The 72,089-nt window shown below is 35.3% G+C and overlaps 5 protein-coding genes across 7 annotated transcripts in view; 2 read left to right on the top strand and 3 right to left on the bottom strand.

Annotated features, from left to right (window-relative positions):
- Positions 1 to 3,953: 3,953 nt before the first annotated feature.
- Positions 3,954 to 10,049, top strand: LOC127848543 (uncharacterized). 2 transcript variants are annotated; one of them, XM_052381056.1, is made up of 8 exons: positions 3,954 to 4,110; positions 4,875 to 5,000; positions 6,177 to 6,287; positions 6,774 to 6,893; positions 7,195 to 7,590; positions 8,297 to 8,469; positions 8,944 to 9,072; positions 9,871 to 10,049. In XM_052381056.1, exons 1-8 carry the CDS (start codon positions 4,050 to 4,052, stop codon positions 9,970 to 9,972), a joined length of 1,218 nt encoding a protein of 405 aa, XP_052237016.1. In that variant the 5' UTR covers positions 3,954 to 4,049; the 3' UTR covers positions 9,973 to 10,049. The 2 variants fall into 2 exon arrangements, with proteins under 2 accessions (XP_052237016.1, XP_052237017.1); XM_052381057.1 differs by lacking the exon at positions 4,875 to 5,000.
- A 9,327-nt stretch (positions 10,050 to 19,376) lies between these two features.
- LOC127847388 (zinc finger protein 45-like) lies at positions 19,377 to 49,221 on the bottom strand. Its single transcript, XM_052379258.1, has 8 exons — positions 49,131 to 49,221; positions 38,833 to 39,665; positions 37,652 to 37,734; positions 35,612 to 35,723; positions 34,211 to 34,287; positions 33,774 to 33,962; positions 28,214 to 28,379; positions 19,377 to 23,257 (listed from the first exon to the last, which is right to left on the bottom strand). Exons 1-8 carry the CDS (start codon positions 49,145 to 49,147, stop codon positions 21,549 to 21,551), a joined length of 3,186 nt encoding a protein of 1,061 aa, XP_052235218.1. The 5' UTR covers positions 49,148 to 49,221; the 3' UTR covers positions 19,377 to 21,548.
- Positions 42,182 to 46,829, top strand: LOC127847390 (uncharacterized). 2 transcript variants are annotated; one of them, XR_008033953.1, is made up of 3 exons: positions 42,182 to 43,236; positions 45,518 to 46,471; positions 46,589 to 46,829. XR_008033953.1 is itself a non-coding variant. In XM_052379260.1 (2 exons), exons 1-2 carry the CDS (start codon positions 42,607 to 42,609, stop codon positions 45,377 to 45,379), a joined length of 645 nt encoding a protein of 214 aa, XP_052235220.1. In that variant the 5' UTR covers positions 42,182 to 42,606; the 3' UTR covers positions 45,380 to 45,508. The 2 variants fall into 2 exon arrangements, 1 of the variants encoding a protein (XP_052235220.1); XM_052379260.1 differs by lacking the exons at positions 45,518 to 46,471; positions 46,589 to 46,829 and adding an exon at positions 45,365 to 45,508.
- A 7,371-nt stretch (positions 49,222 to 56,592) lies between the features above and the next one.
- LOC127848586 (tumor necrosis factor-inducible gene 6 protein-like) lies at positions 56,593 to 57,773 on the bottom strand. Its single transcript, XM_052381133.1, has 3 exons — positions 57,662 to 57,773; positions 57,419 to 57,554; positions 56,593 to 57,157 (listed from the first exon to the last, which is right to left on the bottom strand). Exons 1-3 carry the CDS (start codon positions 57,699 to 57,701, stop codon positions 56,989 to 56,991), a joined length of 345 nt encoding a protein of 114 aa, XP_052237093.1. The 5' UTR covers positions 57,702 to 57,773; the 3' UTR covers positions 56,593 to 56,988.
- A 9,825-nt stretch (positions 57,774 to 67,598) lies between these two features.
- LOC127849013 (adhesion G protein-coupled receptor B1-like) overlaps positions 67,599 to 72,089 on the bottom strand; it is a 5,435-nt gene continuing 944 nt past the window's right edge. Inside the window, exons 2-9 of the mRNA XM_052381737.1 lie at positions 71,982 to 72,082; positions 70,929 to 71,031; positions 70,325 to 70,462; positions 69,484 to 69,569; positions 68,943 to 69,069; positions 68,560 to 68,601; positions 68,119 to 68,187; positions 67,599 to 67,610 (exon numbers count right to left, since the gene is read on the bottom strand). Coding sequence (XP_052237697.1) covers positions 67,599 to 67,610; positions 68,119 to 68,187; positions 68,560 to 68,601; positions 68,943 to 69,069; positions 69,484 to 69,569; positions 70,325 to 70,462; positions 70,929 to 71,031; positions 71,982 to 72,082 — 678 coding nt within the window. The remainder of the gene's footprint in view (positions 67,611 to 68,118; positions 68,188 to 68,559; positions 68,602 to 68,942; positions 69,070 to 69,483; positions 69,570 to 70,324; positions 70,463 to 70,928; positions 71,032 to 71,981; positions 72,083 to 72,089) is intronic.

Genomic DNA, 72,089 nt, shown 5'->3' with positions numbered 1-72,089 from the left:
ACAATGTGAATCTTGAGAATATCTAAGCCGAGTGCAAATCTAGGTCACGTGAATTTAAAACCTGGTCACCATATCACGCTTAATGGTTAAAGGTAAACTGTGGCTATAAAACAGCTTAAAATTTCCTGTAGCAGCTGTTTTTTTTTCGGCGTTAGCTGTATACGCCAGCTTTTCACCTCAGCCTGACCTTTGTTAGCGTCTAATAGAATTCAAATAAAACTTCCCGCGGCCAAGTACAGATGAATACACTTCATTGACTGCATTGGCTGATTTGAGAATACGACCAGAACATTGGAAACATGTCCGCGTCTTTGTAACACTGTTTTACTGCGTGTTCAGCAAGAAACAATTTTATATCTAATGAAAAGGCTTAATAGATAAAACAGTTTTACACTCAATCTCGACATCAATACAGTTTGTGCGTCCACCTTTTATTTTCAGAAGATTTTCAGCGCGAGAACGTTTTCACTTAAAGGCTAGTTCTCATATTTAGTACTAACTTCCATATTCCTGTCAACATGTTAACATGTTAAAGTATAGAGAGCAGTGGAAGCGAAGACTCACTTTAATGCATTGCATTTCAACTCGCGAGGTATATCGGGTCAATTTGCGGCCACTGTGTGAATGTCAGAGTTTACATACAGGTCATCGCTGCGTCTCTACCCTATGTGCTGATCGGAGTTCGCGGCCAGGAAAATAATCGTTACATAATAAAGTGAACTAGGTGAACTGGAATTTTCTTTAGACCAGACAGATGTTAAATGAAGATATCCAGCGATATCATATGGTATGTCAATAATAGATCCTTAATGTGTTTTACAACAATTCCATGATAAATATTATTTTTAATTAATTTAACAAGAATTATGCCATCATATTGACTAATGAATTAAGCATAAGCGCAATGATTCTCGATACTGTTAATAATCGAATCAAATAGCAACGCCAGACAAACCACTAAAACAGGTTTATTCGAAGAACGCGCGTATAAATATTTAAAATATGTACGGATACTTCGCGTGTGGCCGGTTGACTCATATGTTTTAATTTCACTTCCATTCCTCTTTTGGTTTTCTGTTTTGTATCTATACGTTTATGACCAGCAATATGTAATAATGTAAAATAAGCCGCGAAAACTCCGCGTATCATCCCGTACTGCGTTTGCTGCAGCTAAGAACTGCACAGAAAAAGACATTCGCTATCTTTGATCTCATTCATTGAAGTCTTTACCTTTCATTAAATGCAACAACAATCAACGCCGTATATCCTTTTTAAAGATATTTCTTGTTTTTACTAATATCACTTTTAAATAGTGTGTTAACGCCACTCTGGGGGGACTTCTCTTCTCCATAGCCCAATCCTCTTTAAGTTCCATACAGACAGGGTCTTACGTTGGAGCATTACGGCTAAATTCCCTGTCGGCAAGTGTTAAACATTGAGCCACATACATAAATTTATACACATTACACTTTTTAATAACTCCAAATACTAAATTGCAACATTAATATAGATTTGAGAGTTATACTCCCTATGCGTTATTATATATTATCTTTTTTCTTTTCTTTTTTTCCCCATATAATTGCATGTTTACATGCAAATTCACTTTATATATGAGAGCTATTAAATCAGGCTCTAGCATTCCTACTAATTAATGTTCGTAGATAAGCATATTTTCCCATCGATCTTGTTGTATGACATTTCATGTAAACCTTAAATTTACACCTAATTCTGGTACTTTACTATGTATGTAAATATATAGTGGCAATGTTAAACTACTTTGTAATCTGGAAAATCCTTAAATATTATTATTTTGTTTTTGTTTTTCAAACATATTACACATCCGTGTATTCCTTTACTTTATTATAGGCATTATACTAAAAGTAATCCTATTTGGATTTTAACATTTAAAACACAGATCACAAAGTTTAAAGACTCCAACAACCCATTGCAGTAAATACTGAACAATGGGTCTAGTAATGATGATACTGCATATAATAGTATGTATTTTACCATCAATAGTTATAAAAATTGGGCTATTCTCCTCATTCTCTCTCTTTTCAACACAAACAACATACATATAATAATAATAATAATAACAATAGTAACAATACTATTAATATAACTTCATCTTAATAGTTTAAATAACATATACCAATCACATTAAATTCAAACAGATTCAAGTAGTAATATTCCTTTTTGTTTCATATGCTTTGTTTACATTTCCAAAGTGCAAAAGAGCAGACGCAATCATTATGATTGGTTATCTCTGTCGCGTCCGTGCGAGAGCAGACGCCATTTCAAGGTCGTTCTTTGTGCGAAATTTTCATCCCAAAACGGATTGACCTACTTGCTTTTATGCGGACGTGACAGAGATAACCAATCAGTGCCATGCTTTAAAATATTGTCAACCAATAAAAACACCGCTTTCTTACAGCTTTAGGCAAGACATTGGTTATTAATTGTGGTGTGGCCCTAGAGAGTGGACCCGGGGCGGCGGTACTCAGTGCGCTCAACGCACTGGGGAAACCGTCACGGGGTTGAAGACGACGGCCGGTGACGAGAGTGGCAATAAAGGCAGAGCTGCTTGCTGCACTCCCTCGGCGGAGCTGTGTCCAGACAAGAATTTATCTTGAGATTGTCTCCCCTGAAACATCACAGGGGCAGGTCGATACCAAATGTAGTCATGAAGACGCGGGAACGACCTGTAAATAACCTACAACACACACACAGTAAAATCGGGCTGTCCATTTTAATGGCCGTTTTCGACCTTTTTATGCAGAGTTTTATGTTAAGCAGTTTTCTCGGGCAATGGTTCATAAACAGAAGTCCCGAGGGTAAACAACCACATTAGTCAGTTAGTGTAGCAGCTGTATCTTTGCCATTTACAGTACTTGGGTATTTTGAAAAACTTTGCATACAACCTTACTCATAAAACATGTAGGATATAAAAACCGTTTATCTACCTCAAAGGGCAATGTCACATGTGGTTAAACTTGGCAATAAAACATCTTAAATACCGTGGTCACAGCCAGACGTTTGCGTATATCGATGGATTTTAAAATAGTTTGGTGCAAATGCAGACGTCCTGTCGCATGTTACACCTGTCTTTCTACCTCAAAGGTCAAAGGGTCAAGGTAACAATTAAAAGAGTCAATTTGATCATGAAATAGCTTATTCGGACTGTAACTGTGCCATTCATCATTCAATTTAAACATACCTTAAAACTTATAATAAATATGAAGATACTTCATTTCGGATTTAAAACCTGTATCCCGACCTCAGAGGTCAGGGTAAATCGTAAAGGCTTTAGGTCTAATTTGGCTATAAACAGCTTGTACCGGCTGTAACGTTGCATACATTATTCAATTTGAAAACACATACGGCAAATAACTACCATTAGGAGACTGAGTGGCAAACGTGCCTCCTGTCTCATGACCTCAAAGGTCAAGGTCACACTTTGAGGTCAAAAGTCAATTGTGGCCATGCACAGCTAGTGTTTGACATAAGATGAGTTTTAAGAAAAGCGTGGAATGCGGGAACATTCATGTATTTTTCATTATGTTCTATCCTATTGTGCTCTCACGAAATCCTCTTTTATGTCCATTCTTCAACAATTCGTTTCCTTTAACTTAGCTGGGCGCACGATCATGATTGCCCTAGTGTCTAGTTTCAGTAACAGTGACCTTGACCTTGACTACTCCCTAATACAATCACATGCTGAATCGCTATGCAAGCTTGTTTTTTTTTAAGTTTCCTTATTTTTGTTTAATGCAAACTTATATTGTTGACGGGAAACCACCTGTTTGACGCCGCCCACCTCAACACACCACTGTCTTATAACCAGCATTTTAATTTTCGTTGAAAATCTGGTAAAATAGTCGTTTAAACAAGCTATAACGAGTGTAACTGAAAGCCTTGTATACATCTCTAGAATATGGTCCCACTTTCCATTATCTTGTTGACCTATTGCAGTATTCCCTTTACTGACGAACGTATCTTGAGTCTTTCTTCATACCATGCAAAGATTGCAAGTTGTTCAGGTTTAAAATATGCCATTGTCTGCCCTAGTGCTTTTTGCTCTGACAGTGAGGGTTGTGGATGGATTTATTTGTAAGTACCGGATATACACAATGAATATAAAAAGTAATTATTTTAGAATGTATATTGTCTTCTTGGCGATATTAGCGCTTAGTTTTTCCGGTGTTTAAATTAATTTTAGGTTTGTGATAGCCATGAACTTAATTTCATTTTTTCCGAACCGAAATTCATTTTGAAATAACAATTAAGTAGAACATATGTACTTATCTATACAACTACTCTCAATCGTCGTACAATTCCTAGAAACTATCAATATAATTCCTTTTTGCTTTCCTCTTCTATTGCTGTATTTAACTAGAGCTTCTTATTCTACGACTTCTTGTACGAAAGGTAACGAAGGATATATACGGCAACGCTAATGCAAATTCTATTTAAATTACCTTATATACTCTAATTCAACCGCTGCTGTTGCTGCTTCTACAACTTACAAAACCACCATTTTTACTGCTTCTTCAGCGCCTTATGATTAAAATAGTTCAATCCCGTTTCTCCAGCAACATGCGATTCCATATCATGCTAAGACTTCCCCATTAGTTCACTAACACTGCCTTCGTTTTAATTTCCTGCGATGTGGATTGACACATGTCAAGTCAAAAATGTCGACATGACATGGATTGCAAAGTATTGTTTTGTTATAATCGTGTCAGCATTACATTTGACCTCACATTCGTCAATCTACATCGCACGAAATTAAAACGAAAACAGTGTTTGTGAACAATACTTCTGAAGAATCACCTATGAGAAATTTGTTCAATCTTTTTATTTTTGTTATTTAGTTTTTGATATCAAATTTACGTGCGACTGTCAAAACGGCGGAACATGTGCTGTTTTTCAACACTGTATCTGCCCTGAAGGCTTTGACGGATGGCTCTGTGAGCACAAGAAAAGTCAGGCTATTGAAGGTGCATGTTTGTCATCGGTCATATTTTTTCCACACATGTTAACCCTTTGCATGCTGGGAAATTTGTCGTCTGCTAAAATGTCGTCTGCTGAATTTGTAAAATAAGCATTTTCTTAATTTTTTTTCAAAGAATACTATCAGAATAGGAAACAGTTTGGATCCAGATGAGACGCCACGTTCTGTTGCGTCTCATCTGGATCCAAACGGTTTGCAAAGGCCTTTAAAATTCGGTTCCCGCACTGAAAGGGTTAAACACACTCCACAGGGGGTAATCACGTGATTGTCATGATGGCGAGACAGTTATTTTTCGCCGTTTTATACCCTTTATTACTTTTGTTTAATTTTAAAGGACGCTCACTTTCCTGTCATATCAGTTAACATGTGATTGCCGTTTGCTTCGTATTAAGATTCGCTCTATATCTCGACTTTACGCCCCGCAATGTTCTTATTGAAGCTTTAATTAGATTATCCCTTTATGCAATTTCGCCGCGAGTAGTCACGATTATTAGCGAATATCAACACGAAATAAACGCTAGTAACTTTCTTGCTGATAAACGTAGTAACTTTCTTGCTGATGGAAAGTGATCGGTATTTAAACAATAAATACTAGTAATAAAGGGTTTAAATCGGCGAAAAATTACCCCCTCTGTATCTCTTGACTGGGTTTGAAGGAGATTTTTTTCTCCGCTTTAAAGGAGAATTTAAAAAAAAAAGATTTACTTGCATGTCAAAAGTTGGATATCATCACGAACCTGTAAACAATTAGACTATATAAATACTTGATCTAAATTTTCACAAATGTGAGATTAAAATCATATAACAGAAAACGTGAAAAGTATTACTATTAATTAACGTAAGGTCAATCTGTGAATCAATATAATTCTGTGTTGCTTTCCTCTTCTATTGTTAATTTTTAATTGTTCGCTGGCAAGCAACTAATTTATTATTGTAATAAATAGAGCTTCTTTTTTACGACTTCTTGTATGAAAGGCAAAGGTAAATTCTAGTTATATTCAAGTTATTTTCTATATTCTAGTTATATTCTGTATTCTAGTTATATTACCTCATATATTCCAATTCAACCGCTGTTGTTGCTGCTTTTATAACTTACACAGCCACCATTATAACTGCTACTTCAACGCCTTATGATTAATATATTGCAATCCCGTTTCTCCAGCAACATGCGATTCCATACCATGCCAAAACTTTGGACAATGTACGCAGACCCATGATTGGCGACACGTTGAATGCCATTGCCGGTTCGGGTTCAAAGGGAACACTTGTCAGAGTGAGTGGTCGAAAATTTCTTAATACACAGAGTCCTGAAATTTGTTGACACATGATACAATTATGTCAGTGAAAATGATAGCCGAATAACCCTGTAGTTTCTTCGAAAACCGGGTTGACAATATGAAAAATAAGACCGCTTTCCGGACTGTCCCTGTTACACGCACCTATTAAAGCCTACGAATATGGAACTCGACGAAACTCAACTGTACAGTAATTTTCAAATTTCATGGCGCTACGTTTTTTGTTTATTTGATGCTGTAGTAGATATAAGGCCGCGAAAACAAATACACATTGTAAGTTAAAAAAAACAAAACAAAGAAATGTCAAATATTTAAACGTGATCGACATAAGAATGTAAGAAAATCGTCAATTTTTCACAATGTTCACGTTATTTTAATTAAATATTTAAACTAGTTCCGTACATGGATGTAAGGTACTCGTCAAACGATTGACAATGTTCATGTTCTTTCCTTTACGACTGCAGCCCACGTCTGCGAGAGTGACCATCCATGTAGGCGTGGCTCGTGTGAAAGGGACGGAACTCCGCCAAAATATTTCCACTGCGCATGCCCAGACTCGTATACTGGAGAGCACTGCGAAACCTGTATGTGATTAAATATTATTTGTGGCAACATCCAGTAATATTTATTACATCAGCACTGCCAAACATGCTTGGGATTGTGTTAACAGCATGTAAAGTTTATGAAATCAGAATTAAATGGCAAAATAGGGTATTCATATATGAATTTACAATATGTTTATTCTTTCAGGCAGTATTTCTTACATAAACATATAACATTATCATGTAAAATAAATGCAAACACATGTTTGAACCAAAATAAAAAGTGTTAATGTTTAAAAAAAAAATACTATTGATCTATAGTTTTCTTTTTTTATTTTATCAGTAATCCCAACGACAACAACAACAGAAACTCCAATACCAACAACAACACTTCCAACATCAACACCGCAAACAACAACAAACCCTCTGCCAACATTAACAATAGCACAAACAACAGCCGTTCCGGAAACCACCACTATTGCCAACTCAACTCTATCATCGACGATATCTTTGACATCACCAACATCAACAGAAGGCGCAGAAATGTCAACAACAACAACGCTGACAACAGCAACAGGCGCTCCAACAACACCCGTTTCAGAATACACAACAACGACCAACTCAACTTTAACGCCACCAACAACGACGCTAGTAACAACACCGCTATTTACAACCACAACAACACTACCGCCCACAACCACATCCGTTATGACGTCATCTGCTTCTCACTTACTCCCACGTAGGCATGTTACGATTATGTTTCGAACACCAACAATCATGCATTCCTCAAAATCTAAAGTGTTATGGTGTTGCTGTTGGTGTTTGATTTGTTCATTGTTAAAAATATGTTTACAGCCGTCAAATGTACCGAACACTACATGTTCTCTTAAATGAAGTTTCATGCTCGAGAAACATTTTCAATGCGACCAAAGCTATAGTTAAGGCTTGCGTAAAATGTAATATATAAAAAATGATTTTCTGAAAGGGTTTTGACCAAAAAAAATAATCTGCCAACGTAAAAGTATGCGTATTTCATTAGTGTATTTTCTTAGGTTAGATAATCGGAACGTTATGAATTGTGAAGTCTTGCGAAAAAACAAAATAGGACAGCGCGTTGAAAAAGTTCATGATGCATTTAACTCGCACAGCTAATCAGTTTAGCTAAGCATTTGCTAAACGAGGTCTTCCTTTTACAACCGCGTGGGAAAAAAGAGCCGCGCTCTGGGAAAATGGGGCATGTTTCTTCCTTGATTAGCCTATGCAGATTGCACAGGCTAATCTAGGACGATACTTTACAGACACGTATCAAGCTCCGTTTTCACAGAGCTAGGCTTGAATGTATTAACCAAGTTCCGTTCAGATTTATGTCTTAATATTTATATTGATAAACTATAAATGTGCTTATTTGTTTGATTATGTTGTTGTTCTTATTCTACTTCCACTAGAAATGCACACGTGCTTCAAGTACGGCATCGTCCACGACATCGCCAGTAGTCTGGTCTCCTCTCATCCGAACGCATCCACGTGTGAAGAAACGGGAACCAGAAAATCAGCGGAAGCTTTTGTACTAAACAGCTGTAAAGTTGGGGAACCATCTACATGGAACATAGGCTTGAACGTCAGTTACATTGTGTTGTTGTTTTTTTTCCAAACTATTGCTTTCAGTACTTCGATGTAATGAACAGCCGTTTTTGCATTCTTTATAAAGGTCAAGGAAGTTATTGAAACAAAAAGCCAACTCTAAAAAAAAACTTTGGTCAATTAATTTGATATAAATGTGTGGTATTTGTCTTGTTTTCTTATTCCGCGGTCTATGAAAACTGTGCTTACTCTGTGTGCTTTAAGTGTCGTCCTAGAATAGCCTGTGCAGTCCGCTAAGGCTAATCACGGTCGACATTTTCCGTTTTATGGTATTTTTTATAGGAAGTCTCTTTTTTGCAAAAATCCAGTTAAAGTGGAAAGTATCGTCCCAGATTGGCCTGTGCGGACTTCACAGGCTAATCTAGGACCATACTTTACGCACATGCATTTAACCAAGTTTTCATAGATCGAGGCTCATTCTTCACCAAACTCTATTTTCCGCGTTACGCAGGTGATGGAAAACTGTCTCCAGATCCCCCACTACACACCCGTGTTTAGTATCCATGGCAACCATTACAACTCCTCCGAGTCCGTGGCCGCAATTTTTCTCGAGTGTCTTTACAACCCGGACGGCATCAAGGTACGTTTGGATATGCAAATTATATTGTATACGCACATAATTCTATCGTCATTGTGCGCCTTCTAAAATGCTAATTTTTTGTTACGATAATACTTGTTTTTAAAACTTAAATTTAATTGCTTGCGTTTAACTCAACCATTATTTTGTTATCGTCCAGTCATATTTAAGGTATAGGATCACAAGAGCTCTTTTGTCCAATCAAAATCGATATAAAAATGATCATATAATCTAACGCGAGATACATCGCAGTCATCACTTCAAAGAGAAATCAACATACTGTAAAAACATTATCATTCATGGTGTATTAATTTTCGTTGACTTCGCGGATTGACCGATCCACGACTTTAACACAAACACATCGCTTTATGACAGTCGAAAATTTCTCTTTTTTACTCAAAAATGGAAACACATGAATTTTGTTATCCACGAAAAATTGTTGTTTTTTTAAACGCGGAATTTAATCCCGACAAATGTAAATGATTAAACAGTACTAGGCGATGGATTCTTGCCATAAATACAATAACTTCTGATTATGAAATATATTCTCTGTTTATGCAGCTGGAGTTTTACATTTGAACATCACTCTGGAAAAACAAGGTTTAATGTATGTCCGCAGTCCGCACAGATTAATCAGGGACGACACTTTACAAATGCATTAAGCCCGGTTTTCCCAGACCGAGGTTTATTTATTTTTTCTCCGGCTGAAAGCTGGCTTTCTTTTCTGCTCTTTTTTTGGAAAAACTTCTCCGAACCATGAAATGCTTGACAATCATCAACGTTTGATCGTGTACATTACAGATTGCCATACAGCACTGCGACACGCCCCCGACAATAGAACACGTGACTGGGAAAATGGATAACACAATAACGGACCCCACGACCTACTACACTATTCAATAAACTAAAGAACATTTCGCATGTGAAATACAATGTGGTGTGTGACATTTACTTTCGAGATTAAAATTTTATCTTGACAACACTGCATCACGCTTTGCACGTCGAAACTTCTGTGATTACTCGTGCAGCCTGCATTACAAGGCGTGTCGTATATAAGTAATTCGCAATATGGCAAACAACACAAATAAAACTTAGGTGTCGCATATCGACACCAGTCAATTGACACACTAACGTGTAAAATGGCCAGGATTCAAGGCTTTATTCACGCCCAAAACACCATCATCAAACATATCCTTGCATTGCGATAATGTTACAAATCTCTCCTTGCACACAACCATCAACGGACAGGTAATCTGAATAGTTCATTCAATAAAACGCCGTTTAGTGTCGTAAAACACAGACAAAGTTCACCTCAAACTTGCAAGCACACGCAGATCGGAAACTACCACGGATTTTCCAAGAAAATCGAAACGTATTCCTTGCACATAACTATCCAAATGAAATGAAAATACAAGCGTTTTTCGTATATGCTCATGCTCAGATAGTGGTCATTTATGTGTATAGTGCAATTACATTCCTAATTATATTTTATCCCATGTTTCAAGTTAACATATTTATAGCACATATTTTTTATTTTCATTTTCAAATGATTCAACAGACAAACCGAATTCTTTTGGAACTACTTTCCATAATTACCTTCTTTTTGCTTGTAGTTTCACTTTCATTTTTCTACCTTCCGAAAGTTCGCAATTGTGTTCGTCTGTTCAAACTGCTTATTTTCATGTTCGGTGTCTGCAGATTGATTACTGTAAACATGCATTACGCCCTGTTTTCGCAGAGGAAGGCTCATATACGTATTATTATTGCTCTATCGTAAATAATTTTTTAATTACGGATTCAAAAAGGCAACGCTTTATCGAAGAAAGACAACTCTGGTAAAAGCAAAAACGCCAGCATGTGCGAGTTGCACCCTTAAAATATTTATCGAAGACATCGGCATGTCGCTCAATATCGCATAAGTACTTAAATTTAAATGGTCAACTTTTTTAACAGTTTAGTACACAAGTTGTGTTAATAATCAAAGGGCTGTAGGCGCAGAAGGTCTAGGGCTAGATTTAGTGTGCTTGGGAAGAAGTATTGTCCGAATTTCTCCCTTTGTCCGAATTTATACGGATTGACCCTAGCTGTTGAGTGCAAAAGCTCAGAGACTGTAAGAAAAAAATATTTGTGTATATACTACAGTGTACATAGACGGTGAAAGACTACACAATACTAGTGGTGAGAACGATAACCTGTTGTTGAACTCTACAGATCTGGTAGAGGATCGTCTACATAGACGGTGAAGATATTACAACAACAACAACATGACCGCAAAAAACTGTTATTGTTGGCGTCAAATAAATCACCGTTCAATAGCCTAAAAAAGCTTTTTATTACATAGTTAACACATCAGAAAAATACGCATACTTCCTATGTAATGTGTATACACACGAAAATCCACTTACCCTGATAAAGAACGGTGTACAGATTGTGTACTTTGTCTCACGCAGAACTTTTCGCTCTCGATTCGCGCGCTCGATCTGCGCAATTAAATACCATATCCGGTTACTTTGTCTATTTCCGATAATTATCGTGAATTTAAATATTTGTTCATTTTTTTTTCTGGAATGTCTTGTTAACGCAAAATAAAATCCAAGTGCTGACAGTACTGGTTTGACGATGCTTTTTGAAGAGGATGGACATAAAAGCTGTAATTGAAGTTTATATACATCACCACAATTGTGTATGTCGGTATGAAAATTGTGCGTAGGAAAAAATTGGGTACAAAAAAAAATTTGGTTACGAAAAAAAAATGGGGGTACGGGGAAGTAGTACCCGTGGGGAACTTGACCCATTCAGCGAAATTGGGAGGCGGGTTACATTCTCGATCAAATATTACAAGAAATATCTTTAAAAAGATATTCTATGTGTATTTTCTGTACCGCTTATCTTAAAAAAACGTTCTGTTACAGTAAAACGTTTGTGGGTTATAACATTACGTTACTTAGCAGATATATTCAAAACTTGACATGCTCTTAATTACACCATGCTCTTAAATTTCACATGTATATCATACCAAACATTTTATTTCGTTGTTCTCTTTCCTAAGTTAATGGTGTTATGTGTACGGACGTGATTCCACATGCCCATGTGCATGAACATATAATTTTTCTCTTTTGATTATTGTTTTTCTCTAATTCAATAAGCTTAGGCATGTTGGTTTGTTAAGTACGGAAATAATTTCATAATGATTCCCGAAAGTAGGTATGAGCACATAGTTTAATACGACTTGAATACGTGAGTTCGCCCATGAACACATGGTAAGGTTAACTAAATCTCCGCGATATGACCTAATATGTGTTTAAAACAGAAAACAATATCCAACAAACGAATGAATTATCAAACAAAGTTTGTGCACTGATGTGGCTCTGGCATTTATGTTTGAAAAGTTTATTAAATATGCAAAAACGAGAGAGCACGCATAAGAGCGAGTTTCATAGATGACGCACGGCTATTATGCTGTTTATATACCATACTCGCTTTAACGTTAACAAATGGCAGGCTCGAAATAATTCGTTATCTTTACACCCATGATCGCGTTTAACGTTAATTATACACGTTTTCATTCGCAATTTATTTACATAATCACGACAAATGTCAAATACAATACAGAAAATGCATAGTTGCTTCATTGATCTATAAACATATAATTGATTGAATATCATTCACTGATTTGAAATTAACGTTTTCAAACTATTAAATCTTTGTCCCAGAATATGCTGTCCAATTTATAGCTGAGCTTCCTTTACCTTTATCAATGATAATCAGCGAGGTATGCCGATAAGAAAAATCGAGCTATCTCAATGGGACTGGCTCGGTCTTTTACATAGATCGCCATTGTGAAGAATTTGTTCATGGTATGATAACTTAGACGAGCTGCTTCGCAGCAACGTAAATAACAATATTTTAAAATATGTTTATAAATACCAAATATAAGGGGCGACTTCGATCGCGAACTTTAGTCTGGAAACGGAAGTTGTTATACGCATGTCTGGTAGGGTAAATGATTGAATGTGCTTTAGTTTGATTAGATTTTTAAAGGTTACAGTATACTAACTATTTTGCGTATACTCTCTCAAAACAAGAATATCATACAGTACCAAATTACATGGGAATACGAAAAACATATTGACGATTTTCGTGCACACTATCGATTTGCAAGACATTTATTCGATATATTGCTTGAAATGACAGTGCTATTTAGTTAAGCTTGGAACATCATGTATATTTCCTTAATAATTTTACTTCAAGTACAACTAATTTTCCTGCGTTTTCTATCAAATAAACATGTTTTACTGAGTGTTGACTTAGTTTTCTTGAAAAAATATTATAATGCAAGAAGACTTTTTTTTTTAAATCAGAGTTTATTTACAGGTCCTACCGGCCTCTTCACGAGGTCTTTGAGGTTCGACCTGTAATGTAAGAAGACTTAATAAATCATTTAATAAATACTTGAGGATCGCTCTGTAAAAAGGGGTTTTAATGCATGTACATAGTGTTAGGCTGTGTAGTCCGCACAGGCTTATCAGGTGCCTTTACTAATTATTCGCTCATAGAAAAATACGATAAAGGCGGAAAGTGTCTCCCTGATTAGTGTGGACTGAACAGGCCATCTGGTAAAACAATTTAGGCAGATGCATTAAACCCTATTTTCACAGAGCAAGGCTCAACTTATGAGTAGAGCCGTCTAAATGCTATATAACTTGTGATTCATGATACAGTAATATGTAATAATTTATTATTTGTCCATTTTAAATGATGCATATTTTATTGTATTGGGTTGAACGAAACTTTTATTTGAATAAATGTGTTCACTCAACATTCTTGCAATTATGTTTTGCCGTATTATAGAATTATGTAATAATAAATAAAATTTTAACTAGATTCTCTTTTCTTCATGTGATTTATTTACATATTTTAAACCAGAACAACAACAAAATCCATACATAATAGACGCAAAACATAATACTCTATATTCACGGAACAAAACTAAAATAAAATTCAAAATCAAGGTTCCTTATAATCAATTTTTTCCATATCAAATTATTTCCAAGTTCCATCAATTATTTCTATATGATAAAGACATATGGACAGCTTAGTTATCTCTGGATGCAAGACATATGAACACATTTCAACGAAAATAAAAACAGCGTTCACACATCTTACCATTTGCCGCCATCTTTAAACCAGAGGAATGGCCGTTTTTGTCTAGTTCATCCAATGAGACCAGATTAGTCGAACCAAAGTGAATTCGATCTCAATTTAGTCAGACCATGGACACTATGGTTTGCGATCGAAGTCGCCCGTAGTCTTCAAAAATTTATCAGAAAAAAATATTTTTACTGTCTCCGTAAACACTTTTAGCCTAGACCGTCAATTGAGGAACTTATTCTCGCATGCATAAGTAAACAACAAAAACTATGTCGTAGCCAATGCTTAGCAATTTAGCTTCAAATGAAAGTTTTATGACACTGCATTATTTCAATCTGAACAGTCACTATTTTTTAACCCTCATACTTCGCAACCATAGCTTAAAATAGGTTCAATAAGTTTCTTAAAAAGCTCAAGTCAATAATACACTGATATATCTGGGTATTTTACTAAATTTGCTTTTAGCTTGAAATTACTTTAAGAGCCTTTCCCGAGAGAGCATCATATGTTAATGAAAAAGAACCCCAGTGGTTAACTTTGTTATCCCCACGCTTTTCGGAGAAAAGGTGGGGCTTATATGGTTATATTTGCCGTACGTCCGTCCTGACCACTATCTCCTCCTACACTATAAGCACTAGAACCTTGAAGCGTACATAAATGTTAGCTATGAGCATATGTGCGACGGTGACGGCAATGGAATTTTGATCTGACCCCTGGGTCAAAAGTTATGGGTTGGGGTTGGGCCGGGTCAGAGATTTTCCTGCGACCGCGATTCGAAAAAGGCTTATAACTACTATGTCCCTTCGGATATTGTTTTCATATGTATTATGCATGTGTATCTAGACAACACCTTTCCATGCGCATACAATTTTGTATCCCTGTGATCTTGAACTTAAGGTCACCATTCAGGCTACGAAATCTGCGACCGCGATTCGAAAAAGGCTCATAACTACTGTGTCCCTTCAGATATTGCTTTCATATTTGGTATGCATGTGAATCTAGATAACACCTTTCCACGTACATACAATTTTTTACCCCTTACCCATGTGACCCTGAGGTCAGCGTTTAGGTTTCGAAATCTGATACCGAGATATTGCTTTCGTATTTGGTATGCGTGTGAATCTGGACAACACCTTTCCATGCGCATGAAATTTTTGAACTTGGGGTCCGCGTTCAGGTTTCAAAATCTGCGACCGCGATTCAAAACAATCTCATAACTACTGCGTCCCTTCAGATATTGCTTTCATATTTGGTATTGTTATGAATTTGTTATGCCGTATAACAAAGACAAGAGGGCCATGATGGCCCTGAATCGCTCACCTGACTCATTAAGATCAGATGAAAACTATGACCTCTATTGTCTACACAATGTTTTTCTATGATTTGACCTAGTGACCTAGTTCCTGACTCTAGATGACCCAAATACAATCCCAATCCAGATTTCATCAAGATAAACATTCTGACCACAGTTCATAAATATTGGATGAAAACTGTGACCTCTATTGTCAACACAAGGTTTTTCTATTTATTTGACCTAGATTGTTACCCCAGATGACCCAAATACAATCCCACCCAGATTTCATCAAGAATTCTGACCAAATTTCATAAAGGATGGATGAAAACTGTGATCTCTAATGTCTACACAAGGTTTTTCTATTATTTGACCTAGTGACCTAGTTTCTGACCCCAGATGACCCAAATAAAATCCCAACCCAGATTTCATCAAGATAAACATTCTGACCAAATTTCATAAAGATTGGATGAAAACTGTGACCTCTATTGTCTACAGAAGGTTGTTCTATTATTTGACCTAGTGACCTTGTTTTTGACCCCAGATGACCCAAATACAATCCCAAACCGGATTTCATCAAGATAAACATTTTGACCAAATTTCATCAAGATTGGATGCAAACTGTGACCTCTACTGTCTACACAAACAAATTGTTGACGGACGGACGCACGGACACACGCAGGCACGCACAACGGACGCCGGACATCACACGATCACATAAGCTCACCGTGTCACTTCATGACAGGTGACCTAAAAATATGTGTCGGAGATAAACATGAACAGTTGTGGTTAAAATCCCATAGAAACAAGGGCTGTTTGTAAAACATGCATGCCCCCTATATGGGCTATAAGTTGTAGTAGCAGCCATTGTGTGAATACGTTTTTTGTCACTGTGAATGGTGGTGGTGGTGGTGGTGGTGGTGGTGGTGTAGTAGTAGTAGTAGTAGTAGTAGTAGTAGTAGTAGAAGTAGTAGTAGTAATAGTAGTTGTAGTAGTAGTAGTAGTAGTAGTAGTAGTAGTAGTAGTAGTAGTAGAAGTAGTAGTAGTAGTAGTAGTAGAAGTAGTAGTAGAAGTAGTAGTAGTAGTAGTAGTAGTAGAAGTAGTAGTGGTAGTAGTAGTAGTAGTAGTAGTAGTAGTAGTAGTAGTGGTAAAAGTAGTAGTAGTAGTGGCAGTAGTAGTAGAAGTAGTAATAGTAGACGTGGTGGTGGTGGTGGTAGTAGTACTAGTAGTAGTAGTACTAGTAGTAGTAGTAGTAGTAGTAGTGGTAGTAGTAGTAGAAGTAGTAGTAGTAGTAGTAGAAGTAGTAGTAGTAGTAGTAGTAGTAGTAGTAGTAGTAGTAGTAGTAGTAGCAGTAGCAGTAGAGGTAGCAGTAGCAGCATTACAAGACCAATACTTAAGAATGATCAAATGGGAAAAGGTAACATAGCACCAGCAGTAAATATGGGGCTCATTTACAGGTCAGATTTGGAATCTCTGCTGTAAAATGAGATTTTGAATGAATTAAAGGGAGGCAAATCTGTAATAAAAAGAACATGCATAAACCGTAGTTGTTTCCCTTGTTTGAACCATGCTAAATCCTTACAAGTTCGGAAAGAATTGGATGAAAAATTTGGACTTTATTGCATAAACACCATTTTCTCAATTCAAGGGGAGGTAATTCTGTACTTCATGGACCAATAATGCTCATTTTTGTAGGGTCCGTGTCCTCATTGATATAAAGACACTGTGCAAATTTGGAAAGGATCGGACAAAAAATGTGGAAGATTTTTGAAAGTTTTCACAAAATAGGCAAAAACGAATAAACATGCAAAGTTCAACGATCTCCTGCGGCCATGTTTTTTGACGAATCAAATTTCTTTGAACAACTTTTTCAGGGGAGCCCTCAAAGGTCATCCCTATGAAATTTTTTGAAAATCTGATGAGCGGTTTCTGACAAGAAGATTTTTTAAGGTTTTTACCATATATGGTCATGGCGGCAATCTTGGTTATGTGATCAAATTTTTTTAACAATTCTTTTGTCCCATGACCTAGGGATGCTCCACATGAAATTGAGTTGAAATTAGCTCAATGGTTTAGTAGAAGAAGATGTTTACAAATTGTTTACAGACGGACGGACGGACGGACGCCGGACGCTGAGTGATCTGAGTGATCACAATAGATCACCTCGAGCTATCGCTCAGGTGAGCTAAAAACAAAGGGTTATAAAAGTTTCTGTACTTTTACTTTCAGTTTCATAATTATTTTCATTATAACAAAACCATATATCCAACAAGATATGTGTTTTTCAGAAACACAATGTCCCCTAATGCGCCGCTTTTTTGACATTTGACCTTGAAGGATGACCTTGACCTTTCACCACTCAAAATGTGCAGCTCCATGAGATACACATGCATGCCAAATATCAAGTTGCTATGTTCAATATTTCAAAAGTTATTGCAAATTTTAACTTAAAGGTTAAAGTTTTGGGACAGAATGACAGAGAAACAGAAAGAAAGAAAGGCCAAAAAATATACACCCGATCTATCGATCCGGGGGAAAAATATCATATTCAATCAATACTTAAATATTCATACCAGCATCTTATTCTATAGTAAGTGTCTTTTAATCTTTTTCTTATTATCTTTACCAGATGGTAACTATTCAAATCGATATTCCAAACTACACTTGTTTACTTTCGAATCTGCTATTTATACCTTTTCAGACATGACGTCAATGACACGTGATGACCGTTAAAGTAAAAATATCTACCAATGAACGTTTTATGAAATGGCGGATTTAATAAATGAATACGATGCAAGCGTGAACGACAATATTATACAAATACAATGACAAAAACGTGATTTAAGCAATAGACATTAATTCAAATCAATAAATATGATACTTATCTTTAATATGTAATATAGATACCTACTTTAATTATGATATTTAATCGGAAACGAGTCTAATTTAAAAACACGCAATACAATAACAATTGGGTGGGGCAACGGCCTAGCAGTATGCATGTGTATCTGGAAACACCTTTTCATGCGCATAAAATGTTCGACCCCTGTGACCTTGCCCTCAGCGTTCAGGTTTCGAAATCTGCGACCGCGATTCGACAAAGGCTCATACCTACTGTGTCCCTTGAGATATTGCTTTCATATTTGGTACACATCTGGACAAGACCTTTCCATGCGCATAAAAAGTTTGACCCCTGTGACTTTGACCTTGAACTTAAGGTCCGCGTTTAGATTTTGAAATCTATTATGTGGTTTTCTCTGCCGTCTGTCCGTCCGTCCTGGCCACTATCTCCTCATACACTATAAGCACTAGAACCTTTAAACTTACACACATGGTAGCTAGGAGCATGTGTGCGACAGTGCACTATTTAGAATTTCGATCTGACCCCTGGGTCAACATTTATGACGGTTGGAATGGGGCCGGATCAGAGGTTTTCAATCATTGTTTTAGGTTAATAAACAATAACTTCTTCATTTCTACACCGATTTACTTCAAATTAATACTGAACATCTATTAAGACAATACGGTCAATCTCAACTATGCATGGCCCCATAACCAACCCGGAGGCGCCCCTGGGTCAAACATGCGGCGTGGGGATACGCGTCGGCCTCTGCCGCGCTATTTCTAGTATAAGTTTAAGATGCCATTATTTTGTTAACTTATAATAGTATTGTTAATAAAGTGTTAACAGCAGAACACACGCTGTTTTCACTGATATAAATAAAAGAAACCATGGTCTTTAAACATTGCAAGAAAAAATTGTATATAGTATACTTTGCAAGTACAGTTGGTTGCATATTTAATACATACGTACATAAACACATGAATTATGTTAGAGTGGTGTGTACACGAGCAAAGTGGGTAGTAAGCTGACAATACGCTTTATTATCATTATCAATTTTGGGTAAATTCACATGCCAATAATGTTTTTGCTGCATATATACATATACTGGCCCTTCTATGTGATGTAAACCAGCTCATTAATATAATCAGTTAATGCACATAACTTGAGTCTACCGTTATATTTATACAATTCGACAGTGTTCACTGTAACCATATATAAGAATACTTGACAGACCACAATCGCATTCAAACTTGGCAAATATAAAATTTAAACAAGTTTACCACAATGTCGGTTTCAATCAAATGGGCAAAATATTTATAAAAAAACAAGATGTGTTTGTGAAACACTATGTCCCCCACTTATATATTTGACCTTTGAACTTGACCTTTCACCACTCAAAATGTGCAGCTCCATGAGATATACATGCATGCCAAATATCAAGTTGCTATCTTCAATATTGCAAAAGGTATGGCCAATATTAAAGTTTGACGCAAACAAACCAACAAACAGACAGAGCAAAAACAATTTGTCCCCCAGTATAAACTGAGGGACAAAAAAGGTTGAGGAAAACAAAAGGATATAATGGTCACATGCCAAACTTCGTGCCTTGCTGTTTAAGAGAAGATTTTGAAAGTTTTCACTTAAATACTGTACAGGAAACACGTTACAACACGTTGGAGGCAATTTTCAATCAGGGGAACCATTTGAACAAACTTGGTTGAAAACAACCATGCCATGTATCATGCTAACTACCAAACCCCTGTGCATAGCGGTTGCAGTGATTTTTGTCAGTTTTAAACTTTAACTGCATATATGGAACACAGGTTACATCCATGTGACAGTTGTGAACAAACTTAGTACAGAAGCTCAATTTTTGTTAGATGCAAAATACCAAAACTCTGGGCCTGATAGTTCCAGGGAAAAAGATTTTTCAAGTGTTCAGTATATACGTTATATATGGAAACAAAAAAGATGCAGGATAAGACAAGTTTCTATTATATGGGCATGGTTTTAACAAACTTGGTAGAGGAACACAATATAATTTTACTTTCAAATGTTAAACCTTCATGGCTTATCGTTTAAGAGAAGATTGTTTAGTTATCTTACTATACAAGTTTAAATGAATCACATGAAGTTCTAACACTCTTATCACAGATTTGTGATATTTTCCTGTTTAAGATATTTCTTCAATTAATTTATGTATCCTCATGTGCTTATACAAGTTACCACTCGTGTTAGATGCTGAAACATACACTCCTCACACTTGTACAGCCTTTCTCGTGAATGTATCCTCATGTGTGTCTTCAAGTGACCACTCTTCTTTCATGCATAACAACAACTCACACTTGTTCCTCTCTTGAATGCATCATCAAGTGTTTTTTCACGTGTCTAGTATGTTTAAATGAAAAGCCATTCACATTCTACTTGAACGGTCTCTCTTAACATATATATCTTCATGTGTTGTCAAGGCACCACTCTGTTTAAATGCTTTGACACACACCTCACATATCATCATGAGTTTCTTAAAGTCAGAACTCTAGTTACAAGCATAGCTACACTCCTCACACTTGTACGGTCTCTCTTCTCCTGAATGTATCCTCATGTGTGTCTTCAAGGTATCACTCCTGTTACATGCATAACCACACTCCTAATACTGGTATGGTTTCTCTCCTGAATGTATCCTCACGTGTGTCTTCAAGGAATCAGTCCTGTTACAAGCATAACCACACTCCTCACAGGTGTACGGTCTTTCTCCCGTATGTATCCTCATGTGTGTCTTCAAGGTACTACTTTGGTTACAAGCATAGACACACTCCTCACACTTGTATGGTCTCTCTTTTGAATGTATTCTCATGTGTTTTTCAAGTCATAACTCTGGTTACATGCATAACCACACTCCTCACACATGTACAGTCTTTATCCTGAATGTATCCTCATGTGTGTCTTCAAGTTACAACTATGTTTAAATGCTTAACCTCATACCTCACATTTGCATAGTTTCTCTACTGTATGTATCCTCATGTGTGTCTTCAAGCCACAACTCTGGTTACAAGCATAGCCACACTCCTCACATTTGTACGGTCTCCCTCCTGAATGTATCTTCATTAGTGTCTTCAAGTTGCAACTATGTTTAAATGCTTTACCACACACCTCACATTTGTACAGTCTCTCTTCTGTATGTATCCTCATGTGTTACTTCAAGACACAACTCTGTTTACAAGCATTGCCAAACTCCTCACATTTGTATGGTTTTTCTCCTGTATGTTTTCTCATGTGTGCCTTCAAAGTTCTACTCTGGTTACAAGCATAGCCACACTCCTCACACTTGAACGGTCTCTCTCCTGAATGTATCCTCATGTGTCTCTTCAAGTAATCACTCCCTTTAAATGCTTTACCACACACCTTACATATGTAGGGTCTCTCTCCTGTATGTATCCTCATGTGTCTCTTCAAGTTACCACTATTGTCACAAGCATAGCCACACTCCTCACATTTGTACGGTTTTTCTCCTGAATGTATCCTCATGTGTCTCTTCAAGTCATAACTCAGTTTAAATGCTTTACCACACACCTCACACGTGTACGGTATATCTCCTAAATGTATCCTCATGTGTCTCTTCAAGTCATTACTCACTTTAAATGGTTTACCACACACCTCACACGTGTACGGTATATCTCCTAAATGTATCCTCATGTGTCTCTTCAAGTCATAACTCACTTTAAATGGTTTACCACACACCTCACATTTGTACGGGCTCTCTCTTATATGTATCCTCATGTGTCTCTTCAAGTTACTACCTTTCAGACAAGCATAGTCACACGCCTCACATTTGTACAGTCTCTCTCCTGAATGTACCCTCATGTGTGTCTTCAAGTCATCACTCATTTTAAATGCTTTACCACACACCTCACACTTGTACAGTCTCTCTCCTGAATGTATCCTCATGTGAGTCTTCAAGTTATCACTCCTGTTAAAAGCATAACCACACTCCTCACACTTGTACGGTCTTTCTCCTGTATGTATCCTCATGTGTAACTTCAAGGTACCACTCTGGTAACAAGCATAGCCACACTGCTCACATTTGTACGGTCTCTCTCCTGAATGTATTCTCTTGTGTATCTTCAAGTAAGAACTCAGGTTACAAGCATAGCCACACTCCTCACACATGTACTGTCTTTCACCTGAATGTATCCTCATGTGTTTCTTCAATGTTCTACTCTCCTTACATGTATAGCCACACTCCTCACATTTGTACGGTCTCTCTCCTTCATGTATCCTCATGTGTGTCTTCAAGGTACAACTTTGTTTAAATGCTTTACCACACACCTCACATATGTAGGATCTCTCTTCTGTATGTATCTTTATGTGTATCTTCAAGGTACTACTATGGTTACAAGCATAGCCACATTCTTCACACTTGAACCGTCTCTCTTCTGAATGTTTTCTCATGTGTTTCTTCAAGTCAGAACTCTGGATACAAGCATAGCCACACTCCTCACACTTGTACGATCTCCCTCCTTCATGTATCCTCATGTGTCTCTTCAAGTTTCCACTCTGGTTACAAGCATAGCCACATTGCTCACACTTGTACGGTCTTTCTCCTGTATGTATCCTCATGTGTAACTTCAAGGTACCACTCTGGTTACAAGCATAGCAACACTCCTCACATTTGTACGGTCTCTCTCCTGAATGTATTCTCTTGTGTATCTTCAAGTTACCACTATTGTCACAAGCATAGCCACACTCCTCACATTTGTACGGTTTTTCTCCTGCATGTATACTCATCAGTTCCTTAAAGTTACCAGTGTCTTTACTTGAATAACTGCTCAGCAGGCTTTTGGGTCCGATGAGGCTAGGTTCTCTGGCTAATTTATCCCTGTACCAGACCAGCAGTTCCTCACCTGAACCAATAGAAATATTAACAAGACTATTGACAAGCAATAAAAGTCCCCTACCGGCTCCACCATTGTCAGAAATTCCATAATTGTCAGATTTTTCTACTGCCATAGCAACCAGAATTTTTGACGTAGGAACAAAATGAAATGGCTTGCATAATGTCAATATTACCATCTATCCATGTTGGCAGTTTCATTAAAACAATAGGGCCTGAAAGGCCCAAAGTCGCTCACCTGAGATAACAAGATATTATTGAAACAAATCTTCTGAACAAGTTTCACAAAGATCGGAAAATAAATGTGGCCTCTAGAGTGTTAACAAGGTTTTACTATAGCCATATAAGGAACAAGAGGGCCTGAAAGGTCCAAAGTCGCTCACCTGAGATTTAAAGGAACTAACCTGTTCTGTGCAGCCAAAGATGTCATTAGAACAAAATGTTCTTACCAACTTTCATGACTTGTGAAAAATCTAGCAGCCACGTTTTTCAACACACCAGAACCATTTTCATACACATCCAAGATATCATTTAAACAAATATACTGACAAAGTTTCATGAAGATTCATTAAGTCCATATCAGGAAAAATACCCCACCCACTGGTGGCCAGGTTATTCAAGCAACTGGAACCAGTTTCGAACTTGTCCAAAATATCATTGGGACAAATCTTCTGACAAAGTTTCATGATGATCGTACAATAAATATGGCTTTAGAGTGTTAACAAGGTTTAACTATAGCTATATATGGAAAAATGCCATGCCCCCTTGGCGGCCATGTTTTTCCACCAACCGGAACCATTTTCGAAGTTATCCAAGATATCATTGGGACAAATCATCTGACTAAGTTTCATGATGATCGGACAATAAATGTGGCCTCTAGAGTGTTCATAAGGTTTTACTAAAGCATGATATATAGCCATATTAGGAAAAATGCCCTGCCCCCTGGTGGCCATGTTTTTTAAGCAACCAAAATCATTTTCGAAGTCATCCAAGATATTATTAAGACAAATTTTCTGACCAAGTTTCATGAAGATCGGAAAATAAATGTGGCCTCTAGAGTGTCAACAAAGCTTTACTATAGCCATTTAAGGAAAAATGCTCCGCCCCCTAGCGGCCATGTTTTTCAACCAACCAGAATTATTTTTGAAATCGTCCAATATATTATTGGGATGAATCTTCTGAACAAATTTCATGAAGTTTGGGCAATAAATGTGGCCTCCAAAGTGTTAACAATGTTTTACTATAGCCATATAAGGAAACATGCCCCGCTCCTTGGCAGCCATGTTTATGAGGCAAATGTAACCATTTTCGAACTCATCAAAGATATTATTGAGACAAATCTTCAGACCAAATTTCATGAAGATTGGACAATAAATGTGGCCTCTAGAGTGTTCACAAGGTTTTACTAAAGCCATATAAAGCCATATAAGGAAAAATGCCCCGCCCCTTGGCAGCCATGTTTTTCAAGCAAACGAAACCATTTTGGAACTCATCCAAGATATCATTGAGACCCATCTTCTGACCTAATTCCATGAAGATTGGACAATAAATGTGGCCTCTAGAGTGTTAACAAGGTTTTACTATAGCCGTATAAGGAAAACTGCCCCGCCCCCTGGCGGCCATGTTTTTTCACCGATCTGGACCATTTTTAAACTCGTCCGATATATCAATGAAACCAATGTTTTGACCAAGTTTCATGATGATTTGGCAAAAATTGTAACTTCTCTAGTGTTCACAAGGTTTCTCTATAGCCATGTAAGGAATACTGCCCGTCCCCTGGCGGCCATGTTTTTCAACGGACCAAAACCATTTTTGAACTCAACCAACATATCATTTAGACAAACATTTTGGCAAAGTAACATGAAGATTGGGCATCAAATGTGACTTCTAAAGTGTTCACAAGGTTTTTCCTTTTTTTGACCTAGTGACCTAGTTTTTGAACCAGCATGACCCAGTTTCAAACTCAGTCGAGGTATCAATGGGAAAAATGTTCTGACCAATTTTTATGAAGATCAGACAATAAATGGGCCTCTAGAGTGTTCACAAGGCAAAATGTTGACGACGCACGACGGACGACGGAGAAAAGGCAATCACAAAAGCTCACCATTAGCACGTTGTGCTCAGGTGAGCTAAAAATGCCCCGCCCCCTGGCAGCCATGTTTTTCAACCAACTGGCATCATTTTTTAACTCCTCCAAGATATTATCGGGATGAATCTTCTGACCAAGTTTCATGAAGATCAGACAGCAAATGTGGCCTCTAGAGTGTTAACAAGATTTTACAAAAGCCATATAAGGAAAAATGCCCCGCCCCTTGGAAGCCTTTTTTTTCAACCAAACATAAGTATTTTCGAACTCATCCAAGATATCATTGAGACCAATCTTCTGACCAAATTTCATGAAGATTGGACAATAAATGTGGCCTCTAGAGTGTTAACAAGGTTTTACTATAGCCATATAAGGAAAAATGCCCCGCCCCTGGTGGCCATGTTTTTATAGCAACCAAAACCATTTTCGAACTCATCCAAGATATCAAAGGGCCAAATCTTCTGACCAAGCTTCATGATGATCGGAAAAAAATGTGACCTCTAGAGTGTTAACAAGGTTTTGCTATAGCCATATAAGGAAAATAGCCCCGCTCCTGTATTGGCTATGTTTTTCAACCAACCGGCTTCATTTTTGAACTAGTCCAAGATATTATTGGGATGAATCTTTTGAACGAGTTTCATGAAGATCGGACGATAAATGTGGCCTCTAGAGTGTTAACAAGATTTGACTAAAGCCTTATATAGCCATTTAAGGAAAAAGGCACAGCCCCTTGACGGCCATGTTTTTTTGAAGCAAACGTAACCATTTTCCAACTCATCCAAGATATCATTAAGACATATCTTCTGACCATATTTCATCAAGATTGGACAATACATGTGGCCTCTAGAGTGTTAACAAAGTTTTACTATAGCCATATAAGGACAAATGCCCCGCCCCCTGGCGGTCATGTTTTTCAACCAACCGGCATCATTTTCGAACTTTTCCAATATATTATTGGGATGAAACTTTTGACCAAGTTTCATGAAGATTGGAAATAAATGTGGTTTCTAGAGTGTTAACAAGATTTTACTATAGCCATATTAGGAAAATACCCCGCCCCTTAGCAGCCATGTTTTCAAGCAAAGGTTACCATTTTTGAACTCTTCCAAGATATCAGTGGAACAAATCTTCTGAGCAAATTTCATGAAGATCGGAAAATAAATGTGGCCTCTAGAGTGTTAACAAGGTTTTACTATAACCATATAAGGAAAAATGCTTGTTTTTCAACCAACCGGCATCATTTTCAAACTCGTCCAAGATATTATTGGGATGAATCTTCTAACCAAATTTTATGAAGATCAGACATTAAATGTGGCATCTAGAGTGTTAACAAGATTTTACTAGTCTATAGCCATATATAGCCATAAGGAAAAATGTCCCGCCCCTTGGCAGCCATGTTTTTCAAGGGAACGCAACCATTTTCGAACTCATCCAAGATATCATTGAAACCAATCTTCTGACCAATTTTCATGAAGATTGGAAATAAATGTGGCCTCTAGAGAGTTAACATGGCAAATGTTGACGCCGCACAACGGACAAAAAGCAATCACAAAAGGTCACCACTCAGGTGAGCTAAAAAGATGAGAAACTTTTAAAGTTATTGCAGGGTCCAGAAAACCACCATTTTCAGCAGTATTTCTAGTCTATTTGTTGCCATAGCAACCAGAATTTTTGACGAAAGAACAGAATGAAATGACGTGCATAATGTCCATATTGCCATCTATCCATGTTTCAAGTTTCATGAAAAAAATATTAAGAACTTTTAAAGTTATCACAGGATCCAGAAAAAAACAACATTTTCAGCAGTATTTCTAGTCTATTTGTTGCTATAGTAACCAGAATTTGACGGAGGAACAAAATGAAATGACCTGCATAATTTCAATATTGCCATTTATCCATGTTTAAAGATTCATGAGAAAATACGAAGAACTTTTGAAGTTATGGCAGGATCCAGAAAAAAACACCATTTTCAGCAGTATTTGTAGTCTATGTATTGCCATAGTAACCAGAATATTTGACGTAGGAACAAAATGATGTGACGTGCATAATGCCCATATTTCCATCTATCCATGTTTGTAGTTTCATGAAAAAAGAAGAACTTTTAAAGTTATCACAGGATCCAGAAAGTTAGGGAACTAATAAGTTATTTATAAAATCATCTGCAAATCTTAAAACTTTTTTTTCAACAAACACTGAATGTCTCAACTAGAACTTTGTAACAAATGTGACTGATACCCCACATTTATATCTTACAAATGAGCAAATATGTAAATTTTATTACATTCAAATTGTAGGTTCTTTTTATTGATCTCAACCTATTCCACTTTTGATTCATAGACTGAAATATAGGACAAGTTTTAATTCAAACTCAAAGTTTTGGTTATTTATGTGGTTTTTTGCTATTTCTATATGTTAAATAATTTAAACGTTGGAGTAGAAAGGCAAGTTGGTAAAACAAACATTATTTGTTCATTACTGCCGAGACACGGTGAATGCAGGTTTATAAATTACTTGGATTTACCTTATATTGAGTATTGTGTATATAATGACGTTAATTAGGTTTTTCTATGACTGAGGCTGCATTATGCAAGGACATGTATCGTGTCTAAGACAGCATTCAGAATTGGGAAGAAGTTTGAATTAAAGCTGTAATGTCAAACTATTGAGTTATTACTCCGAGGTATTCATAAAGCTGTGTTGCGCTGTGGGGAAAATCAGAGAATCCAGAGAAAATAACCACTTTCCGGTATGGAGACATATATACAAACTCCCACCCGTTAGTACAGAAAATCGAACCCGTATTACCAAGGTGAGACTGCTCTAATCAGACAGATACACATTGAAAATTCATACCTTTTGTATTACAACAGGGGTATATACCTGGTAAAACTGGCTTCAATGTGCAGTAAAATATGTCTCCTTTGTACTGCAATCCTACAAGGTTCCGATCAGCCTCTGTCATAGCACAGTTCACATATCTCATCCAGTTAGAGTTGGCTTTATTCTGGGCATCCACAAAGTGACTCCCTTTGCCATCCTTATAGATCTGAATTGCATAGAATCTTGCTATAAACTACCAACAGTAAATATGATTGATACACACAAAAAACATTATACCTAATATACTTGTTATTAAGAGCACCATTGAAAGGCCAGAACACCAAAGAATGCGCTTATAAACAAAACATCGGCAATGATCAAACAATATTTTCTACAGCACAAACATACTTAGTAATTTGTTTGTATTGTTTACTTTCATTCATGTAACATAGTACAGTACTTTAACCCTTTGAATTACACACTTGTGTTATAAAATGAATCAGCTTCGCAACAAGTGTGAAATCTTTGCATGCAAGCATAATTACAGATCAGATAGAAATGTGTAACAGATACTGATGCCAAAGCAACACGTTTGGACACAGTCAAAGCAAATATGAAATCCACAGCAGACACACAGAAAAAGACCACTATTCAGTCAAAGCAATTGCTGTCCATATTTCTCTTTCAACAACCATCTGCACTCTAATAACAATCAACATTTAAGTCTGAGAAAACTTCCAATCACTTAAAAGTTACAAGAGCTTGTCGCAATAGTGCCAAATCCCCACCGAAATGTGTTTGCTTGTATGAAAACATGGCACCTGTATCATCTATTTATATTTCAAGGATCAATTAGTTATATTGTGGTGGAGTTATGCTGTAGAGAATAAAATATATGGAAATGACAAAAGGGAGGTAATTTTTAAACTACGGCCGATAGAGTTATGGTTCATGTTCACTGCATTTCTTCTAATTGCCATCTGTTTATTTTTTTTTAATACCACATTTATATAGCGCCCTTTTCATACTCGAGTTGTGCGTTCAAATGCTCTTTACAGTTTTTCCTTGATCACTGCGTCATAAGTCGTCCGTTAACATTGGCGTATTTCCCTCACAGGTACCCATTTATACATCTGGGTGGAGACGAGCACTTGTGGGATTAATTTCTTGCTCAAGTTAATTCCAGCGGTCAGGGCGGGATTCGAACCCTGTACCTCTCGATCCCTAAGCCAGCGTCCTACCATTAGACCACTGTTACCACGTTTTAGTTCCAAGTAAATCCCTTCAGTAGATATAGAGTTATGCTCCGGACAAAAATTTACTTTGAAATTAAATAAAGGGAGTTACTTCAAAAACTAAGGTTGATAACTTGATAAGAGTTTTGGTTCTTAGTCAATGCACTTCTCCTACTTGCCATCTGTTTATATTAAGAGTTTCATGTAAATCCCTTAATAAGATTTAGAATAATGCTTCGGACAAAAATTAACTATGAAATTTAATAAAGGGAGATAATTCAAAAACTAAGGAAGATAGAGTTATGGTTTTTGGTCACTGCACTTCTCCTTGTTGCCATCTGTTTATATTTAGAGTTTCAAGTCAATCCCTTCAGTAGTGTAAGAGTTATGCTCTGGACAGTTTCGGACGAACCGACAGACGGACGCACAAACGGACGGAGACTGTATTTATATCCCCTCCAAAAAAAAATCGGCTGGTATAATTAAAAAGTAATATTTGGGACTATGTATTATATAGTGGAACCAAACACAGGGCCCTAACTCTGCCAAATCTTGTCATAGAAAAAGTTCCTTTCATAACTATTATCTTTATAAAAAAAAGATAACCCCACTATGAAAATGTGATCAATATAAACCAGTGACCCATTTTATCAAACTTCGTACGACATTCTGACGTTACGATGCAATTTTTGACGTGCCATAAATATGTAACCGTGACATTAATAATTACTCCTTCCAAAGTAGCTGCCAAATATTCTTTGTATTTGAAACATACAGATCATAATCACTTATATTTTAAAATTACAAAATTAATCGTAAGTTAACATTGTCGTACGATCTTTGATAAGACGGACCCCTGGTAGTAAAGGATAAGTTGAAAATAAAACAACGTTGTGACTATATATTCCATAGCAGTCCTACTCAGTTACTCCCAGGACGGCTAGATTTTAGCCATCGGCTTATCAGCAGAACTAATTAGTGTTAACTGTTCTGTGGTCATAAAGCACACTCCCCTGTCAGGCTGACAACAGCCTGCTTGGCGATAATAAATGTACCTAGGTGTTATATCTGGCCAAATCTGAATATGCTGCAACATGTTTTAGAGAGTTATCGACCAGTGTAATTATCAGTGGTGCCAAATATTCATAGCCAATACAACATTTATTTTGATATTTTATATTTATAAAACAGGTAAGCTTGAAATTTGTTAGTAAAATAATTTCATGTTCACCTTTGTTACATCTTAAATTTGACATGTAACAAGCACAGAACATGTAATATGAAATGATTGAAATTAAAACTAATAGAAGTTATTATGATTTTAAAAGATAGTTTTCTTTACTCTATCAGATTGAGAACCAAAATGACTTTTCATATTCCATGACTGAGGTAACTTAGAATAGTTTTTGACGAAAGTGATTCAGAATATATTATCTTTGATGAGTTCAAAGCATTTCTAAAAAACAATAAGTGTGGAGTTGAACCAGCAATTAAAAGTGGCAACATTTTCAGTTGGTTGAAAGGAAAAGATCACAGTGTAAAATGTGCTGAAGGAAAATCTTTAATTAAACTGGAGAGCATATAGTGCAATACTGCATGTCATATCGCGACACACATGAAGTGTGTAGACAGGTTACGAAGGAATTAAAGGGATCTTTTCACGCTTTGGTAAATTGACAAAATTGAAAAAAGTTGTTTCAGATTCGTAAGTTTTCGTTTTAGTTATGATATTTGTGAGGAAACAGTAATACTGAACATTAACCATGCTCTAATATAGCCATTATATGCATCTTTTGACGATTTTAAAACCTAAAAATTATAAAGCGTTGCAACGCGAAACGATTGAATAATTTGGAGAGTTCTGTTTTTGTCGTTAAATTTTGTGAAACTACGAAGATTGCTTATATAAGGTATAAAATAAATCACAACTGTGTACTCGGCGGAATAGCTCAGTAGGCTAAAGCGTTTTTACTTCAGGACTCTGGCAGGACTCTAGGGGTCACTGGTTCGAATGCTCCGGGCAATGTTCTTTTCATTTTTTTAATTTTTTTCTTGATTTTTTACTGGAGCTTTTACGATCCAATGTTTACATTTATCAATATAAAGCATTTAATGAATAAGTTAAAAAAAATGCCAAAATCTGTGAAAAGGCCCCTTTAAGGGGATATTAGTTAAACAGTCAGAGGAAACCCCCATAACATTTACAAAAGAGATATACAAACATATAGTTAATGCTGATTTTCTATCTAAAGTTTTTTTGTCGGAACTTAAAATTGAGGAAAGTGGCATTACAACATTAAATTCATTTTACAAAAATGAGTTTACTGAAGAAAGCTGGAGGAAAATATGTTTCTTTGAAATGCATTTTATGAGAGAAGGAGATACTGGCATATATGCCTACAATAACAAAATGTTGCTTTCAAATTTTGTAGCCTTATGCTGCATAATTACATTTTACTTTAATTCTGATATACATAATGTTTTATTTTGATTGTGTAGGAAATTGTAAGGGTTCGAACACATGATATTGATAAGTTTATACATAATGTTAGTTATCGTTAGTATTAATCATTATTAAAATCTAATTGATCAGGTACCGTATAACGGAGCAATATTTCGACTGACTTTATGTAGCTAGCCTACATAGTGTTGGAATTTATGTCTTGAATCTGAATAGATGACTATTTGTGTAAGTGATTACATATTAAAAAATAAGTGTACACAAATACAAGCAAGCTGTTATTTTACAGAGAAGAATTTCAAACAAGAAAGAAACATGATGTTTGATGAAGTAGTGCACAGATGGATAATATGTTTGAAGTAGATCAATGCAAAATTCATGTTGATAAGACTTTAAGTTGGGACATTTTGGTATTTAATATTTATCAACCACAGGATACTACATCTAATTAATTCATTTAATTATATAATTTAAGTTCAACATTCCACTAGCAAATATCATGCTGGATACTCATGTTGATAGTCCTGTAAATTTGTTTATTAAAAAATTTGTTTTTTAACTTACTGATTAGTAACAAGGTTACCTGTTATGTATATTATGTGAACATTTGTTATGTGAATTACAATGGTGAAGTTGGTATTTGGTATAAATTAATGTTTTTTTCCATGAAATGTCCTTGTAAGAAAAGTTTGGGTTACAATCATGACGGTACTAAATATAAATGTATACAGCAGCTTATCATTCTATTATTATAAATTGACAATAATTCTATAGAGTTTATGTGGCATACTATTAATGCTATTTCAACTTGTTTATATGAACATTAATAGATGTACATTGAAAATATAAGGAATATTCAAATGCTTACTTCTGAATAATTTGATAATTATTTGTAATTAAAATTATCTGCATTATAATTTTATATAATATAATTATAATTATGCTCTGAGATCATTACATACTTTTCGCATATTCATATACTTTACATAACATAGTTTAATTAACATGTTGTAAATTCAATAATAAACTATGTACAAGTTTTGATCTGTTTTTTTTTATTTTAATCCATCATTGAAATACAAGCACGATGCTCTTTATTAAAATGTGCTTTAGTTTTTTAATATTAATTAACTCTTGATACCTATTAAAATGCATGCCCCTGTAATTTTCTACAATCAAATTATTCATTTAGTGTGTGAGCAATGTTTAAAACCCTCTGAATTCTCAGCATTCTACACCAGTATCTTGTAATTAGATATGGCCAATAAATCCCCTCAAGTTATCACTACCAACAGTGATCAGCTCTTCACACCACTTTGATAATGACCCCTAAACAGTTAGATAGATTAGCCGTGATCTTGTTGAATCTATGGGGAAAGGAGTAACCAAGTAGGACTGATAGTGGTAAAACAAATGCGATATTTCTGAAAAAACTTGCTGCAACAAAACTTGTTTTGTTGTTACAATCATCTATTCGTTTAGGTTATTCATATTCGAAAGTTTGAACAAGATTCATCAAATAGATAAAGAGGCATTAACAACAAATGCGTTAGAATTGAACTATGGACACATTATCATAATCCTGCCAAAACTCCTGGAATGCCCAATGCCTTTTTTTAAAATCATCTACACAATAAAGTCATTAAAGAGTATGCGCAAGATCTAGCCATTTAATAGTTAAAGAGTAATCAAATTACAAGCTTTGGGGTGAACAGACAAGCTGAGGAACAGACGGGCAATTACATCGTTTAATGCCTCCCACACTGTGGAGGTATAATAAACATTAAATCCCCTTAATAGAATGCTAGATAGAGAATTCATTTATGGAAATTTCAGAACTTTTTTTTTTTACATGTAGACTTTTTTAAATAAGCCACGCATTTCAAACTACAAATAAGTTTCAATGCATCAAGCTGAGCATCACCTTCCCCTGCCAGCAATACCCTGATTTATGGTCGTCAGTGATATCTCCCCTATACGGTCCAAACATGATCCTGGATTCCAGTTCCTCCTTGGAAAACACACCAAGACCAGCTCCAGCTATTTTGGATGTTTTGATTTCAAGGCAATCTGGCAAGGAATGCTCAGCTTTAAGAGGGTCTTCTTCTGGCACCTGCAGTTTATATTAAAATATATGTAGTGTAAACACTATTTGTATTAGAACAATAAGTTCATATATAAGGCATTTCTTATATTAATCGACATTATAACGGTAAAACACTTTCTAAGTAACAGTCTCATATGCCAATGATACTTTATACCGATACTTTATCATGATAGCATAATAGTAATATTTTTTGTTTGTTTTTCCTTATTTTTCTACAACATGTAGTTAATGTTTTAAAATGAATACAGCTTCACCTCTTTGTCCTGTATGTAGTTATATGGTCCATGGACAGGGCAGTCCCCTTCAAACTCCTTGTTGCATTCTCCACAGTCTAAGAGAGCAAATCAACACATGGCAATAATCAAACTAAGTCAGGTCAGCTGCCAGAACATCAGATTTCCAGAACCCACTTATATTTATAATGAAAAGTATAAAAACTCTAATTTAAAAAATATCTTAAAGACAGCCTTGCATCACAATACTCTTTATTTCTGTTCTCAGAGTCATCCGTTCACATAATAAGCTCACATGGTTTAATCAATTGCTCTTTTACTTTCTGAGTTATTTGCAACACAAAATCTGACCTAAGTTCAAGGTACAATTGTAAAAAAGGGCAATAAGTTGACCTTGTTGCTTAGTTTGTTACTTCATGTGACCCACTTTTAATTTAGGCTTAGATATGAAAAAGAAACAAGTTTAATCCAAAACAGCCAGAAGTGTTATCACAAGTTTTCTCAGATTTGACCTAGGAACTTAATTTTTACCACATCTGAGCAATATTTTAAATAGCTAATCTCAAGTTAAACATTCTGACCCATGTTCTTCAAGATTAACTATTTATATGGCTTGTCATATGGTAACCCAGTGACCTAGTTATTACCTAGAGTTGTTCTTGGCCTTGAAATTGTTATATAAAAATTCTGAGCAAGTTTCCTGCTGTCCTAGTAATCACTCAACTTAACCCTATATAATATCCAATATTGCCAAGTTTAGAATTTTTATCAAGTTTCATCAAGATTGATTAATAAATGTGTCTTCTAGAGTAGTAATACAGATTTTCAATGATTTAACAAATTAGCATAGTTTTTAACCTATTTGACCCTGATTATAACTTGTTTTCAATATTTTCACAGTAAACATACTGACAAAGTTTTCTATATATTGATTTAACTGGTGTCTGTAGAGTGGTAACAAGCCAAATGTTGACAAAAAAATACTGACAAAGTTTTCTATATATTGATTTAACTGGTGTCTGTAGAGTGGCAACAAGCCAAATGTTGACAAAAACATAGTGACAAAGTTTTCTATATATTGATTTAACTGGTGTCTGTAGAGTGGTAACAAGCCAAATGTTGACAAAAACATAGTGACAAAGTTTTCTATATATTGATTTAACTGGTGTCTGTAGAGTGGTAACAAGCCAAATGTTGACAAAAACATAGTATCAAAGTATTCTATATATTGATTTAATTCGTGTCTGTAGAGTGGTAACAAGCCAAATGTTGACCATGCACAACACATGACGCCGAACTTACCACTTAAGCTCAACTTGTAAACTAAGTGCTCAGGGAGCTTAAATATATTATTATAATGTTTGTTGATCTTTCGTGAAACTTTCTAGTGCAAGATAATGGACGTTTTGTTCCAGGACTTACAGAGAAAATGGTCATTATCACAAGGTTCAAGGTTCATACAGCTGGATAGGTTCCTCTCTTGAAGACTGTACTCGGTCTTGTCTTTTTCTGGGGACCTCTTTTTCTTTATTCTCTGCAATGGTGTTGAATATGAATAATATACATTATATTTAACACATTTTATTCCAATAACATTTATCTTTAAATAATAATAACAAAGTATTCCATGCAACAGGCTTACAGCTATAAAATATCTCATTCACAAACACACTCTACCTAAACAACAGACAAAGGGAACGTATTCTGCAAATATTGGTCACAGCAAACAAGTTATTCTTAACCATCGTCTTTACATTACGATTAATCAGGCAGTGAAAGTTAAAGCAAATTCCGTCAAGCAGCTAAAGATTTTAAAACCACAAACGCGTTAGGACAATATTTTCTTATGCAGAAAAACCATAATTCTGTAAAAACTTGTTGCAGCCAATGTTCATTACTTTATGATAATCATACATGAAAGGCATTCAACAGTGAAAGTTTGAGCAAGATCCACCCAGTAGTAAAAGATAGGTTTGAGCCACAATCTTCAGGATAGACACATGTAGGTACGAACCAGTATAGTGCTCATTAAAGTGCTTTCCACAGGAAATTTTTCAGGCGCCCAGGGGCTTATAGGGGTGGCTTTGGGAGAGGTGACCCCTTTCGACGTTGATTTTTTTGTTATTTTACGTGTCAATTGACGTTCTTTGGTGCGTTATAACTCTAAGAAAAAAAGCGTCAAAAGACGTCATTTGGTGCGCTATGACTCTTCAAGAACCCCCCAGCTATAAAGTCATTTATAAAGACATATTTTAATAATTGTTTTAAAACTTTCCCACAAAAATAGTTAAATCCAGACTCGAACGCTTCCCCAATACATCCGTATCAACTCGACTATTACTGCATACTTACTACTTTTTAAGTTTCTATTCATTACCCGATAATCCCATTTTTAAAAGCACTTTCTGGTAAATATTGGCGATAAAAGTGCTCAATAATTTCTTTAACAACAAACATTGCCATTTTTCTCAAGTATAAAATAAATTTCGGCATAAGTTACAATTTACAGATTTTATGAAATATTGCCACTGAACATGCTTAAATCGCTTGACGTGGTGTGTGCTTGATAATACAACGCTCAATACATCCAGGCTTTCTATGCACATGACGCAACGTTGTAAATGCTGCAAAAATTTTGCGCCCTTTTTATTGAGACTAAGGGTCAACACAAAATAAATTATCACTCTTTTCTTTATTTGAAGCAAGAATCTGTTAACGTAGAGTTTTCATTTACATTCGGAAGTGCGTTTCGGATTACAAATTTAATTATGCTCATTTAAGACTTCAAGAAAACATGAACAGTTGCGAAATGAATTCAACGATAATTTGTTTAAACAATGTACCAGTCAAGTAATTGTTTTGAGAGTAATATTAATGAAATGCACAACTTCCACGAGGATTATAGCCATCATCAGTCTTCTTAGCCAAGATTTCTGTGGCAATTACATGTTTGTCACGAGTCGTCTGCATGATTTAACTGCAGGCAGTGCCTGCATACCAGTGCTGTCCCTTATACAAAGCATACACTCTCATTGGCCAATATTGATTTTCCAATACAGCGATGCACCGCCCTTAAGCGGGCTTTAGTTGGGTAAAGCATTAGATGTAGTTGACAGAGGATCGTAAATTGGCTTTCAAAATTTTCATCAAAGTCGATATTGCTTTGATCTTAAGAATGGCTAGTTGCAATAACAGCAAAAATAAACTGATCAGAAAATTTAAGGTGCCCCGCGGACTCTGATTTCGAGATTCAAGCGCCCCGGTGAGGGACCGTTAAATGGCCTGTGGAAAGCACTTATTGAGTATTGAGTCAAAACCTCCCTTTGTCCAACTTGTTTACGCTCTCAAATATTAAGCTACTTTTGTATCTCTAAATTCTTTACGCGTCTTATAAATAAGTCTATACCTCCCTATAATTGATTGCAATAAGAGGAAAACAAAATACTGGTTACTTATACATACTTTCTCCACACGGTCACCGTTTTCCTCCAATTTAATCTTAGCTGGTTCCAGGAAAGGGGGTGCAGTCCTTGTCACAGCATTCTCTGCAAGCATATCATTAAAATTAAACTTCTGTTATTACTACATGTAAGTTACTTTTCCAACACCCTAAATTTTCGTCAAAATATGTATTTTATGTGACTCTTTTTTCTTATACCGGATTTCAAGTGTATTGAGTATCCATAATTTACACACTTAAACAAGACTATTGCCAAGCAATATATGTCCCCTACCAGCTCCACCATTGTCAGAGATTCCACCATTGTCAATTTTTTAAAAATATTTGTTTCCATAGCAACGATCAGTTTTTTTACGTAGGTACAAAATGAAATGACATGCATAATGTCCATATTGCCACCTATGCATGTTTCAAGTTTCATGAAAAAATATGAAGAACTTTTAAAGTTATCGCAGGACCCAGAAACAACCATTTTCAGCAGTATTTCTAGTCTATTTGTTGCCATAGCAAACATAATTTTTGACGTAGGTAGAAAATGAAATGACGTGCAAAATGTCCATATTGCCATCTATCCATTTTTTTAAGTTTTATGAAAAAATATGAAGAAGTTTTAAAGTTATCGCAGGATCCAGAAAAGTGTGACAGACAGACTCACAGTCAGACGCACAGAGCGAAACCGGTAGGGGACAACAACGGCACCATTAACAACTGTATCTAATCTAGAAATGTTCAGCAGGTATAACAATTTAACATTCAACCCTCAACATGCTTTTCCGGGAAAAAAATCACTTTTATGGTATTTCGATTTCAAATTGGCAATGAAATCTCTTCTTGCTTATTAACTACCTATTAGAAAGCAGATGACATGAATTTGGCAAATACTTGATAATACAAGGGCCTTAATATGGGAGAGCTTTATGCAATTTAGCTGATTATCAAACTTGGTGGATATTTAATGCCCACAAACATAACCACCATGTTTCATGATGATCCCATGTAAACAATCGGATTAAGTGAGCTGGCAAGGTAAATTAAGCCATTTTACAAATAATGGGCCATAACTACGAACAGCTTAATGCAATCTGGCTAATTGCAAAAACTGTGATTTAATATTATTTCATAATTAAAAAGTTCATGGTGATCCCATGTGAATTGTTTGAGTTATTGCATGCACATTATTCACCTTCATCTTTTTTCGAGTTCGAATGTCTTGGAACATTTAAGTTGGAGTATTGGTCCATTTGTATTGTCCCTCCACCCACAGCTGATTTAGCACAATATTCGTCAACATTTGAAAGGTCAATCTCTTCCCTTGTAAGATAAACAGAATTAAGGTCGGCCAGTTTAGCTCGATTCTCAGGTGTTTTTGAATATGTATGATCACATAAAGCATTGTGATCATTTGATGTTGTATTTCCATTGTCTGTTTCTGTCTTTATATACTGTTTAGCTATACCACATTCATTATTGAAGTCATATGTTGTTTTATAACCCTGGTCTGTAGTTGGATTTAGAAACTGTTGTGTTGCCAAACATACAGAATGGAGCTCATCTTGTGCATTTGAATTGGAAGTAGTGATTTTGTTCACACATAAAGAATTAAAGCAAGCTTGGCTGGTAACATCTTGAGGCATAACTTCACATTCCATCTGTTCTGATTTCACACATTTAGAGGTGAAGCCCTCTTGTTTGTTGCAATCTGGATGGCTCTCTTCCCATAGAACTTTTTCTGGTTTGGCACAAACGGAATTAAAATCAGAAGCCATATTATACCTTTCATCAGTCTCAATTTTGACACAAACAGAGTTCAAGTCGTCTATTGTTTGGTCTAAATAAAATTTCTCTGAACTTATCCTAGCTGATATAGTGTTTACACTAGTTTTGGTTTTGGAATCAAAGTCCTTTCTAATTGTATGTTTCTTTTTAAGGTCACTTTCCCAGGCATTGCTTTCTGTCTTTCGTTTTCTCATTTTGAACTTTTTGGAGGCCGCCACACTTTTTTGTGTATGTGTGATTCTGAAAATGTTCATTCAAAGGCAATTTCATAAGACAGATATGGTCACAACACTTACAAATGTGTAAAAATATTGCAAACCACTTTACAGTTACAATCATTACATTGAGTGATCTGAAAAACTAATCGTGATACCGGCATATATTTGTACAGATGTTTTTTTAATATTTTTTGTATGCAGGGTTAAGATATGAATTGTTTAGGTAGGCCACCTTGTTTAAAAGCGAGATTATACAATTTGTATATGTGCTAAATTGTAACATATTGATAAAAATATGATACAATAACACAAAATAGGCCAGAAAAATGCTACATTGAATTTGAATTGAATTTGAATTGAATTTGAAGACGAATTTCATAAAATGCAGCAAAGACAAATTTGCACCCGAGCCGATTGTGACAAAGACATTTTCGCTTTACATGCATGATATACAGACTAAAGAATTCCACTGTACAGACATTTTCGATTTCAGAATTAAATATCTGGCTTATTTTGAATTTTTCGACACATTTTCTTCTTAACTTTTATTTCAATTTATATTGAAATATATGTATAAGTTATTTTTACACATTTCATATAAATTCATAAATATTTGATAAAATCGTATAATCTTGCTTTATAGTAGGGCTCAACTATACCGGGTAATGCGTACTGTGCAATAGAATCCAATCCCTAAATGATTCAAATGAAAGAATACAATCTTCTACAAACATTATTATATTCATTTCGCCTGGTTTTGGAAACTTTATTTGACATAGTAAAGTGTGTTCTTTGTTGTTACCATTTGTTTCATTATCAAGTAATAGTGATGATCATGGTATCGACCGATTTGTTTTTGCTCAAACGTGGTAACACTTAGTTAGCGGGTTCAAATAAATATTAGTGGCCATGAACACGGCTTCAAGCTCATTTATAAGTAAACAATATATTTTACCTTAGAATATAATTATTGAAAAAGGTAAAACATAACTTGTCATTGATAAAATATTAAAACAATGACTATAAATAAATAATTAAATAAACATATGCATGCAACAAACAACACTTTATTTTAAATCTTTCTTTTAATTCATGAACACAATGGACATTACTACATGTGAAAGATTATTTTCCGTGTTTTTCATGTGTATTATTAAAGTAAAACTAAATTAAAATAAAACTAATTAAATAAACTTAAATTAAACCCTCATTAAAAGTTTATGGACGTTTTGTTCCACTACCAATATGTGCCACTGATATTTGTGCTGAAAATGGGCAGATGTTTCATCCCACTTATAATATATGGCCGGATAAGTGTAAATAATACTGTTTAGGTGTGAATCAGAACGGGATGTTTATTAATATAGTAAATTGCAACAGTGTTAACAATTATAATTATGTATACAGGGTTCTCAATAAGAGCCGGCCGCCAGCATGCTGTTTGAAATCAGATTTTGGCCGGTTGAAAATCGCTCAGATTCAGAAAATCGGCAAGTCACTTTTCGAAATTTGCGTGTCTTTTCGGTAATTTTGCTCCTTTTTGTTATTAAGCAAAGACGTCACTTGATTATCTCCCTTAACACATTACAACAACAACAACAATGAAATGGTGCAAATTGGAATCGGTCAAAAACCAGTCTAATATTTTGACGGTCTTTTTATCACATGGTAAACTTTTGTTCCTGATTGCTTGCCTTCTTTGTTTTAATGCAAAGTTTTTGTTGTTTTGAAAGTTTGTTTTAATTCAATTCAGTTACGTTTCAAACTATAAGTGTCACGCAAAATGTGCATGGTAGAAGGATGATCATGCCGAATTTAGGCCCCATTCCCAATCCAAAACAGAAGTGTTTTCCTTATCAGAATAAAATGTCCAAATTGGAACCTTGTGCAAAAAAAACCCGTCAAAATCGTAAAAATTGACCCAAAAAATCGAGTGCAATTACGTATCCGAAAGTCGAATTTATCCAAATTATGATACATGTGCACTTTATTTGTGAAAAATCTCATTTCATTTCCTAAATTATGTACTTACCTGACATATGTACTTTAGGATTCTATCTCGGCCCGAAAATAACTCGCTATACGGTAGGCGCCGCATAATAGACGACTACCGGAAATAAACAACTTTCGCGCATGCGTATCGTAGTTTCCTCTCCGCACGACCTCATGCTCGAATCACTTTTCTTCTCGGCGCCTTCGAAGGCGTTTGTTACTCGCTATTTTTCAGCATGGCTGAAGTGTTTGTTAAAAATAATAATAATCGTTCTCCGTTTGTGGATAACGAGGAAGAAGATATGGGACACAGTGACGTGAGTAATAACACAGTGTCTGGCAAGCAGAAAAAAAGACGTTCCAAAGTAGACTTATTAGAGGAACGTTTTGACGAGAAATACGGTAAACTTGAAAATACTTTACACAATATTGTTGCATTGTTGCAATGCCAGTCACAAAGACATGGTAATTCAATGCAGGGTAATGGCAAAAGCCCCAATTATGACCAGGGGAGTGATACAAGCCCCAATTTTGAAGAGCGGACTGGTCAAAGTTCCACAAGTAATCGTCAAGATGATGTACTTTCCATTCATCCTGCTTCCTCTGAACATTTTTCGTTGTCTGATTCAGAAGAAGAAGACACAGAGCACAGTGCTAGTGTACGCAGGTGTTTGAAAGACATTTTTGGAGAAGATGCATGTTTGAAAAAAGATGCACAAAAGCCAACTGGCATTTGCTTAGAAAATTCGCAGAAAGAAATTTTGGAACAAAGCTATCGGTCTAAAACACCAAATAATGTAACAGCCTTTTCAGAAGAGTGCAAAGATTTATTTCCAGTTGATGAAGACACTGAACATTTTTTACGTGTACCTACATTATACGATATTGTAGACACGTGTCTAACAAAGAAGTTTGGTTCTAGAGCTTCATTCGCTAAACATGGAACTTTTCTGTTCTCACAACCAAACAAAATGGTGGAGAAGACCGCATACAGAGGACAGCAAAGTGTCTACATGGGTATTGTTACACAGATGTACATGCAGCAAGCTCTTGCAATGTTAATGGACATGGTTTCAGATAAACCAGACATTGAGAAAAAAGTGAAGGACATTTTCGCTTTATCCACACGAAGTCTAGATCAATTTGGTAGAGCAGGAGCATTTTTTCATATCATTCGTAGACAAGTCACAATGAGCGAGACTTCTTTATATGAACTTGATGATTCAAGGACAATCAGTAACCTACCCTTGAGAGGGGACGGGGTGTTTGGTGAAGAATTGGAAAAGACTCTCAAACAAAAGAAAGACAAAAGAAAAACACTTGAAGAGTTATTGCCAGAAAAATTGCAAAAGAAGGAAACATATAAGAGGAAAGCCAGTGAACAGACAGAACAGCAAACATCTGTCAAAAGACAATATGTAAAGACAAATACAAGAATGGGTGTTCAGCCAAATGAATACAATAGAGCGCCACCTACATTTCGCATTCCAAAATACAATGCGGACTCACGAAGTACTTTTCGAACAGAGCACAGAGCTGGTGGCTCGAGAGGTCGGGGCAACTATGCAGCCAATAACAGACCAAGGGCTACAGTTGCCAAGGTTAGTAAACAATGACCAGTCAGGTCTGTTAATGTTGCGACCGGAGATACCAGTAGGGGACAGATTAACTCATTTTCAAAAAAATTGGCAGTTGATTACAACAGACAAATGGGTTTTATCAATTATAAAAGAGGGTTACAAATTGAAATTCATAAAGAAACCAATTTTTCAGGGTATAAAACAAACTCATGTCAGTATCGAAAACGAACATATTATGCAGGAAGAAATAGATTCTTTAATGCAAAAAAATGCTATAGAAATCGTACCGAAAACAAATTGGACGACAGGTTTTTACAGTACTCTATTTTTAGTCAAGAAAAAGACAGGAGATTTAAGACCAGTCATAAATCTAAAACCTCTAAATCGGTACCTCCGAAAGCAACATTTCAAGATGGACACATTGACAAAAGTGTTAAATCTAGTTCAAAAGAACGATTGGGCGATATCTTTCGACTTAAAAGACGCTTATTTTCACATAGGCATATTCAAGAAACACAGAAAATTCCTCAGATTTGCATGGAAGGGGAAAGTTTTCCAATTCAAAACATTATGTTTCGGACCAACTGTCTCTCCACGAGTTTTCACAAAAATATTGTCAGTTGTTGCAGCTTATCTAAGAGTAAAAGCCATACGATTAGCAGTGTATCTGGACGACTGGATACAACTGAATCAAGAAAGACAAATATTACTAACAGAAAGAGAGATAACGCTCAATCTTCTTCTGAATCTAGGTTTCATAATAAACAAAAACAAATCCACTCACATTCCTGTACAGATTCTGACATATTTAGGAACAGTTTTTCAATTAAAGAAAGGCCTGGTTTATCCAACGGCAGAAAGATTTCAGAAATTAGTGAAGGCAATTCATCTACTAATCAATGGTTACACAAAAGCAAGACAATATTTGGTAGTTCTTGGAATGATGGCATCCACACTAGAAATTGTACCAAATGCAAGACTGTATATGAGACCCCTTCAAATGCATTTGTTACGAAACTGGAGTCCAGCCAGAATGTCTCTGCACTGGGAGGTCCCATGTACACAGTCTGTGAAATCCAGTCTCCATTGGTGGTTACATCAAGCCAATTTTCAAAAAGGGGTGTCTTTGCAACCAATTCAACCGCAGATAACAATGACTTGCGATGCATCAATGGTGGGATGGGGTGGTTTTGTGAACAACAAAGTAGTACAGGGTGTTTGGTCCAGGAACCAGAGTACAGAGCATATAAATTATCTGGAATTGAAGGCGGTACATCTGTCATTGGAAAATTTTGTTCCGATATTAAAGAACAAACATGTATTGATTCGATCGGACAATTCCAGCACAGTTCAATATTTGAACAAACAGGGAGGTACAAAATCGATGAGACTTTGCGAATTAGCTCAGAGAATCTGGTTCCTAGCTCTACACCACAATATGAAATTGAAATCAGTACATATCAAGGGGCAGACAAATGTATTAGCGGATTTTCTCAGCCGACACCAACTTCAGTCTACAGAATGGTCACTGAACAAGACTGTAGTGAACCATCTGTTTTGGATGTGGGAGACTCCGCTAATAGATTTGTTTGCGACAGCAGAGAACAAACAATGTCCAGTGTTTTGCTCATGGAATCTAGATACATTAGCACTGACACAGGATGCTCTGTCCATAAGTTGGGAAGGCATGATGGCATATGCATTTCCACCCATAAGTCTGTTGGGCAAGGTACTCAAACACATGATGAAGTTTCAGTGCGAATTGATTCTGATAGCACCAATGTGGGAACGTCAGCATTGGTATCCAATGATTCTTCAGTTGTTGATAGCTCCACCAGTCAAGCTTCCAGAAATGGAAGATTTATTGGTTCAGAAAGGGATGTTACATCCGAATCCAAAACTTCTAAAACTGACTGCATGGAGATTATCGACAAACGGTATGAAACAGAAGGATTTTCTAGACAAACTAGAAAATTATTGTGTTCATCATGGAGAATCGGAACTCAGAAAGATTATAGATGTAAATTTAGGAAATTCCATAGCTGGTGTGGTAAAAGACAAATTGATCCCTTTACTCCATCTTTAAATAACTGTGCTAATTTTTTAGCTGATCTATATAAAGATGGTTTAAAATACAAAACAGTTTCAGGCTATAGATCAATGATGTCTTCTATGTTGAACCCGGTGGACAGAATACCAGTGGGTCAACATCCCTATATTATTCGTTTACTGAAAGGCATTTTCAATGAAAGGCCACCAGTGAAAAGACTTGTACCTGAATGGAATTTATTGTTTGTTTTAGATGCCCTCAAGCAACCACCGTTTGAGCCAATAAAGACAGCCAGTTTAAAGTATGTAACTTACAAGACAGTTTTTCTCATAGCAATTACAACTTTTCGCAGATGGGGGGTTTTACAATCTTTGACATTGGGAGAAAATTCTGTGAATGTACAAGCAAAAGGTGTAACTTTCATAAGGCATGGTTTATCGAAACAGGACAGAGGTTCACATCAGAGCAATACTATTTTTATTCCTGCTTTTCCAAATAACAAGTTGTTGGATCCAAAACGAGCATTGACTTATTATCTGAAATCAACAGAAAAATTTAGGAATTCAAAAGAGAAGGACTCTTTGAAATTATTTTTAACTGTAAATAAACCGCATAGAGCGGCTTCAAGTCAGACAATTTCGTCATGGATTGTTAAGACTATTCAAAAGTCATACAAAATGAAAAAAGTGTATGTATCTAAAGTTAAAGGTCATTCAACTAGGTCAATCGGACCATCATGGGCTCTTTTTAAGGGAGCTCCATTGAAAGATGTTTTAGACAGTGCGGATTGGAGTAGATCATCTACTTTTGTGAAGTTCTATTTTAAAGATGTATCATTTGATTTTCTTAAAGAATAATGTTTTTCTCCCCGGCGAGTTATTTTCCGGAAAATGAACTGTTTTTAAGTCAACAGTATGGAACATATCATATATATGATGGCCACAAGTAGTGGTTTATCCATCATATATTTTTTTAAATATATTGTTTAAATATGTGGAAAAGTGAATAAGAATACATGATTTGTGCTGTGTACAGTTATTATTGTGTATATAAGAGGGACTGTTGTAGCAGTTTTTATGAAATAGAAGATATAGAAAACTCTGGAATGAGAAGATCTACTATAATTGTTGGAGTGGTCAGAAAGTACCTGAACCCGCCTCCAAAGAGGGACTGCTTTGGGAAGGAATCCTAAAGTACATATGTCAGGTAAGTACATAATTTAGGAAATGAAATTTCCAAATTTGTACTCAAATTATAATTTTATGAGTAAATTATACTTACCTGACATATGTACAAACCCACCCTTCCTCCCCTCTTTTTCAGACTACTTTCTGAGGCCTTCGAAGGCGCCAAGGAAAGTGATTCGAGCATGAGGTCGTGCGGAGAGGAAACTACGATACGCATGCGCGAAAGTTGTTTATTTCCGGTAGTCGTCTATTATGCGGCGCCTACCGTATAGCGAGTTATTTTCGGGCCGAGATAGAATCCTAAAGTACATATGTCAGGTAAGTATAATTTACTCATAAAATTATAATTTGAGTACAAATTTGGAAATTTTATTAAAATTTTACAAAAGTGATAGAGCTTTTTCATTTATCTGTTGTTAGTTAAAAAGCTAAAATTCATAAAATGCAAAAAAAAATGCTCAAATGTAAGAGCCTTGTTGACCATGAAATAGCCATAAATTGGCCCAAAATGCAGGAAATCAAGTGCTCAATTTTAAATTTGTCAGGGGGAGCATTCCCTTCAACCCCCTAGAAGGCCTGTTGGTTTCACATTTTGGCCTGTTGGCTCAAAAGTTATTGAGAACCCTGTGTATAAGAAAAATGATTTACTTTTACTATAGAGGGCATGCAGACACATCATAGGCCTGGGACCAGACACAACACATGACCAGATACATGACGAAGAGGAATTCTGAAATGTGTATTTTTGTATATATTTGTGTACTTGAGCATCGAAACATTTTATTTTGAATATGTATTCACTTTCCATATTGTTAATGTATAATATAAACATGTAAAATAAACAGAAGAAGTAGAAGAACTCTCTATATTTTAATGTATAAAATGTAATATGTAAAACTTAAATCATCAACTAAAAAACATTTTGTTAATGCATTTTTCTTTTTAATCATCTTGAAAACGCTTGGAATGCATGTAAAGAATACATTTCACCTGAATAAATAATCTTGAAATAAAACAATGTAGTTTTTAAGTTGTACAGAGGTGACAATAAAATGAGCGAAAGTTTCTCGTTATGATTCACACCTTAACCGTATAATTTACAGCTATCTGTCTAAATATTATCAGTGAGAAGAAAAGTCCAATGCCTTCCTACACATATAGCAGTGTCACAAACTGGTAGTGGCATGAAATGTCCATCAAAGGTCATAAATATTGTTCGCTTTTTAATTATTTTCACATATTAGAAATATACATGTTCTTTAATGCATATACTCGTTTTATGCAAAATCTTACGACTTATATTGATTGAATATAGCATTTATCAAACTCATCAGTGTGTTGTCCGTTCGTTCAACTTTTTCTTGTTTGTTTTGATTTAAGGGGGCAGGGGATATATATCCTCGATACCGTAAATTCGCGACCTTAACATTTAATGTCAATATTAAAATAATAACACATAAAAAAACAACGAAAACAAACATGAACTTTTAAAAATAAATTCATATCTCGCTGATTTGTTCCATTATGATGTCCACACAATGTTTTTAAAGCTCTTAAATGTCAATATTCTTGACATTAGTGTAAAGCGTCAGCCATTTTGTTTTACTACCCTTGATTCGCGGGTATGACGTCATACAAAAATTCGTTACAATTTCGAGTAATTAGGCCAAGCTGACTTACTTTTAGTAGTTTATATTGGTTTGTTTCTGGTGCAAATGAAACATTTAACCAAAAAGTCAAACACAAACTTACAATAAAATATTAACATATGAACAGGGTAAATTGCATGGGAAATGGGAGCAGCTCCCATAACAACTGTGTCTTGGTGGATTTTTTCCAAGACCCTGTAACGTAATGTATTTAAGGCACTCAGTATAATTTTATGGCTTTAAAAACAGACACATTCTCCTCCTTAACAGCTTTGTAAGCATTTATCAAGGCAGTCGGTGAATAATGCCTATACTTCTTGCGATGATGCTTAGGGATTGTCTAACAAAACAAAAAAGAAATAAAAAATAAGCTTAATTGTCATGGTCTAAGAAACACACAATAAATCATGTGTTGGAATTGTTCATGTTTTCAAAGCGTAACATTTCCATATATGGCAGTGCTACTACAACAGCAGACGACAACAACAAATTGTGATATCAGATTTTAACTTAATATATATGAAATTCGATGGTCCGATATTATTGATGTTAAGAAAATATGGTATTTTTGCTAATTAATTGTAATTTACACTTTTTACTTGTTTAAAACATATTATTTTTCGCAAATCTTCAATGGTTCCAATTGAGTAAACATTTGTTTGCATATCGCCACGATCACGCATGCGCAGAAATAAATCTCGATACCGGTTACGTGACGAAAACGAATTTAGGTGAGTCGACGATATTTGACCAAATTTCGAGTTGGGAAAGGCCGCAAACAGTAAAATCAATTGCATCAAAACAGAAAGTGTCACAAGAAAGTATTTTTGTGTAATTGTCATAACATAGGTAACATACATTGAATATACAAACAAAGACAATGCTGGCTACTTACTTGTGAAACTATGGCCCTTGATGTTTCCCCCCACCCACCTCATTTTTAATGAAAAATTGAGAAATTGACCAATTTCATGGCATGCACAGTAGATACATTCAAACAGAATGCAATCCTAGTTTTGGCTACATTACTCATTTATTTCATCCATGTGCTGTGTTTATTTACCCAGACCTTCGAAGTTCTGTTCTGTTTCTGCAGCGTGGAATATTGCCAAAAGTGAAAACCTCCTTTTTGAAGATTCAAAATTTACGGTTTACAGTCAAGACGGCCCCATGTCAAAACGTTCCCCAGTCAAAACGAAACAAAAAAAGGTCAAAACGTCCCATATTTTGGCCCCACTTTGGTCTAAACGACCCAAAGTCAGTTAAGTTGGTCAAAGACCTATAGAATACATCATAGAATTACATTATTGGTATTTTTAAATAAATTCTTCGTTATTTCGTAAGTTAAATCTCTAATTACAATTTTAAAGGATTTATTTTATTTTACACATATACAATCATTACATACAAACATTGATTGCGTCGTTTCTATAATCATTCTTAATCGTTTAACTATCTCACAAATAACTGATTGCGTCGGGACTTAATTGAAAATAATAATTTGTTTGCATGCGAGAGTAGATGAATGAGCGTAAGTTAATGATGATAATTATGTATCTTAGAGAAATTTAATTAATTGTAATTATATTTTATTAATATCACAGTTTTATCGCAACCATAAGGTATTTGATTCCTTTTGATCACATTTGAACTGTTGAGCATAATCTCCATAACTGTTAACAATATGCGTTAAATCAACTATTTCCCGAGCTTATAAATATCGGACATTAAGCTTCTAGTCCATTATGATCCATTCGATACTATACAGATTTATAAAATTTATTTGAGTTTATAATTGTGTAATGAAAGATAAGTGTGTCGAGTGTGCATTAGCAGTTCGATCGCGACAACAAGGAATTACTTATGAGCTCTACATATTTGTATTCTTTAAACTCAATATAATAATCGACGATATAAACGATGCTTTGTGTGACAATCATTAGTCTATGTAGTAGTTGTCAAGTTGATACAGTTTGTTGTAAAGGTATGTGTCCGTAAAAAAATTGAAACTTATTTTCCATTGATACAAAACATTTGGTAAATAACTCATTTATAACAATTCTTAACTTTTATTTTGTTTATAATTTATATATTTATTATTTCTTTTCAATTTCTTTATTTGCATAATGTCTTATTTTAATGATCTGAATATACTGTTGTCACTATTAACGTCTCTTTCACACTTGCGGTCGGTATATTTCACGGTTTATATATCTGAACAGAACAGAACAGAACAATACTTTGTTACTCCCAAGTATACATAGTTACAACATTGGGGACATTTAATATACATGTTACAAAATACATATCATGTTTCCGGTTCAATTGTGGTACATTTTGTTGTATCATGGAAGTCATATAAGCAATTTGAATCAATTTGCAGCTTTTATATATAGGTGCTTTTGTATTTTCTAGTTATTAGTTCTTAATACGGTAAAGATGAAATAAGCATATGTTTACAAAAGAACGTTTGTTATAATAGTAAGACATGTAATAATAATCACAACAACGATAAAGATAATAATAACAATACTACTACTACTACTACTACTACTACTACTACTACTACTACTACTACTACTACTACTACTACTACTACTACTACTACTACTAATACTACTACTACTACTAATACTACTACTAATACTACTACTAATAATAATAATAATAATAATAATGAAGAGAGGGAATCAACAGCAATGTCATAATCATAATAATCTTAATTATAATCATGACACAATTTCAAGTGACAAAGATATATAATAATGATATAATATCAGCACATATTTAAAAAGTGTTACAGTGTAGGTTGCTCTAAAAACAATTATCAAGTGTTTAATTTTGCGCATGCGCGTCAACCAATAGTGCAAAGTGGGCACTGTGTTTCAACGTAAAATCTTTTTTTTAAAGGCTATAGTAACAAACATGCATAAATATATGCTATATATTGTATATGAAGAGTAAATACATCTCGCAGTTAAACAACGCTCTGTAATAATATAATCGACAGGTGGCTACGCCGCTGCGCTATTTACATACGGCTCTTTGCGACCTCGTTTGAGACCGTGTGCAGTTAGAATTGTACATTGCCTGGTGTGCAGATTATCGGTTATGGCAGGCGCGTGTGTTCAACAGCGTGCACGTGCAAACTTAATTGGATACTGCTTGGCAGATTAAGGTAGGACATTCAACAGTTGGAAAGTACATACATAAGGGTTAAAGGTGTTCGATAGAAGTAAATAGTGAACAAGCAAAGTAAGTCACGAAGTGAGAATTCAGGCTTTGGCGTTTGTTGATGTTGTTTTGAAAAGTATTAAAGAATAAGCCTAGTAAAACTATAGCCTGGTATATTTCTTCGTTATTATTTTGGTAAATCTCGAAAGCTGTTTCATTTCTGATATTGATGACGGCTTAATGATTTCGTTAAATACCATGTGCCTTTCTAATAGGTTTCCTATATATCGATGCCGTTTGTTATCAAAATAAGGGCATGTCATTGAAAAGTGTTTTCAATAGCTATTTCGTTTGTGTGACATAGGTTGCACGGGCGGGCGTGGAATAGCGTGCCTTCATAGCGGCCTGTTTCCACAGGAAGGAAGTGATTGGCAGTACGGAATTTAAAGATATTTTGGGTGTATCCGGGTGAATTTTGATGAGGTATGGCTCGAACTCATGGTTTCTTTTAAAACTGCTCTATATGCGCCCTTTGTTGCTTATTTGTTGTTCAGCGGCGTTCCATGATTGCTTAAATTGACCAATAAGTGTTTATTTGATTTGTATGTGGATGTTGTTTTGTGTAATTTGTGTTTGGTTTTGCCAGATGTCTGGTCTTCCAACAGATGTTAGGGTTTCTTTTATCTTATGTATCCATTTGAAGTTTAGATTTGGTTGTGAAAGCATGTATTTATAAATAAGAAGAGATATTTTGCTTTCTTTGCCTGTGATGAGTGTATTCCAAAATGAGATCATTTGTGTGTTAATATTAATGCTTAAAGGGTAGCGGCCTCATTCACCATATAGACAGTCGATTGGTGTGGATCGGCGGGCTTTAGTTATTTTTTTCTCATGAAATCTTTGTGAACTTGTTCCATTATTTCTATGTTTTCATATCCAAGTATTTCTGAGCCATAAGTAAGAATAGGTAGGAGAGTATGATCAAAAAGTTTAATAGCTAGGTCATTGGCTAGATTTGCATTATTAACACTTAACACAATTCCAGAGTAGGTGCATGGCTTTTGAGGATTGTTCTTTAACATGTTTTCGCGCGTTTAAATAAGGACCGATTACTTGAGAATGTAACGCCAAGATAATGATAAGTGATTGTAATTTCGAGTTGGTTATTGCCACATTTAAAATTAAAGTTTCTTGTTTTTCTTGCACCGAAAATTAAAACTTTTATTTTTGCAATATTAACATTGAGGTACCAGTTTTTGCAATAATTATGAAATGTGTTAAGACCTGCAGGTCAGATGCACTATTCGCGACAATGACGGTGTCATCTGCATACAACAGGACCAGAAGCTTAAGACACGATATTGCAGTATCTGGGTTGATTAGTTTAACCCCAACAGATCAATTTATATGCAGGTATCAGTGAAGGTCATTAAAAAAAGTGAGAATAGGACTGGGGATAGATCTTCGCCTTGTCTGACACCTATTTCTGACAAGAAGTTCTGGAAGCATTCTCCATTAAAGGAAATGCATGAATTTATGTTTCTGAACATTTATATAATTAAATAAATATATCTGAATATAACAGCTGTGAAAGGTGTTATCCACTACCTACTTTAATTAATTGACATTTATTACTCAATTAAAGTTAATTGGTATGTTAATTAATAATAAGTTTCACTTGAATGTTTTGCACGCGTAAAAGGTGATGTATACTGCTTAATTAATTTGCTTGCAAGATTGAAATAAAGTCAATATATCTGGTAATTTATCATTTTAACTTTAATTACAATTATTACTTACTGCGATGTATTTTTACATACAGGAACGAAGGAATGCGACAGCCAGATCGCGCTGTTCAGTGAGGAGTCAGTCCCAAGTGTGTGGTGTATAAGATATCAAAATACAATTTTGCGTGTGTTACACATACAAAAATATATCATTTAGCGACATTCATTTCGTTAAAAAACAACTCTTACATTTTTTTGTAACTAATTCGTTCAAAATGGTTTAAAGATCTGTTTCATGGGTTATTTCTGATAAAGGGCTCGGACGCTGTCGACGAGTGGGTTACTCAAGAGATATGTAGTACTTTGTACAAGACATTGATTAACAAGAGACAGAAGAAATTCTAGTGAATAAGGATGATGTTTCACCATTCCCGGTCCTGATCGATAAAAAATGGATATGGTTTGTTAAAATATGTTATCTATGTATCGATATCAATTCAGATATCGAGTTAGATTTGTGTTTTTTTAAACATTTTTAGCTATTGTAAACTATTGGAAACTAATTGACACAAAGAGAATTAACTCATTCTAATCAACATAGAAATTACTCATAGTCTTACTCATATATCTCTTTCTCTTCAATTATTATGTTTGATTATGTAGCATGTATGTCGTCAAATAAATACAATATTGAACAGAGTTCTTTGTTACACATTGGGGCCGTTTTCACCGACTTTAAAACTGACTTTGGGGACATTCTCTTCAATAATTATGTTTGATTATGTAACATGTATATCATCAAATAAAAACAATATTGAACAGATTTCTTTGTAACACATTGGGGCCGTTTTGACCGACTTTAAAACTGACTTTGGGAACGTTTTGACAAAAGTGGGAAGCCACTCTCTTAAACTGGGGTTCATTGCACTCTTTTACACTGCGGTTCATATGTATGTTGAGGCACGAACGACACCTCTGCTGGGAGAATGCTAGGGGCTATCATAAGTTTCAATGTTTTGATCCACAATTTTGAGACATTCTTTCTTAAACCAAACACAAGAATTACATCTTATCAATACCTTATTGATTTAAAGACCGTAGGTTGCCCCTTCACTAAAGATATGTTATTTAACCTGACCGGGGGCGAGGAATTTCTTGATGGGTCATTACGGTCACATGATAAAAGTTTGTTTTAATTTTTTTCTATTCAAGTTATTCATGTAATAAAATGAAAAGCACCCACTGTTACCAAAGACCTATACAATGTATTTTATAGGTCTTTGCTGCTACCAAATGCCAGTAAATGAATTTCAAAAGCCATATATTTCTTTTACCATTAACAAATAAACGAATGCAATTTTTCAAACATGTAGATAAAATACAGCACGTATTTCCGTAGTATCGGTCCCTCTTAATAAAAACATTCGAATTTTGGAAGTCAACAAATACAAATCACGCATGTGTTATATGTCAATCTATAATTGAATACGTATTCTTTGACATAACAAAGACAACTGCATTTAAACCCGCAATGTTTTCACAAAATAATCGCTAAACTTAGTTCACTGTAGTAAGCTATTTCATGTAAAACTGTCTCATAGTTTCGGCCCTTCTGATTGGTTGCTTGAATATCAATATCTTGAGATATTTGCAAAAATAAAGTTATTTACGTTGTGTTTTCACTCTGTCCATCTCGTGTGTAAATCCTTGATAATCCCGTTGATTCAGCACCCTGATTATCATGTCCCGGTCTGCAGGTTTCATATATAAATGCATATGTAAATAATCTGAATCATACAAAACAAGATTACAGAAATCGTCTTCATCGTGGCGTATTGAAGATGGTGTACGCATAACGACCGGAAGGTCACGAATAGTAGAAGAGACTATACATGTTTTCAGCGCCACAGACGTCAACCTTCAAACGTCAACCTTCAAACGTGTCCATCAGAAGCATTACTATACATACTTGCAATCTGACATATGTACATATTTACTCTAACAAAGGACTATTGAGTTCCCCACCACCAAACAGCTGACAAGACTTCGGCAGTTCAATGGCACTTTCCACGTCGTCCGCAAGCCGTTTTGTGAACTGCAGTCATTACATGCCTTATTGCGACACTAGGATTCATTGAGGCAGATGCCCCTACTCTTGATCATGATGTCAAGACGAAGAAATGCAAACTATGTCACAATATTTCGCCACAATCATGGTCTGGGGCGTGATCAACCAGTTGTCCAAAGCTTTGTTATGGACTTTGAGGTCGGTTTGTTTAACCTTTTTCAATCATTTGGTAGCGTAAGTCGCGTTATTTATGAGTTATTATATTTTGGCTTGTTCAATCATGTAGTAGTGTGAGAAGAGTTATTCCAAGCGTAATTATGTAAAAAGATAGATGCCAAATCTCCATTCAAGCTTTATATTTAATATTGAAGCACTATGGTGCGCGCTTCAGACGGACCCAGGCTGTTGTGAGGTGCATAAACGCAGTGTGACTAAAGGCGACGTTCGAGAGACGCGAGGCCGTCAATACAGTGATGCCACTTGATGCGAAAGTAAGTTGCCATTCCATTTCTGCCCGAAATACAGATTACGTGTGTTTTCAACAAGTACACTTTTTAATTCCAACATGTATTCTCCCAAGTATACAAGTACTAGTATATACAGAAATAAGACAGCGCATAAACATTTCCTTGTTAATTAGTGCAATAAATTAATCCAGGCCTGCTGAACGGGCAATGCCAATATAGTCAGAAGACGTCTTTTACTATGTTCTGTCAACCTGGCTGAACAGTACCGTATGGAATACTGGTCAATGAATCGGAAAACATTAAGAACTAACAAAGATGCATAAGCTATGTTATATATTCGGTATGTACACCAGCTTGCTCACTAAAATGTTTGCAAAAATATAGTTCTTCACGGTGTGTTTACACTCTGTCCAGCCCGTGTGTAAATCCCTGAAAATCCCGTTGATTCTGCACCCTGATTATCGTGTCTGGGTCTGCAGGATTCATATAAATAAATAAATAAATATATATATATATAAATAAATAAATAAATATATATATATATATATATATATATATATATATATATATATATATATATATATATATATATATATATATATATATATATATATATATATATATATATATATATATGAACTGTCTGTTACTAAAGATCGCTTAGAAATCTTTATTGGTTATAATATGATGAGACTGCGCTGTCTGCTTAAAAGAATTTCTGTAAGAACTATTCTAAATATAGAAATAAATATACTAGACATCCCGGATTTCGGAAATAAATTTATTCAATTTAGAAGGATGGGAGAGTCAACTAGGCATAAATTAGTTAAACAAAAACAGATTAAGTTGCCGGATTCGAACCCGTGTTCTCTGGGACCGTAAGCGAATGCGCTACCACGGCGTAATGTAAACTTTCACGAAATAACGCGAAATATAAGATTAAAATTATATGCTAAATCGTCTGCCAATATCTGGGCATATTGGAGACCACAAATAAATAGGCACATATTTTCCCTTTAGAAAACACTCTGAACCAATCAGACAAAGTTTGACCATTTAGAAAATACATTCATTTAATTGGACAAAGATTGTCCCTTTAGAATACACGTTTTATTTAATAAGACAAAGGGTCTCCCTTAACAAAAAACGATCACTTAATTTGACAGAGATCGTTCTTTTGGAAAAGACGTTCACTTCATTAGCCAAAGATAGTACATTTAGAAAATACGTGAATTAATTAAACAAAGGATGTCCCTTTAGTAAAAACGTTCTCCTAATTGGACGAATATCGTCCTTTTACAAAACGTAGCATGCAAGTCTCTTTGCAAAACTCAGTACGCAAGTCTTTTTACAAAACGCAGTACTTAAGTCTTTTTACCAAACGAAGAACGCAAGTCTCTTTACAAAACGCAGCATGCCATCTCTTTGCAAAACTCAGTACGCAAGTCTTTTTACAAAACGCAGAACGCAAGCGGTGCCGGTGACATGTAGGTATAAGTCGGGGGCAACTTGCACGGCACGATTGTCGGCGGCTGAAGCCCGCCGGATGCGAAGTCGGAGCAGTTCGTTCCGTTGTAAAGGGCGCTGTAGCGGGATGAGTTGTTACGTAGTATGCCACATCTGAATTACAAAAAAACACATGTATAAACTTAAGGTGCTTGACGACCATCATGCCTGCTACACCATATAGTTTGGGTTTTTGCTTTGTTGTTGTTGTTGTTGTTGTTTTTTGTTGTTGTTGGGGGGTGGGGGTATCATTATGCGTTGACATTGTATTCGATCAAAACACGAACAGGATCCGCAATTTAATATCAAAAAGTTTTTTATCATACACATTTAGGATAGGTACAACTACAACACCGGAAATGACGTCAAAACTACCTGCAAAGATGGAGACCTTGTCTGTGTGCCGCCTGTAAGTCGCTAATGTTTGCCAAGTAACCACCCAGGTTCGAGCACACCGCCGGCGCTTCTTCAAACGAGATCCCGTCGTCGCCGGTACGTCGAACTGGGAAGACTATAATTATCAAACAATTATATTGTTTAAAAAAAAAGGAAATTAGAAAGGAACAATAATAAAAACTATTCCGTCTTAGTAATAATACAAGTGAAAAACTATTTTACCTCTCATTGATTCATTGCGAATCCAAACCAAATCTTTCATAGGTGTTTTCGTGACGACCAAATGTTGTGTTCAGCAGGTCGAAATGTCTACATACGCTTGTGACGACATCATAACTGATGACGTAACAATTCTTACACCCCGCTATGCATCGTAGCGCGCATTGTTGTTGGGATTGGAAAAACACATTTTCCCGTTCGCTGACTGTCACGCCTTTCACGCGAAAGAAATAACTATTCGAAACGTCTGATCGAACTTTATTTTGTTGGAAAAAGCAGCAAATGATAACTAACACCGCTTTTAAACACATTTTTATATAATATTCGAAACCAACATGTTAAAAATTTAAATCACAGTAATTGTGCTTGCCAAGTTTCACTTTTATATATTTGCAAAAAGAGAAAAAAAGAGAAAAAAGTTTTAATTATCTTGGATATTGATCACCAATGCCACCAACACAATATTGAGAACTATGTTGATCAACCGAAAATAAAGCTGTTTTCGTTTTGAATACATTAAATTAACAAATGTATTTGTTCTACGGCCACCTTAACAGAAACCAATAAATTGTGAACGTCAGAATGTTTGTTGAGAAGCCATGCACCATTAGCCGCAGGTGCACATTATCGACCATGCTTATCGTTTTTGTCAACTGCGGAGGTATCCCTTCAACCTGAATATATTGCACACCGGCAACATTCTATTCGCCTCTGTAGAAAGGGCTCAGAAAGTTATTCCAATTATTTTGAACGTTGCGTTAGACACGTGATCATTATACTCAAACATAAGGCGCAATATATTTAACATAGCCCTTAATAATTTTCACACATCATTCAAAATTGTAGGTAAGGAAAACGAAGAGGACATCAATAAACAATATGCTTTCATAAAGGCAATTATAGAAATATCGCCATAACAGTTATTAGCTATTGTCAATACTTAATAAATAATGTCAATTCAATTTTGCTCTTAATTATATGTTATTCATATTATTTTATTCATTTTTAACTTTATTACATATATATATTTATCACACGCTTTACCCTGTATCCCATGTAATACATCCATTACATATTTGTTTTTATTACACATGTGTAATACAACATTTTTAAGCGTTCTCATTGGCTTAGTTTACGTTTATTGACCAATTATATTTTGTTATTTTGCTGAAATGACAAAGCAACGCCAAATGACGTCACGAAATGTAATCAACATTCGGAATTTACCATTATGTTTACGTAAATATTTATTTAATTTGCTCATTTAAAAGCATGTGATAAAAAGATCTGACACTCGTTTTCATATCATACCATATTTTATTAAACTCGTCCAGGAAATTTGTTAGTAAGCTCGCCAAAGGCTCGCTTTCTAACAAAATTTCAGAACTCGTTTAATAAAATATGGTATGATAATTATGACAACTCGTGTCAGATCCTATATATAATGATTATTTTCTGTTAGATATGAAAGCGAAATGTAATGTGTCTTTTTTTTACTTTTATGTAAACCCATATTAATAAGTTTGTATTAAATACGTGTTGTCGTATATTTAAGCCGATGTTTAGAAATGAAATGTCATAGTATGTAGTTGTTCTTTTATAATGATCACACTTTCAGGTTTTACATAGTTATTTAACATCTCTCAAAATCTCAAAGAAATCAGTATGTTTTAAATCTGCCAGAAATCTGGTTTGCGGTCCAATATATGTTCTGTCCATAATTTGAAATTCTTCTCATCATATTAGTTATAAACGTGATCTTTTTTCACCTGAACTTTTATTTCCGCTTGGAATCAAACCGTATTGTGCATTTTTTCTTGAGTTTACATATTAACATAATACGCCGAGAGATCACTTTTACAGCCGAAATTGTGTTTCTCATGTGAAAACACGATTGCCAATGAATATTGCGATATCGCATCTTTGTTCTGCTATATGCGAGATTGCGTAACACAGGGGTCCGTTTCATCAACGATCGTACGACAAAATTGAAATACGACACGTATTTCGAAGACGCATTTCAACTAAACACCAAATAATAATACTATTATTTTTCCGTATATCTATTCATTTCATTGTTTTCTCACATATGATTTATATTTTGAATGCATATTGATGAACAGCTTTTGTATTTTCAGTCTCCAAAATTAGGTCGTAAATTAAGATTGTCGTACAATCTTTGATGAAACGGCCCCCATATTCCTAATTTCGAAGTTATAGTCATTAGCACACATAGTGATTTTGTTTAACACAAGCATAACGCGAGATTGAAAACAACAACGCCATATAGTGAAATTAATATCAACACAATTAAACACCGTATGTGTCGTGCGAAAAGTCGTGTTATCATCAAATAGTGTGCAAACAATAGCTAACATCAAACTAGCACCATAAAGTGTGTGCTTATTTGGAAATATCAATATGCTTGCAACTGTTTGAATATTATATACGGCAAGAATATATCTTCCCATTTACAAAATATAATGCAAACGTGCATGGCGGTTCTATTTTCACACGATTTGATCGATAAAGACTGTCAATGCGTGATTCGTTACTGTTGGTTCAAGTATGCTGCCCGGATCATACGCAGCGGGCAGGGCAAGGATGCGTACAGTAATAACTGATGTAACTAAATAAATATTCTTAGACTTATTTAATTAATGGCGAGCACTACCATCTTTACATTTATAATAATTAATTTAAGTTTTTACGGCTTAGCGGCTATGATAGCGCATGGCTGAAATGAGGGATGATAAATACCGTTAGGTTGAAAAGCGCATTTCCCAAATGATATTTTCGGCTAAGTTCCAACCTTAAACAATGCAAATGCAATTAAGGTTAACATTTGTTGGTCTATGCTTTGACATGCATGCGCATACAATTTCAATCGAACTTAAATAGTGCACCTGGATATGGTAACGGATCAGATATAATGTGAAAAAGATAATGTGTAAAAGACTTCAGCATACATATATGTTAGTTTAAACCTATCTATGCAAGCTCGATTGCATCAAAAGCATAGCGATGGTCCCAATTCAAAATGCCGAACTGACAAAAACACAAGTTTTCAGGAGACGTATTTTTGTTAAACATTTCTTGCACAAAATCAAATAAATATCAATTTTAACATTTTTAAAAGTGTCTCATGATGGAGCATGTTCGTATGAAATTAATTTGACGTTAAGTTAATAAATCTGCTGTAAAATGTATCTTCGTCATTTAGACTTGCATTTATATGATGTTTCGGCAAATTAAACAGCTAATTGTATAGATTTTGTTTCAATAGAATAAATTTTGCCACTGTTTTCGATTAGATATAGCAAAGCAATGCGTGCTTTTCTGTTTTACACGGTGGCACAGAGGTGACAACCGCAATTCTTTATTTATATTGTGGCCTCAACATAGTTACTTGTGGGAACAACTTATAAAGTTGAGGGAACAACTTCATAAATTGTGGCTTCAACTTAATAACTTGTGGAAACATCTTTTATAATAACTTGTGGAAACAACTAAGTACGTTATCCCCACAACCTATTATGTTGTTACCTCAGCTTACTAGTTATTTAGTTGAGACAACAACGAATAAGTTGTGGCCACAACTTCATTACTTGTTCCCAAAACTTATTAAGTTGTGGCCTCAACTTAGTAATTTGTTCATTTAACTTATTAAGTTATTCCTTCAACTTAATAACTTGTGGGAACAACTTATTAAGTTGAGGCCTCAGCTTAGAAACTTGTGGCGAAAACTTCATAACTTGTTCCCACAACTTATTCGTTGTTGCCTCAACTAAATAACTTGTGCGACCAACTAACTAAGTTGAGACCACTACTTTACGTTTAACCAATCAGACCGGCCGTTTCGTCTTTACCGTTTTATCACAATTAGTACACCTTATACTTCTAGGTGCTCGGGTTCGAGCGCCGGTCTGAGCACTATCCCTGTTAGCTATAGATCCCCGGTTCGAGCCCTGTCTGAGCACTTGCAAGGTAAGCCATGGATTCCAAATATGAGCCCCTATCTGAGCAATCGCCAAGTTAGCGACTGTGTTCAGGGTTCAAACCCTGGTGTGAAAACTAGGCCTGATAGCTCCCTTTTTAAACGATGGGTCTTTGGGTTTTAGCCCCAGTCTAAGGACTTTCCCTGTAAGCGACTGGGACCCCAGTCTGAGCATTCGCACCTTACGTAACGGGTCCCGGTTTGGAGGCCCTGCCTGAGCACTCACCCTGTATGCTTTGGGCCCCGGGCTCAAATCCCGGTTTAAGTACTTACCCTTTAAGCGAACAGACCCTAACCCAAGTCCTAGTCTTAGCGCCGAACCCGAAAAATGAGGGTTTATAGCTTACAGCCTAGTGCTCAGACCGAACCCGAACACCCATCGCTTGCGGGGCGAGCTCTCATTCCGGGACTCGAAACCAGGAAATGTTGCTTACGGAGCTAGTGCTCATTTCGGCAACCGGTCGCTTAGAAGGCGAGTGCTCAGTATAGTGTGTTAGCGACGGATGTTTGGTTGGAGTCCCTGTGTGAACCCGTAGCTTTCGGTGCTCAGACTGATGTTCGCAACCAGGATCCTTCCCTTACTGGGCAAGTGGTAAGACACAGGCTTGAAACCGGGATCCATAGCTTTCAGGGCTAGTGCTCAGACTTGGGCTCGAACCTGGGACCTGTCCCTGATTTTGCAAATTTTCACATAGGAATTCAAGCCGTCGCTTATAGGCTAAGTCCTTAAACCGAGGATCGATCTAGAGACCCAAAGCTTTCAGGACTAGTGCTCGTACCGTGATTCGAACCCCGGGACCATCGAAAACTCCTACTTAGCTTTAAGGACTAGTGTTCATACCGCGATTCGAACCCAGGGACCGTCGAAAACTTAGGCATCTAGCACTCGCCTCGAAAGCGATGGTTCCCTGGATCGAGCCCCGGTCAGAGCAATCGCCCTTTGCAAGAAGGGTTCCGGGTTCGAATCCAAAACCAATGGACCACTCTCTTATGAAGCGAGTGCTTCGGGACTCAAAACCGGGATCCGACGCTCACGCTGCTAGTGCTCAGACCGGGGATGGAACCCTGAACCAAGTCGCTAACAAGGCAAGTGCTCAGACAGGGGCTCAATCCCGGGATCCATAGCTTACAGGGATAGTGCTCAAACCGGTGCTCGAACCCGAACACACAATAGTACGAGTATAAGGGTACTAACTGTGATACAACGGTAAAGATTAAACGGCCCATCTGATTGGTTAAACTATGTTGTGGTCCAAACTTAGTAAGCTGTTCCCACAACTTATTAAGTTGTGGTCTTAACTTAGTAACTTGCGGCCAGAATTTATTAAGTTGAAAAAACAACTTACTTTGTTGAGACCTCAACTTAAAAAGTTGTAGGAACAAACTATTAGTTGTGGCCATAAGTTACTAAGTTACGGCCTCAACATTTTATATTATTTCGATTTCTGTGTGCGTTCATCAGTGCTATAAAAATGTACATCATTGAATTATTCTATAAGCAAAAGTTAACCTTTCGTCAATTTACCTTAAAATACATGGATATGTTGATAATTTAATAAATTAATTAGCGCTCACAATGCCGAAGCTACATTTTTTTGCAACTTCGTCATTTTGACTTCAACCAATTGCGGTTCGTCATTACATCACATGACTTTTTTGAGCTGTTGCGATTGGTTAACTAATTCGTTATTTTGGGGGTATATGCACATTGATTTCCCGCTTTGCACAGTATCAAAATCGCGAAATGCCAAAAAATGTAGGTTCGGCATTTTGAATTGGGACCATCGAGTAGGGCTTATATAAACACTCTCGAGTCCGTTTCCTGGGCCTAGAACCAAATCTTGGTGTCTTTCTCGCTATCGTTGCAAGATTATGATATGTATATAAACCGTCGTATGATTTCCTTACTCCGAACTTGGCTTATAACTATCAGAAAGCTAATTTCCAGTTTTTGCGGTCTTATGTAAACCTTCGTTCAATACCTTTATAAATATGGCCTAAAAGCGGTCTTTATCAATACAAAATTGTCAGGTTCATAACAAATTGTAATATAGATTTTTAAGTATACAACATATCCTGACAGGATGATTAATATTCACGACAAATAGTCACGATCACATTAACAAGACATACCATTCGAGTATACATACTTTATTAAGCAATATACATGTAATATATTAGAAAAGAGTGTCTCAATCTCTGCTGTTATGTGTTGACAGTATATTAGATATAAATGCGTTCGTCATTAAACATCTAATGCTATAATTGTGTAGCTCTTTTGAAAATTTTAACAACATGATCTTTTAGGCATTAACATTAAGCTGGATATAATTAAAACATTGCACGTTTTTAGTTAAAGGTATTGCCAAAAGTCAAAATTTAGGCATTTAAAAGGTATATGACGATTAGCAACCTGCAACAAATAGGTTTACCAATGCGGCATTAACATGCAATATTTACACAAACAGACATAAAGACATACAGACATAAATACCTACAGACATACATATATATTGAGAGAAAGGCAGACACACACAGGCAGATACAACCAGACAGACAGCCATACAGACCGACAGCCATACAGACAGACAGACTGACACAGACAGACAGACATACAGACAGACAGACAGACAGACAGACAGACAGACAGACAGACAGACAGACAGACAGACTTACATACATACAGACAGACAGACAGAAATGCATACAGACAGACAGACAGACACACATACACATACAGACACACAGACACACAGACACACATACAGACACACACACGCATAGACAGACACACTTACACACACAGACAGACGGACAGATATTTTATTCAGACGTATACATAGTTTGCATAAATACATATTAACATTATATTATGTAACGTGAATTTGTCTAGCAACATAACAGTATATAACATAAAATAATTATAAGAACATATTAATACAATTAAACACAATAGATTGCAAGACCATTTATGTTCTATCTAATCTGTAATTAATTGTATTACACAGTATTATAAAGGATTGCATGTCTCATCACGATTATTTGATATATGTACATACCTAAGCAATTACTGATTAGTCACATGAAACTAGTAACTTGTGGAATGTATATACAGATGGGTTAGTATAAAATATACGATTAATAATTTTTTATCAACTCAGTGTAACAGCGGCATTTAAATATACAATGGTATTCGTCTTCGAAATAAATAACGAGTGCATTTAAATTGTCAACAGTAGTGTTTATCTTTGTAAAAAATTTATATACGCAGAAAATATGTATGTTACTGTTATAATATTAAATGAACAGGCACTAAGAGCATATCATCATCTTGTATTCATTTTTGCCGTGTGCAATAAGTTGTTAAAACAGTACAAGCTCTATTTGATTCATAAGTAACAGCATTAATAGTGTATGGTTCTTAAGTCTGATATGGCTCTGAATTTATGAAAACTCTGATATGGATAAATTGCATAACCAATTTTGCAAAACTATTCTTTGTGTAAAACAATCTACTTCGAACTGAGCTGTTCGCGGTTAATTGGGTAAATTTCCTCTAGCCGTTTTATGCTCAATAAAAGCTTTGTGTTATTGGATGAAAGTTGTAAATAACCAAATGTCTTTATCATTCCAAGTTTTTATGGAAGAGATGAATGTTTTAACCAATTTCAATTGTATGAAAATAAATCGATGGTGTCACGCTTTTAAGTTAATGTTAGATTATCTTGGCTAGGGTTATATGCTTTATACAGCTAATTACACGTGTTACATGGTAAACCAAAGAATTTATATCCATTTTTTTCAATAGTGGAGCTATACGAGAGCTTCTTAGTTCAACAAGGAACTCTACTTTAAATTCTAAATAAGCTTCGAATATGGAAAATACCTGGATTGTTTATTTAATGAAAAGTCAAAAGTCCAAATGAGCCTATTTAGTTCACATTGTCCCGAACGCACGTGTAAACTATGTTACCAGAATGCCTGTGAATTCTTAGATCACGTTTTATTATGTTGTCCATAATTTTTTCGTGTAAAATGTAATATCCGAAAATCATGGCCGACCATAAGTAAAACATGATGTATTGTGCGAATGTTTTTAAGCTCAAAAACATTGCAATTGTTTTGGTTAAAGCGTTTAAACCTAGAGGTGAGATTTTGAATATTCTGGCTGTTGAATGATTGCATGATGACAAACATAATTGTGTTTGGAATTTACACATATTTTTCATGATTGTCATATTTGCTCATCTTTAAGTTGTGCTATTGAATGATTCCAAGGCCATATTTCTTTTGTATATATGCAAAGGCAGACTGCCGCATTGCCAATCAACTTCGATTGCTTGATTGATTGATTTATATACATATATCTGCCATTTTTTATTCTCAATTGGTGTGCAGAGACTCTTTATCTTACAAAAACAAGCGCATATATCTAGGAAGCAAGTATAAAATTTCCTCTTATTCCAACGATATTTAAAAACTGTATACATATCTCATACAGAGCTGTTATTCATTTTACTTAAATATTTTTGTTTCAAATTGTCAGCCAGTTCATACAACGTATTCCATTATAATTTGTTTCGATATCAAATCAAACGATACATTATTTTTACAAATCGAAACAATGAAGCACACACATACAGAGAACATGAGTTTATAACTAGTTATAAAAGTACTGATTTCTGATTATGCATTACTATTTGATTACAATATTATAAACAATCAATTATCAATTTTGAATTATTTTACCTACATATTATTCGGTTTTTAGGTCGGAATATATCAGATCTTTTTTTCTCTAGAATGGTAATACAATCTTCGAATACCTTCACATACTCAGTAATACTTGAATAATGAATATCTGAATAAAACATAGCATGGGCCACTTCTATTACACTCCCTTAATATCATTTGTGTTATCGTCACGATCAGTCATGTGAATTAATCAAATGTACACGTTGCTTGTCATTCTTTTCCGTTGATTGCCAGACATCCCTAGTTTGGTAATACGTTCCTTTTGAAGGTTTGAGCCGAAATGGATGTACTTAACACATGGATGGACCGGATTCAGTGGTATTTTTTATCGCAAACGTCGTTCATTGGTCGATTCTTTCGACATGTTATGCAGATGCTGAAACACATGAATTGAAATGAATCTCTGATAATATTGCGCATTGTCATTGTGTGTTCATTTATACGGTTGTAAACACTTGTGTTACAGATGAGTAATAGTTAGTTCGTGTATGATCTCTTACATTTGAAATGCGTGTTGGGCTTTGACTTGTATCTTTGTATTTTGGATTGTAAAATTGTAAATGAGTACAACACAATAACGAATTATCATTCATAAATCAAACTAATAGGTAATTATAGTATATATCTGATTATTGAACTAATTAAAGCTAATTACTATTAAATGGATCGTTCAAATACAAAAACAAAATCAGACAGCTTAGACCTAAATTCCTTCAGCTTAAGAACTCATTAATAAATAACGTTTAAACGTAATTCTTAACAGCCTAAACACTTTTGATAATATGCGATATCTTTAGTACTTATCGAATAAATTAAAAAAGGGACCGTCAACCGCGATTGACGAAAAAATAAAAGTTCTAAAATACCGTATTATTTACAATTATTAGTGTAGTTTGATTAAAATATCACGACTGGTATAGTACATTACTTGAAAATAAGCTCATATTTTCATTATATTCGGTAATACAATTTCGCGATGTGAAATCGAAAGTACTTAGCGAAAAAAGGTGAAAGAACGATATACACACTATAAATAACGCACGTAGATTGATCATTATATATATATAATCTAAACATTTCACTACGCATGCACAATTTGTATTCTTTGGTTTACCATGTGACGATGATGACATGCGTTATTTATAGTTAACTGGCAGTTACCTGGTACAATGCACCCGGTTAAATTTATTACCGAATATACTGAAAATATAAACACATAACATCGTTTTTCAAGTAATGTTATATCGTGACATTTAAATTAATATCAAATAATACTTGTAAAAAATACGATATTTTACATCTTTTCTGTTTTAGCAATCGCGATTGACTGTCCCTATAACAATGGATGATGTTGTTTATCTTCTTATGTGTTATCGTAATTTTTATTGTAAACCTAGCTTTGCTATCATGTATATACACCACTATTTATTAATGACTAAACTTAAGAATAACTCCTTAAAAATATTACTTAAGTAAAGTAATGTGTAAACATATAAAATGTGGACATATAACATCGTTTTAAGCGCAATTAATGATATGAAGTAACTGTTTATAATAGTTGATAGTTGATGGTTGCCTGTTGAAAGCAATATAAAAAACTTACAGTGTTTAAATGTAAGCAAATTTGAGAGCAAAAATATAGTGTTGTTATAAGCATGTGCCCCGGTGCCTTAAACATCGAGTCTGAGTTTTTCATAATGCAAATTACCAGTGATAACGCACTCATCAGCGATTTGTTTAAGCGTCTTACTTTCTCCCTCTTGAAGCCATCTTTAACCTAAATAACGCAAAATATAGTAAATAACACAAACATTTTCATTTATTCTTCATGTCGAATGTTCCTATCGCAAATACAGAGTAACTATCATAGATATCGCAACATAATGTTATTGTGAAGTGTTCCTGTTAGCAATTCAGTAGAATTAACTTTGTTGAATAAACTGTAAATAGCTTCTTTTAGATTTTAAAAGAAATGCATATAGAACATACAATGTAATACCGTATGACACCATTATTAAAAATACAATTTCAATCTCAACAGTTCGTTTCCTAGACAAAATCAATCAACATATGCAAAACAAGTAGGAATACTCTAAGAAATGGTATATATACATCGGGGATTTAATTTTAGAAATCATAAGACGTTTACCTTTTCATTTAACACGCAGTTGCATACGAAGATATAAACGCCCTGCAAAACAACTTTTTAACGTGAAAAACAACATACATTTCAAAAGATTATGTTTCGTCATGCTCATGAATTATTTACCATGCCTAGTTAAAACAAAATATTAAATAAAATCATCAAGATTGTTTAGAAGTTCATAGCTTAAATGTTATTGTTTGCATTTATTTTGAGAATAAGTTACAACTGTATATGAAACGAATCGAATGTGACAGGAACGAAAATCATCTTGACAATATCCGTATGCGATAAAATGCAAATGGCCACGCTAATTGCGATCGTTGAGCTTGCAGATAGGTATTTATAGTTTATAATACTTAGTGCTATGATGAGCTATGCGTACCAACCTGCAGCCCGTTGCAGACTGCGAACACATACTGCATGAATGAGGCCGACTCGTTGACGTAGAAGATGCCGAGAATCCAGGAGACGCCCATCAGAGGCACGAGAACGCACAGAGACCAAAGAGTTGTCCTACATACAGTAAGCTATTACTTTATTGTGTACTTGAACTGTTTTATTTCCGTATAAAATCAACAGGTTTTCATAGAAATTATACTCATTGATACATTTTTAATGACTTAATATGAAGTTTAATTCACCAAATAGTATATTGAAGGTAACAGATACAATTGGTTGAACACGTTATTGCACGATTAGTACAAACGTACTGTACGTCGCATGATATCATATGTTTGGAATATTTTATGTGTTCAAGCACTAAATTGTACGTAATTTACGTATTTCTTTGTTGATGGTAATTCAATAATTTTGGTAGGATTCTTGTTCAGATAGTACAATCTCTGCAAAGTGTAATTTATTTACGGATTCGGGCTTTTATATACTTGGTACACTTAAATATTATCAGTAAATGTATAATTATCTTACTTGATCTTGTCTACCATTGGCTTGTCTACCATGGCTTTTAGAGCAAACATTTTCTTAAATAATATAATCAAAACAATGCCGTTGAACTGAAATAGAAACAAAACAAAGATTACAAACTAGTTTGCTTTCCTCAATTCATGTGCGACAACACATAAAGCTTGAAGATATACTACATCTTTAATGTTATATTCGTTCCCGTTAATTCCATTTTCCAGATTTTTTTGCGAGCTTTATTCAATTATATTAAGTTACAAAACTACCGATGGTTTGTATATTATCAGTATAGTATCAGTAAGCGATTACCAGTATTATCAATAAGGCTGGACCAACAAATGCCCATCTGAGTCCACGAGATAGAGACAGCCAGCAGCTGGAAGAAACTGAATTGTTTATGTGGGTCTTAAAACATTGTTGCATTACATAGCAGGACACTTAAGATTACTATTCTTAAAGCTTGTAACATCTTCGGTTATTTCTAGACTCGATTATGGCTTTATTATAATACTTTTTAGCAGATAATTGCTGTGTCAGTAGATAATATTATTTACACGTTTAAGAGATAAGAAAAATATTGTTTAACATTTGAGCACAATGCACATACTAATGATCGTCGCCATATCCATTTGTTTTTGTGATTGCAAGTGTACTTCCAACTATGATAACAGGAACACCTACACAAATGTAAACGAAGACGTTAAGATTCTATGCTTTTTAATAAATAACGATTCAAAAATAATTCCTAAAGATAACTTCATATATAAAGTAAATGTATTAAGTACTAAATATACATGTTTTTTTACAGTAAACAGATAATACAATGTGGTTTACCCCATGCAAACACTAACAGCAGGCGGATTGGTGAATTTTGTGCAAAAACTAGAATAACGTCACTCAGAATACCAATGCTTTCTGCAAGCATGAGGCAAAAGACGGCGCTATAGATGTAGTGCAACGCAGCCGCAACTACCGTACAGACAATCTGTAAAACGTTGATTTATTTCAAAACTAAATGAAATTGTGATTAAGGCTTCAACAAATTATACAGATAACTAAAACAAATTATTACATGTAACACCCTCAAAACTATCAATAAAATGCTAAAATGTGGATTAGCAAATGATATACTGATAGGAATTATGCAAGGATATACGACTAGCATTATGTTTATTTTTTAATTTTGATAACACGATTTCAAATCATAACAAAGTAATTTAAATCACGAACTGACATTAAGCCAACGGCATTTGACTCTTCAACACACTACACTTACATTTCAAAACGTCTGCAAAAGTATATACTTAGCTTACACTGAGTTCACAGGTTTAACGGTATAAACATGTTTACACAAAATTGCACGTGCACGTTGTTTCTGTACGTGATCTAAAGTTGGTGGAAATTTAGACTGTTAATAATCGCTTGGGACAGTTTTCATGTCCATCACCAACCTTATTTTCCGTTCGGTCGATTCCTCCAATGAAGATCCCGTACGAGATTATAAGTGCAATGCTGAGATTTAGCAACAAAATGGATCTGTCACTCCGAACGTATCTAAATCAGGTTAATTGTACTTGAATTACAAATAATGCACAAGTACCATATGTATAATGTCGAAGAAAGAAACAGATAATATATGCGAGACTGTTTTAATATTATATTTTAAAAACTTAATTGTTACATTATTGGGTTAAAAATGAGCACAATCCATTGTGACATGCCAGAAGTATTTATCTAACACGTAAAATATTCCCTTTTTTGCAACGGATCGTATAAGAATTAAAAAAACGGCGAAGCTTGCCGAGCCGTTTTTTAATGATTTGTCTAATATATGACAATACGATCGGACAGTAACGTATTATTCTGTAAATCATACCTCTACACCCCAATTAAAAAATACAATTTAATTGCTTTACGCATTCTTGCGGAAATATTTATTTTGTATGACGTTTGACGTGTCAACAATTACGTCATGAAAACTTAAATTTGATATTTTGAAAATTCACTATTTTCTGTTCTTTTTGCTTTAAGAGTCTAATATGTATTACATTTTGGTATGAACTTGTTTGTTTAATGGAACCTGATAAATTGTTAATGGAAATGAAAATTGTATCGCTTATTCCGTGTTATATGTCGATCCTTTGAACCTTGGTAGGTACAAACACCGACGAACCTAATACAACCATTATAATATACCTTTAGATCAGGTCAATATAAACCTTGAGGTATGTTAACGATATATATCAGGTAGGACGCAACGCCTCAGTTTTGAATCAGGAATATGTCAGCATTAGCTTGGCTCAATATCAATGGAACTTTTCTGTTTTTCTGTACCAAGTAGTAGTGTTACATAGCAGACAAATAGGAAAAACGTATAACGAATGACGTACTATACATAAATAACATAAACAGCGCACACAAGTCCTACGCTGATTTTACTTGTAGCGCATGAATACTTATACACGTCTAAAGGTCATCCCTCGAGGGACTCTACTCAAACAAACCTCCAAAGCTTCGCAAAAACAATAATCGTCAGAAGTAGGCAAAATGAAGATACTGAAAGTCCAACAATCGAAACAATGCGTATCGCTCTGGCATCAACTGCCTACAAA

The sequence above is a fragment of the Dreissena polymorpha genome, chromosome 10 (genome assembly GCF_020536995.1).
Source record: "Dreissena polymorpha isolate Duluth1 chromosome 10, UMN_Dpol_1.0, whole genome shotgun sequence".
NCBI classification, from domain to species: domain Eukaryota; kingdom Metazoa; phylum Mollusca; class Bivalvia; order Myida; family Dreissenidae; genus Dreissena; species Dreissena polymorpha.
This window is presented reverse-complemented; position numbering and strand designations above follow the sequence as displayed.

Coding starts and splice junctions, on each gene's coding strand:
- LOC127848586 (XM_052381133.1), bottom strand. CDS start 57,701: ATGAAAGATTTGGTTTGGATTCGCAATGAATCAATGAGAG. Junction 57,555..57,661: donor TCGCAATGAATCAATGAGAG/GTAAAATAGTTT, acceptor TGATAATTATAG/TCTTCCCAGTTCGACGTACC. Junction 57,158..57,418: donor CAAGGTCTCCATCTTTGCAG/GTAGTTTTGACG, acceptor TTTGTAATTCAG/ATGTGGCATACTACGTAACA.
- LOC127847388 (XM_052379258.1), bottom strand. Junction 35,724..37,651: donor ACGGTGACCGTGTGGAGAAA/GTATGTATAAGT, acceptor ACACCATTGCAG/AGAATAAAGAAAAAGAGGTC. Junction 34,288..35,611: donor TGATAATGACCATTTTCTCT/GTAAGTCCTGGA, acceptor TTGCTCTCTTAG/ACTGTGGAGAATGCAACAAG.
- LOC127848543 (XM_052381056.1), top strand. CDS start 4,050: ATGCCATTGTCTGCCCTAGTGCTTTTTGCTCTGACAGTGAGGGTTGTG. Junction 6,894..7,194: donor TGGAGAGCACTGCGAAACCT/GTATGTGATTAA, acceptor TTATTTTATCAG/TAATCCCAACGACAACAACA. Junction 7,591..8,296: donor TGCTTCTCACTTACTCCCAC/GTAGGCATGTTA, acceptor TACTTCCACTAG/AAATGCACACGTGCTTCAAG.
- LOC127847390 (XM_052379260.1), top strand. CDS start 42,607: ATGGTGGAGAAGACCGCATACAGAGGACAGCAAAGTGTCTACATGGGT.